We start from the raw sequence: 72,089 nt of genomic DNA on the forward strand, positions 1-72,089 counted from the left end.
TTTTGAAAATCTCTATTCTGTAAATATCTACACTGCAATCAATATTATACAATAATATTGAACTTGGAAGAGATATACCCATTTTCTCTGTGAAAGCCAATTCCAGAACGTTAGACAGGGGTACTTCATAAAAAAACTCACCTTAACAAGCCAGGCATGGTAGCCTAGCATCTAAAGTCCTCACCTTGCATGTTCTGGGATTCCATATGGGACCTGATTCTAATCCCGGAGGCCCAGTTTCCCATCGAGATCCCTGCTTGTGGCCTGGGAAAGCAGTCAAGGATGGCCCAAAGCCTTGGGACCCTGCACCTATATGGGAGACCCAGAAGAGGTTCCAGGCTCCTGGTTTTGGATTGGTGCAGCTGCAGCCATCGCAGCAGCCTGTGGAGTGAATCTGGGGATGGAAGAGTTTCCTCTCTATCTCTCCTCTCTATATATCTGATTTTCCAATTTAAAAAAAAAAGATTACATTGACTTTGTTAGATGTGGTCATGGGAGCGTAACTACATAGCAGTGTGCATTTTCTTGTGAGATACACACATCCTGACACTTGTAGATTACTTTTAGAAGCCTTGGCAAAAGAGAAGTGTGTGTGCATGTGTGTGTGTGTGTCTGTGTGTGTGTGTAGAGAGCAGAGAGATTCTCTGTGTCAGAAGATTAATAGGATGTAACCTCTGTTATTATACTAACAAGAATACTTGTGAGGAATACATTGCTGTTCATTAATGGAAACTCTTCAATGCTGCCATGTGTTTGATATTTTTCAAAAGAAAAATCCAACTTCTTGACAATAGCAAATTTCATATTAAAATATGACAATAGCAAGTTTCATATTAAAATCTGACTGTAGTTTTCATTGAAAAGAGCCTGAAGCCTTGCAATACTAGATTCATACTCTCAAATCAGCTATTTACATAAACTGAATGCACAGGGCTTGTGCTTACCAGCCGGCGTTCTTCATTGAGCTTACCTTCTTGATTGCCGTACGTATTTGTATTTGCTCGAGCATCTGTGACATTTTTTAAACTTTTTAAAATTATTATCATTTTATGATACAGTTCCATAGGCTCCTGGGATTTCCCTTATCCCTGCCCCAACCCCCCCACAGTTAGTTTTCCTATATCATTACTACAGTGTAGTTCTTCATACTCAGTCATGGGTCCATCATTGTGGGCATGGACAGTGGCAGAGTCCAGCGTCCTATTGTCAAGATAGAGTAAACAGTTTCATTGTAAGTCCATCTTTGCAGGGAAGTAGAGATGCATACTGCATTGTATCCTCACATCTGGATATGTTAGTCTCCATTTCACAGTTACTATATATCACCTTAAATGAAAAGTCACAATACAAAATCAACAATAGGAAGAAAAATAGAAATTTACAATGCCATGAAGTTAAGTAACATGTTAATAGATATGACAGTCTCCATTACACAGCTGTTACACATCCCCTTAAATGAAAAAGTACAAAACAAAATCAACAGGAAAAAAAAGAAATTAACACCATGAAGTTAAATAGCATGCTACTGAATGATTAATGTGTTGCTGAAAAAATGAAAAGGAAATTCAAGAACCTTCTTGAAGAAAATGATGTTACTGTGTGATCTATGAGTCATTGAAGAATTTAATCAGAAGAAACTCTTTTGAAGAGATGAAACTAACAAAAACAAAACATCAGATTCCATAAGATATAGCTTCCATTGATTTTTATTGGTGAAATGTCTCTTCTAGACAACAAATAAATGTGCTTTGTTTTTTAATCCAGCCTACTAATCTATGACCTTTGATTGAGCTTAAGTCAATTACCTTCAGGTTTAATATGAATGGGTGTTAATTTGGTCCTGTCATTTTAGGAATGGGTTGTTCATTGATTTAGTCTTCTGTTTTCATTTTACTGGGATGTTCTTCCCATTTGCCTTTGGTTTTGGTGGGTGCTATTCCTCTTCTCTGTCAAGAGAACATCTTGAAGTATCATTTGTAGGGCAGGTTTGGAAGAGGCAAATTCTTTTAACTTTTCTTTACAGTACCATACAACCTGAAAACACAATACAATAATTTGAAAATCAAGATGGCAGAATATGGTAAGGACACATTTCAACGGATGTAGAAATATTAGGTAATGTGAAGCTGAGACGGCACATTGTAGGAAATAGCAGAGGACAGAACAACAGTAGAGGGGTACCTGGAGACTGACAGACACAGGAAAGCAGAGGACACATCAGTGTGGTGTTGCAGTGACTGAACTCCAGCAGCATTCAGCTAATGACTATGTGAACTCCACCAGCAACCAGGTGGGAAGGGACTTTCACTGGGAGCTTGGGAGGTGAACACAGGCAAAGAACTGTTGTCCTGCTGGTCTGTTCGATTTGACCAGGAGCAGAGACCGAGTGGCAGATCCCAGGTGGGCAGTACGAGAACAGGGTGGATTTCACAGCCTAGTCAGCCCACTAGAGACGAATTGGGAGCCGTTTTGCATAAGGAGGCAAAGGCAAGGGAAAGGACTGAGCATACATTGATTTGGGAGTGCACTCATTTCTGACTCAGTGAATCGCAGCAGCGTGGCATTCTACATGTTCCCCCTAGATAGGTCTGGGTAGTCCTCAGACCTGATGGCCAGCAGATCACGAACTCTAGTAGGGGCACATCAGGCGCCATTTTGTACACTATGGCAAAAGTTTAGGACTGAAGGGTACAACAGTGAACTGTGCATGCATTAAGCTAGGCAAGAACTCACCGAGTTCAGTGCATTGCACTGGTCCCATAGGAAAATGATACCGACTGTAACATCGTACCGGTAAAAATAGGTCTGTGTGGCACCCAGACCTAATGGAAAACAGGTTTCGGCAAGATCAGCACCACCAACAACCCAGCTATATAGGATACCTGGTGTCTCCCTAATCCTGGGACCTGCTCCAACCGGAAGTGGGAGAAAAGTTGCAGAGACAACAGTGCAGCTTCAGCACAGTATCACAGGAGGTGGAGAGTGGTGAGCCAGGAGCTGGGGCTGTGGAGACCATGGTGGAAATCTGACATAAGAACCCAGACCTGGAACTTGCTGGAGGTTGTGGCACAAGTGGTTGCAAACAAAGAGCTGGATACCAATTACAATAAGTAAAATTGAGTTGTAGACCTGTGGCTGACACAGCTTAGAAACCTGCCCCAAAGAGAAGACTCTGCTAACCAGAAGTTCAATGAACAAGAGCAAAAAAAGGACACAAAGGCAAAATGAATATTGCTGAAGACTCCCATGCAAAGGGGCAAAACCCTATGCCAACCTCAGAGTTAACTGAGGGAGACATCAAGAAAATGTGAACACAGAATTCAGAAAACTCATTATAAAACTTCTGATCAACAATGAGAAGCACATACAAGAGTTCAAGGAATTTAAGGAATAAGTTACACAAGAAATAACAGCAATAAAGCAAATCAAGGCTGATATATCAGAAATTAAGAAAACAGTAGAGCAAACTAAAAGTACGGTGGAGAGAATCCAAAATAGAATGAAGCAAGCAGGAAAAGGAATCTCAGAACTGGAAGACATTTCCTGTCACCAGGGGGAAACAAACAAAAAGCTGGAAGCAGAGCTGGATTAGGCCAAAGAAAACTATTCAAGAATTGAAAGACACTATTAAGAGGCCAAATATAAGAGTTATGGGAGTCCCGGAAGGTGCAGAAAGAGAAGCTGAGTTTGCCAATGTATTTAATGAAATAATAAAGGAAAATTTCCCTAATTTGGAGAAAGAATTGGGAAACAAGATCCAGGAGGGACACAGAACTCCCAACAGACCTCATCTAAAGCGATTTTCTCCAAGACACATGATCATCAAGCTTTCTTTAATTGAACATAAGGAAAAGATCCTTAAATGTGCACGTGAAAAATATTGATTGACATATAAAGGAATGCCAATTAAAATCACAGGAGATCTCTCACAGGAAACTCTACAGGCAAGAAGAGAATGGAGTGACATATTCCAGAATCTAAAAGAAAAAAATTGCCAGCCCAATATCCAGCAAAGCTTTCTTTTGTGCATCTGTGACCTCTTGAGAGCGTTGTGATGAAAGTTGTCTCTTTCATCACTGGCAACCATACCGGAGTATTGGCTTAAGTCTGAGCTTCTCTGCCTTGAACATTGCCTTAGGATGGCCCAGATGCCTATTTCTTGAACACCCATGTGTAAGACTGGATGGGATTCCTGGCTTCTGGCTTCAGCTTGGCCCAGCCAATGCATCCATTTGAGGAGCAAAGCAGTGGATGGCAGATGTGTGTGTGTGTGTGTGCACGTGTGTGTGTCTGTGTGCATGGAAGGGTGTTTTCTTCTTTGTTGCCTTCAAATGACTACTTTCAAAAGGACAAAATCATTTAATAAATCATGTTGGAAAAGATGCCTGAAAACAGAACCTACAACTGTCTATCACGTTAGTTTTCAAGTGCACAGTGCAGATAATGAAAATGATAAGTGCTCAGTACTCTGTTACTGCTACTGTCTGTAATTGTTCTGTTTGTGCCCTAGTTTAATCTCTCCTAGTTCCCTCTGCAGACTCCATCCTAAGAGTGACACTGCTTTCAGCTTTTGTTTGTTTTTAAACCCGAAACTTTAAATCACACTTCTGAGATTTAAAGAGCGACAGGGGCCAACGCTATGGTCTGGCAGTTTAAGCTGCCACCTGCAGCACCAGCATCCCCTGTGATCAACAAAATTTGAGTCGTAATAGCTGCAACTTTTGATCAAACCAGCATCCTGCTAAAGTGCCTGGGTCAGCAGTGAAAGATGACATAAATCCTTGCCCTTTAACCCACATGGGAGTTCCGGAAGAAACTGCTGGCTTGGTTTCAGAGTAGCCCAGCTCTGCTCTGATTATTGCAGACTTCTGCAGAGTGAATGAGAGGACGGAAGACTTCTCTCTCTTTCCTTGCCCCCTCTCTCCCTGTGAGTGTAACTTTGGCAATCAAATAAATTTTAGAAGAAAAAAAGAGCTACAGACGTGGAGACATTTGGTAAGATGTTATTCATTGAAAGTACGTTCTGCTTTGTTCATAGTTCCTTATAATACTTAAGAGAAATGGTAACATGAGAGTAGGTTTCCTAAGTTTGTTTTGGAAAGCAGAACGCCCAGTTTTGCTAAGGCTCTGATTTGGAATGACATGGCGCCCTCTAAAGGCGATCATGATGAATGTGCAGCTTCGCCCTATCCTTGCCGCAGGTTTTAGGCTTTTCCGGAACTGTGACGTTGAGGTGGGCGGGAAAAGGACACAAGTATTTTGGTGTGTATTTTTGTTCTTCCAATCCGATAACTGTATTCTAATTCGTCATTTTGCCCTGTCTTGGGATCACGGAAGCAGGAAGCTCACATCCTACGCAACTTTTCTCCCTTGGTGAGTATACTTTCAGCTGTCCCAACACCGCAGAAAGAAAAGTTCTGTTTTGTTTTAAACTATGAACACTTTAACAGCCAGCGTTCCATTTATCTTTCTTTTAGAAGGAAGAATTCCCGTTTCAACCCCCCCCCCCCTTTTTTTAAATGCAAGTGTTATCCTTGGCTGTCAGCCTTGAGAAGCAATTTAAGTATCTGTTTATGCTGACAAGGTAAGTCTCCTGGGTTGGTTGATTAATTATCAATTGATTTACTAGGAAAATGTTTCCAGGAACACTGCTGGCCAAGAGTATTGTCCTTGGGAAACGCATTCATTAAGAATGCAGTTCTCTTCTGAAATGTCTTGATTAGGGCTAATTCAACAGTATGAAAGAAAGAAAAGAAAGAAATGGAGGGAAGGAGGGAAGGAGGGAGGGAGGGAGGGAGGGAGAGAAAAGGAAAGCCTAAGGAAGCAAGTTTTCTTGGAGAAACCAACTGCAAGGGATGTGCCCATGAGACTAATGAATTAACAAGACAGATAGTGATGCCAGACTCACTGCCAATGCTGAATTCGTCTTTAAGTGAGATGAAAGTGCCAGGTATTGGCACACAGAATACTCCCCAGGTGTTGTGATAGAACACACCCGGACAAACTAAGGGTGTGGTGGGGTTAAGAAACACTAACTGATCACAATTTGAACCTGGATTACGTAAGTTACAGATCAGCCATATCTCATTGTCTCAGAATTAATTCCTGTATTTGCTGATTAGCAGGCAGGAGTGGAATGTTCCTGGTGTACAAAGGTCCAGTTCAGTAGATCGGAGCTCTTTCTGCCAAGGGACTAAATATAAACAACCTTTGAGCAGCAAAGTACCTTGTGTTTGTAATTTGCAACAAGCTTGCCCACCACTTGGAATCTTCCAGTCCTGCAACCTGCAGTATGGTCTCCTACCTTCAGACTCATCTATTTTTGCAAGAGTCGTTAGTTTTCAAACCCAAAAACAGTCCTTTCTGGTTCTGAAGGGACAGACCCTCTAGTCCACAAGTATAAAACCAGTAACACAAAACAATGAGGAGTTTTGCTGAAGGTTACGTGGCTGTTGAGAAGCCAAACCAGAGCGGAGCATTATTAATTTCCAGTTTACCGCTTTGAATTTGTTAGCTTGTTAGCTGCAAGGAAGTTCCAGACAAGCTGGTTGCTTAGTTCATGATTTGGGAGACTGAGAGCCCAGTGGCATGATGCAGGCTCTGGTGCAAGCCTCAGAGTGGATAGCGGACAGAGGAAGGTTTACACAGTGAACCATGGAGCATAAACAGACTGAATGGAAACAAACTGGGGCTTCTGTAGCAATCTTCTTTCAAGAAAGGTCTTCTCAGGGCAGTGCCCGCGTGACCCAAGGACCTGCCATCAGCACCATCTCCTACTATTTCCATTGTCCCCCAACAGCACAGCCCTGAGGACCTAGCCTTTTCTGTCTAACCCTGTGAGAGACATTCAACACCCAAACCACACCACCCCTTTCCAACTTAGAGCATATTTGAAAACAGGAATGCTTCTTAAAGAAGTCCATAAGCTGCAAATATGTGTTTACTTTGAAAGATACAAACTCTCAATCTGCTTTTATTTCCTGGACTCCTCATCCGTATTTGAAAGGCACACTTTCTGTAGTTTCTTTCTATAGTGCAATCCATTCTGCTTCTGACTGAGTTTCCTAACAGAGTTAAGCAGCCTAAAGGATCTGGAGGCATCGGGGGGAGTATGCTGCTGTTAGAAGACTTACTATAAGGTGTTGCGTATCAGCCTATCATTAAAGGACAGCATCTTGAGGGCAGTTACTATGTCTTTATCTCTTTGGGGTTTTTTTTGTTTTATTACAGCTATTTAGCCCCTGAGTCTTAACTATCCCTTGGACCCCCACTGGGCTCAGTGCTGACACTTACAAGCACTCAGGGTGCCACTGTTGAAGGAATGAATTTACTGCTAGTCTATTCGCTTGTCAAATCAATTAGCAAACATCTCTGTTGTGTCACTATCGCACAGAGAGATCCCAGCAGAAATCTGACAACACCAGACCTCAAACCAGAAAGTGAACTGCTCTTATTGGCAGAGGCAATTTGTATTTGGTTGAAAACTGCCCAGACTTCCTACTCCCCAACCTGAAGAAAATTACAGGTAGGCTTGCCAGCTTTTGCCAAACTCATTGATCAGTTTTTTTTCTAAGGAGAAGAGAAATTTGGAGGAATATAAGTAGGAGGGTAGAGAAGAAATAGAGTAAATACGTTGTGTTAAACAGATTTGTTATTAAGTAATATTATCACTTTAAAACTTAAATGAGGTAGCTATTTGGCACAGTGGTGAATATGCTGTTGGGGCCACAGGAGTCCCCAGGTGGGAGGAGTCCTGGCTCCAGCTCCCTGGTACTGTGCATCTTGGGAGAGAGGAGAGGCAGTTCAGGAAATTAAGTCTCTCCCACCCAGTGTGGGAGTTCTCAGCTCCACTGCACCTGGGGGTTGAACCAAGAGATGATAACATGCTTAAAAGAACAATTCTTCAATGTAGGTATTTTCTTACTTTATACATACCAGATTTAAGGGTATTTTAATGGATTACTTGAGGGTTATAATGGTTAGTCAGTAACAAATTTCAGACAGAACTTTGCTGCTTTCAAAGTCCATTTTCTTTGACTCTCGATATTTCTAAACAAATTAAGAGTCTAGATGGAGGATTATGCATTTTTCTAATAGGTATTGAAACGATACTAGTGTTCTCAGCCTTAAAAATAGTGACAATGCAAACAAGGTCGAAAATAGGCGACGTCAGGAAATATCTTTGTTCTTCATTCTAAGTCCAGGAGTTTTCTGCACTGCCAGGGGAATCTGTGGAATCCTTGTGGCTCAGAGCACTTCCTTTTTTCCCCACTAGTCAATAAATCCACTTTGCTTCTGTGTCTGAGATCTGTGTTTTCACTGGGAAGCAAGTTACAATGCTAGAGGGGTAACCTTCTGCAACCCTCACCAAAGGTACAGCACCGAACCTGAACTTGACAAGGGAAGCAAAGAGAGTTGCAGATGGAAGTCACAGGAATGCTCAGGCCATTGGAACAACACTGTACAAACCGGCTACGGGAGCCAGAAAGCCACAGAAGTGCAAGCTCTGACCCTTACTGATAACGATGCTCTGTTTTTCCATTTGCTGGTCCTAAGGGCTCAATAAATATTCACCACTCTGGTTCCACAAGAAAATATTCATACTACTAGAAAAGTGGCATGAGATACAAAAATCACATGTAGGACAGACATTTGGCCTAGCAGTGGAGACACCAGTTAAGATGTTTGTATCCCACATGGGAACACCTATGTCAGTTCTTGGCTCTGTCTCCTAATGCAGCTTCCCTCTAGTGCAGACCTGTGAGGCGGTGATCAGGCCTCACTCACATAACTGAGTTCCTACCATCTATATCGGACTCGGACTGAGTTCGAAGGTCCCAACATCAGCCCTGTCTAGTCCTAGAATTTAAGGGCATTTGTTGAGGGAGCCAGTAGACTGGAGCTCTGTATGTCTCGCCAAGTACATAGGTAAACACTTTTTTTTTTTTAGTCACACAGGCAAAAAAGAGTTACATCTCTGATCAGAAAAAAGACTTTATTTGCAAGGGCAAAATCCAATGAATTATATGTTTTTATGAAGCAATTATATACTCTGAGGCTTCATTTAATGTTTATGCATTTTCTGGACTGACCAATAGAGCTGGAGCGAAAAGCAGCACTTGCAATTAAGTCTACTTCACAGATTAGCTCATTTGTTTAAGGCACAAGGGTTGTTGAGGTGTTGTAGGAAGCCCAGATTACAACATGAAAAACTTGGACTCTAAATCCCTGTGACTCATACAAGGGTACTTCAAAACATTATGGGAAAGAAAACTGAAGGATAAATTTATTTTAATGTAATTTCTCTTGAAACTCATGCAATTTTTCCTATTATGTATTTGACCTTTTAGATGAGTGTTTATAAGCATAGATATCATTTTTTCCACCCAAGCAAATTGATGTTTTAGTTCCCTTTTTCTGAGAATGCGTTGATGTTCTCAGCATGAACATCCTCCTTGCCACTTGACCTCTTAGATTCCAGAATGTCCCATGTGACTTTCCTTGGGGACTTTGTTCTTAATTATGTAAGTCAGTCAGACCTCTATGCAAGCTTAAGAAATCTTCCTATCCCAAATTCATGTAAAATCTTGCTGCTTGGTATGATAAAGACCTAGTTAGTTATTTTTCAGGACTTCAGATGCTTTGAATCAAAAGGCAAAATTTTTACTGACTCCAGTTCTTATGGTTTAGAGGACAAGGCAATGATGGAGTGCCTTTTAATACTGAGCAGTCAAGGGCCCCGTATGAGCAAGGAGCTGGGCCTGCAGAGTAATAATAGCTCCTCCTGTTCAGTTGCCTCACTACCAAAATTATCCCACGTATTAGTGCACTTTAAAGAGTTTGTAGAAAATCAAATTAAATGATGTTTATTTAGTTGCAAAAAATTAGAATTCCTATCTAGTTCTTTTCATAATACACATTTTCTGCAAAGTTTTGAGGACTTCTTTTATGTGTGAATTGAAATAAGTGCTCTGAGATAAATTACCTTGTAATTCCATGTCCCATTCATTTTTCAAAGTACCCCCAGGTGTCAGCCATTGAATGTCACAACCAGTTTTTGTTTCTGTTATGGTAATTATCATCATCATCATCACAGCCATTTTGCCATCTTATGGATGAGAAAATAGAGGCACAGAAAAAAATAAAAGCTCAATGACATGCATTTGATAAGCAATGAAACCTACACTTAAACCAAGACACTTTGATTTTAGACCTTTCTTTTTTAGCCAAAACATGATTCATCATTCACTCAAAGATGAACAAAGGCATTTCTGTCAATATCAAAGTTGAGTCCTTTGACAGAGGCATCCTCCCAAACCTCTCATATATAAAAGGAGCTCTATTTGATCTTCCAACAGAGTCTACCATGGCCAAGAAAGTTGCAGTGATTGGAGCTGGTGTGAGTGGCCTGACCTCTATTAAATGCTGCTTGGATGAGGACCTGGAGCCCACCTGCTTTGAAAGAAGTAATGACATCGGGGGACTATGGAAATATACTGTATGTGGTTCACATCGTATCATTTCCATCCGTCATAATATGTTTTTTTGCTTTGTCTCTGATCAGATGTGATGGCTTTAGCCTGTTTGATGGTCAGGTAACTCATTGCAAGGATGCTAAGATGTCCATATCGCAGTGTGGAACACTGTGAGGATGTAGTCTGATAAGTGAAAAATCCTGAGACTAGGCAGGGCAGGGACAGTTGAACAAAAGAAGAGAAAAGCGTTAACTCTGATAAACATAATGTTGAAAGTTTAAAATGATTTCTGGATCATGCATCTTCTAATACGGAGTAGCCAGGTATCACATCAGGTAAGCTGAGTGGCAAATAGTGGCTGTGGAAGTTGGCGTCAAATCTGGATCAGTAATCCTGGAGCACTAATCCTCTAGACAATGTTAAGGTATTGGGAGGAGAGCTGGCAACAATGAGGCAGGACAACCAGACCTTCAAAGAACCAATAAAAAGAAGCCCAGACATTGACCCGCCTTTCTTAGAAGTGAAATCTGCATCCTAGGTGGGGGTTATGCAGGGCTGGGTAAGCGATCAGGTGAGTTGAGCATCAAAAAGTGGGGCTAGAGAGACCAAAATGCAGAATCACAATATAAAGCCATGGAGGCTTCAGTACCAAATGCCTCCAGGGAAAAAGCAACATTGATTCAACTAGTATGAATGAGAGAAGCCTTCATGGAGGAGATAACATTTGCTACATCTTGGATGGATGGTGAAGAAAATAGAATAAGGAAATGTATGAAGGTACTGTAAATGCCAATGGACAGTGAAAAATACATTTATTTTGCTGTAAAACACTTTGAAATCCATGCATGGCATCTTCATGCTATACATTTTTTAATATGTTGAAGATTCATCATATGTAAACAAAAGCAGTCACAATCCTAACATAATGTTTTGGGGGAAGGAAATCTTTGTCTGTTTTATTGTAAGCCCCATTAAACCATCCAATCTGCTTTATCACGTGTGGCTTGTGTACCTTCTGTTATTTGATCTCATTGTTGGTTTTATTTCCAGCTCCTACTCTAAAGTAAGATTAATTTTAGAAATTAACATCACCAGGTAAAATGAAAAATACATATCATTATATTATTTGCATTTACTCCCTTATACTATGTCCTGTGAGTACAAAATGATGAACAAGGTAAAACAAGTTCCCTACTGGTCTTATGCTCCAATGCGGAACAGAAACGGTGAACAGTTACTTGCAGTGTGTGATCAGAACTACAAGTGTCAAAGGGCTGCAAAAGCTACCATACACAGATCTGTGGAGTCTTCAGACTCCTGAGAGAAAATGACAGCTAAGAAAGAGACTTGAAGGAAAGGGACCTTAGTTTCAACCAGAAGGAATCTGTCAGTTCTCTGAAAATGACCTTTGGTTTATGGTTGCTTTGTTAGAAAGGGATAAAAATTGAGACCAATGAGTCCCTCAAGTATGTGAGAACAGAGAGGCTTCCGCTATGGTTGCACGAAGTGCTTTCACGAAGACTGAGAGAAGATAAACAGACACGAGGGCTGACAGGGAATTTGACTGAAGATTCTGCTTTATTTTTAAAATTGGAGGCTCCAGCATTTTGAGTGCCAAGGATAAAGAGTCAATAACGACAGGAGGAATGAAAGTACACATAGATGTGAATGGGAAGAGGCAGAGGAACGGCAAAGAGATGGGCGGGGCATGACGTGAGTGGAGAGAATAGCGCCAACAAGAGCACAAGGAAAAGATGACCAGAACAGACTTACTCAAGAACAATGTTGGGCGTTCCGATTACATTTACTTAGGTGGTGTTGTCACTTTAAATCGATACTGTCATTACCCTAGTCTTGCAGAAGATTTATAGTCACGATAGCATGGAGACAGGATGCTGAGTTTCAAGTATCTCTTAAATTAATGGGGCATTGACTGCAGATGAGCTGGCCTGAACCACCAAAAATTCTTTCTCTTCTTTCTGCCTCTTCACCCCATCAAACTAACCATGCCTTCACTACAGGAAACTTCTGAAGATGGGATGACCAGAGTCTACTGGTCATTAGTGACAAATGTCTGCAAGGAAATGTCATGTTATAGTGACTTCCCCTTTCATGAAGATTATCCGAATTTCATGATCCACTCAAAATTTTTGCAATATCTGCAAGAATTTGCTGAACACTTTAACCTCCTGAGATATATTCATTTTAAGGTAAGCTGCTTTGAGTTACAGAAGGGCGGAGAACAGGGGCTGTATCAAGAAAATTGCTCTTGGTTTTAGGCCTGTATGAGTAAGATGGGTACTTTGAGTCTTCACTCTTCTACCTCTTTTGTTTTATTCAAGTCAATCATTAAAGTACTAACAGTTCTGATTCTTCTTCTAAAAGTAATTTCTCATTCAGAACAAAAGTTACTCTTTCCTGAGAGGAAAGTAAAATAATTTTGTTCATAAAATCCACTGGGAAGGAATTGCTTTAAGTCTAAAGCATGGAAATTATAATCACAGAACTCTTACTTTCCTGATTTTTTCCTAAAGCATCAGACAATGTAATTTGTCTCTTTCTCCCCAGAAATTAACTGACTGTTATTCTTCCAAGGCTAGGATTCAGTATCTTGCATTCTATTCTATGTTACAACTTTTCAGAGTTTCTGCAGTAACTTATCTGTGGATATTTGTGGGGTTCCTACCGTGGGACTTGACTTACATAAAATAAGACGTGGTTACCATGTGAGCCATTGCACGAAGTCAGAAGAGGTCTCACTGGTAGGAAGCGAGTGTTTGTCTTTTGCTTTTAGACCACTGTGTGCAGTGTAACAAAGCGTCCAGACTTCTCCACAACTGGCCAGTGGGAGGTTGTCACAGAGACAGAGGGCAAGCAGCAAAGAGCTGTTTTTGATGCTGTCATGGTTTGCACTGGAAAATTCCTGAGTCCCTGTTTACCTCTGAAGTCCTTTCCTGGTAAGTCATTTCTACTGAAATATGCCTGTTTTTCAGGAGTCTTGTAGAAGAAACCTCAGTTTTTTTTCATTGGAAATACTTCCAAATAGTTACATAACACACATAACGGTGTGGGCATTTGGCTTATTAGTTACAGTGCTGTTTGATATCTCATATTGAAGTACCAAGTTCTTGCTCCGCCTCGACTCCCAGTCTCATATGCCCACTAATGTGCCTGCTGGAAGGCAGTTTTTGATGATGAAGTGTTTGAATCTGTCACCATCTCAAAAGACCCCAACTGGCTTCCTGATTTCTATGTTCCCCTGGCTCCTTCCAGCTGAGATCATTATAGGGAATAAACCAGAAAGTGGGAGATACTCCTCTCTGTGTTTCTCTCTCTCTCTCTCCCCCTTGTGTTTCTCTCTTACTTTCAAATTCATAAAGATGTAAAAATAATAATTTGTGCAAATTACTTTGAAAGATATAAAGCACTATACAGACCCCCCAGTTTTGTTATGGAAATAGTTGCTATTTTTGTATCAAACATGTCTGATTCAAGTTTAGTGATAATACTAAGTTCTAAACTTTCAGAGCTGTCACAAAAAGAACAAGATTGATTTGGGGAACTGAATTAGATGCCATATGCAGTCAAACTGACCAGAAATTTAAGAACTTAAAAATGACTGCGAGTGTAAGTTAACTTGACACATTGATACATTGTTACTAAGAAAAGCTAAAAATTACATGTGTAAAGGTATATATTCACCCCTCAAAATATCACCACACTACACCTTAGTTCAAGCTACGAACAAAAGCATAAGATTTTTACAAATTCTCTTTTGAAAATGCTTCTACGGCCCAAGGTGTACTCTTTTTAGTATATACATGGCTGACAAATCTCTAACTTTGAGAACAGAATTCCCCATTTGGAAAACAAAAAGCTATTCCAATTTTGCTAAAGCAAATAAAATTAATCAACTAAGAATTAGTAAAATGTACTAAAACTACTCTTTACTGTCGCTTATTCGTGATCCTATAGTCAACTGAGTGGGGTTTTGACATTTCCTCAAGGAATTGAGTTTGTTCCAACGTTTTTAAAATTTTTATTTACAGTGGATTATTTTTAAACTAGAAAAGCATTTTAAATTTTTGTTTATTTGAAAGGCTGAGACTGACAGAGATTTGTCATTTTCTAGCTTCCTCTGCAACACCCAGAGTTGGAGGCTGGGTCAGACCAAAGCCGAGACCAAGGCTCATTCCAGGCCTCTCACTTGGGTAGCAGGAACTCAAACACTTAACCCATTACCTGTTGCCTTCCGGGATACACATTAGCAAGAAACTGGACCCAAAGTGGAGCCAGAATTCATGCCAATGCACTTCAATACGGAACTTAAAAATCTCACGTTTCATTAAACAAGTACGTGAAAGCAAGCAGTCATGTAAAGGATAAAAGCCGCAAACCTTGAGAAAGGAAGGCAAGAGAAATATGACTCTTACGAAAGCAATCAAAAATTAGTAAAGTATTTCTTCAAAACAATATGTATTTAGACGCCAAGTGAGAATGAAAAATTAAAAAAAAAAAAAAGCATTTCTGTAAACACAATCAAGCTAAACACACAACTCTTGAGTAGGAAGACATTTGCAAAGACCTCTTTTGACCATGTTCCTGTGGGAAAAGTGAGTTACAAGAACAGCTTATCGGGCCCGGCGGCGTGGCCTAGCTTGAACGCCCTGGGATCCCATATGGGCTTTGGTTCTAATCCCGGCAGCTCTGCTTCCCATCCAGCTCCCTGCTTGTGGCCTGGGAAAGCAGTCGAGGACGGCCCAAGGCTTTGGGACCCTGCACCCATGTGGGAGACCTGGAAGAGGTTCCAGGTTCCCAGATTTCGATGGGCGCTGCACCAGCCTTTGTGGTCACTTGGGGAGTGAATCATCGGACAGAAGATCTTCCTCTCTGTCTCTCCTCTCTGTATATCTGACTTTGTAATAAAAATAAATAAATCTTAAAAAAAAAAGAACAGCTTATCATACAGGTGCATCTGAAATGTATTGTCTTGTCAGGTGTGGGATGCCTTTTATTATATTGCAATCTGCTTCAGTTCGACATCAACTGAAACTTTTTAAGATTCCTTTTCTGCGTTTGACTAAATCAGCATCTACCTTCAGGCACAGCTTTGATATATCTGTGGAAAAGGTTCTTTTCCCTGAGAACATGAAAGTGTAAAAAGCTGCAGGGTCCATGAGGCGAAGCTACAATGGCTGATAGTTTTTGAATCTCCAAAATTGTGCCCTTCTGATCTCCAGCAATTGGCCTTTCCTTTGTTTCTGAGTTAGGAGTTTTGATTTAGTAAGTGGACTTTTCTTTCACTCTGTTTTTCAACATTATGTTGACATGATCATTGACTCAGAACTACCTGCCCCTTCCCATTTTTTTTAAAAATTAGGTTCACTGCTCAAATGAAGAACCAACTATTTGTCAGCCATTTTCTGAAAGCTACAAAATGTGTGAACTGGTATCTAGCCCTTTAGTAAAACCTCAGTAAATGATGAATATCCCACTTTTTAAGGCATTGCGTGCATATTCTCAGTATTCTTTTTAATCATGTCTCACATTTCTTTATTTTTACTTTTTGACCATGAAGCAGACATGGTTTTTTCAACTCATAACTCCTGTATAGACAAAATATAAAAAACACCACAGTAAAATAAAACAAAGATGATATGTATGTAAAATATTAACATACTTAATCATGACTGAAGAGACTAATACTACAAAAGCAATGAAAAAAGGAAATAGATGACATAAAATGAAATAACCCAATTTACCAGTCAGACTATAGGGAAATGGTATCACCTAAGGCTTACAGAAGATAGAAGCAACTTTTGTTACTTACATGATCAATCATTCAAGATGCAGAAACCAGGGCTTTGATTTGGTTTACCGGATAAAGCCACTGCTCCCAATGCTGTCATCCGAGTTGAGGGCCTATTCATGTCCTGGGTGCTCTGCTTATGGCCAGCCTCCCACTGATGATCCTGGGAAAGCAGCAGAAGATGATCCAAGTGCTTGGGCCCTTGCCCCTATGTGGATGAAGCTCCTGGCTCCTGGCTCCTGGCTCCTGGCTCCTGGCTCCTGGCTCCTGGCTTCAGCCTGGCTCACCTCTGGCTGTTGTGACTATCTATCATCTATGTATAAAAAGATGACTTGAAATTAATAAATTTTCTTTTTTTAAATATTTATTTTATTTTTATTGCAAAGTTAGATATACTCAGAGGAGGAGAGGCAGGGAGGAAAATCTTCCATCCGATGGTTCACTCCCCAGGTGGCTGCAACCGCTGGTGCTGCATTGATCCGAAGCCAGGAACCAGGAGCTTCGTTCAGGTCTCCCACATGGGTGCAGGGCCCCAAGGCTTTGGGCTGGCCTTGATTGCTTTTCCAGGTCACCAGGAGGGAGCTGGATGTGAAATGGAGCTGCTGGGCTTAGAACTGGCACGAATATGGAATCCTGGCGCGTTCAAGGCGAGGACTTTAGGCAGTAGGCCATCGCGCCAGGCCCAAAATTCATAAATTTTAAAATAAAAATATTAAACAAATAATAAGATACTGATGCCTACTATTTATACAACTTTAGGAAGTGAGAATGATCATTGAGACTCTGGGAAAACTTTCTCCAATTAGTGGAGAATTACTCAAAATATGAATTGTGCATTTCCTTAGCCCTGGTAATTTCAACCATAGGAATTAAGAACCTCTACTACATAGAAAATCTTTACCTAATATAAAACTTACACACACAGTTACATAATTTTATTTATAAATAAATGATCTAATGACATACACAAAGGTCTATTGATAGTAGATAATGCTTAGTACACTTGTGAAGCATTTTTGGTTTAAAAAAAACTCCAGAATGCCCTTGTATGTTGAATGGTGCACTGGAGGCACTACCAAATGTGTTCCTTTAAAAATCAGTAGTGTTATGAGTCAGAAAACATGAGTTTCCATCTGGGCCCTGCTGCTTGCCAACAGCGTATGATAAGTTAATTAGCCTTCCTATGCTGAAATCATAGGATTGGTAAAGCTGAATAACAGAGTTGTGGTGTGCTTTAATTTAGTTAATATGTATAAACTCCGCAGAGCAACGTCTAAGACTTGTATGGTATGGTCTAAATGAATGTTAGAAGCCATGGGTTCATTCACCCACCTTCCCTCTCAAGGACATCCTCCCTAAAGGCAGGAACTACTGTTTACCCTCTTATCCTTTTGGCATCATCTGTTACTTCACAGTAAATAATGTTCAAAGACAAGTTGCACAAGGTTCAGTTATTGGCAACTTTTGTTTTCCTTTTTAAAATAAACACCTTATCTATGGGGCTGGCCCAATGCTGCCTTCGGATGTAACCTCACACCGACTCCATGGCTTTTCTGCTGACATTAAGATAACAAAAGTCCTGTGATCACTGTTTCTCTCTCTGTCTCTCTCTCCTGCTCTCTATAGATATGATTCCAATAAAAATAAATAAAGCTTTAAAAAAAAACCAGTCAAGCAAAGAGTTTAAATATTTAGGCATGAACGCCGCCAAAGCACTTAAGTCATCGGAGCCCGCATTGCCTGGGTCTTTCAATGGCTGAACTTCCCTTTCTGACTGGTTGCTGTCTCTGTCTCTTGTCTGTTAACGTCAGTGATGCCATCATGGGCTCCTCTGTCAGCTCCCTTGATTTTCTTGACTGCTATTTGCTATCATTAGCATGTTTACTTTTGTGGCTGCTAATATCGGCTTATTTGAATACATGGTTTATGTCTGCCAAAGAGATAATTACTGAAAATAAATGGAAACTAGAAATAGCTGGTTGCCCTTCTTATATTTACATTTGTAAGCATATGAGTTATGTTCCCATTGATGGAACAGAGTAAGTTTGGGAGATTAATCAGAAGCAAGCATAATTAGCATGAATCAAATGAGATTATGTGTATCATATTAAACATGAAATATTAAGCATATATTAAAGCATAAAATGAAGCAAGTATGAAATATATGGAGCATGAGATTAACTCAAAATGTAATTGTTTTGTTTACAAAAAATATATTTCTTTTGTGGAAGCTTTTAATTCAGTTGAAATTCAGTTTGTAACGATTGCATGCAAAATTCACATTGTTTTTTTAAAGCTTATTCATTTTTTATTTATTTGAAAGACAGACACAGCAGGAGATCCCATCTGTTGTATCTCCAAGAGTAAGGCATGGGCCAGACTGAACCTTAGAGCCAGAAACTCAATCCACGTCTCCCGTGTGGGTTGCGTGGACCTAAGTACTTGAACTGTCACCTGATTCCTTCCCAGAGGGATCTGGAATTGGGCACGGAGGAACAAAGCTGCACTCAAACCCAGACACTCTGATGTGGGATGCAAGTGTCCTGAGCAGAGTCTTAACCATTGTGCCAAATGCCTGCCCGCACAGATCACAACCTTAAAGGACGTATTTGGGGGGTAAAATAAAGTTCATCAGCGCCCTCCTTTTATGTCAGATGCATATTCGCATAGAAGAAGGGTAGCAGTCATGGAAGGGATCTCAATGGGATATGCAGTCAAGCTTTGCTTACCCGTGGAAATACACTCTGAGAAATGCATTCTTGGGTGATTTTGTCATTGTGTCCTCACAGAGTGCACTTACACGTGGCTAGGTGGTGAAGCCTGTTATTTCCCTGGGTTCTATGTCATACACCATCATACACATGGTCCATTTTTCACCAAATGTTCTTAGCAAATACATGGCAGAAATTATCAATGTAAATGAAATATAATGATGTGGCCCAGAAAAAGAGTACTTCTCACCCAGCAAGTTCAGAGAAGTAAGTGATGGATTTTTCTTATTTGTCCGCAGTGACCCTTATTTCCCACACTATTTGCTTTTGTAAGGGAAAGCCCACATTCCCTTATTTTCAACAAGGTAGGTTGCATAAAATCCACGTGAGCTGATAGCACCCCAGGGAAAAAGAGGATCATGTATTTGCTGTACTCCTGCAACTCATGGTGGAAGTGAACAATTGTTTCATTACTGAGCTTCCACATGCCCATAGATCCCCTACCTGCACTTTGGAGAATTACAGATGTAGATGCTTTGCATTTTCTGTTCTTTCTCTCCCCTCAGGAATCCAGAAATTTAAAGGAAAGGTCCTGCACAGTCAAGAATACAGAATTCCAGAAGGCTTTCGGGGCAAACGTGTCTTAGTGATCGGTCTTGGGAACAGTGGCGGAGACATAGCAGTAGAGCTGAGTCGAACAACATCTCAGGTGCGGGATGAGGTAGTAGCCCTGCTCCCAGCAGCTCCTATGGTGGCTGCAGAGAGGTGATCCAAACCAAAAACACACATTCTGACATAGGGTAAGCGAAAAAGCCATGACCATGCTTACAACTACTTTGATTCTTTCAGAACTATTTAGAAAGCCACAGACGATAGAGTTGAGTCATCTCCAAACACGTCCAGGGAGTTTGTGAGCGGGCAGAGCATGAAGCGTTGTACAAAAATGCATCAGAAACAGTAACAAATAGGTAAATTGCTCCATCTAGATCCATTAGCGTTGCTTTATATTCTTCTTACAATTCTGACAAAACCTGCATAGGAAGAACAGAAAGAGAAGCTACTTTCTTCTGAGTTTTCTACTACAAGCTAGATTTTCTTAAAGATTCGTATTATTTGTATTGGGAAGGCAGATACACAGAGAAGAAGAGAGAGAGAGGAAGATTGCCCATTTGATAATTCACTCCCCAAGTGGCCGCAATGGCTGGAGCTGAGCTGATCTAGAGCCAGAAGCCAGGAGCCTCTTTTGGGTCTCCCACACAAATGCAGGATCCTAAGGCTTTGGGCCGACCTCCATTGCTTTCCCAGGCCATAGGCAAAGAGCTGCTCAGGAAGCAGAGCTGCCAGGATTAGAACCGACACCCATCTGGGATCCTGGTGCATGCAAGACAAGGACCTTAGCCACGAGGCTACCATGTCGAACCCTACAAGTCAGATTCCCCCCCACCTGTCTTCAAGAAATATAGATACCAGGGGTGATCTCCCAATGAAACTGTTGAACTTATCTGGACAATAAGATGCTGGACTCAATGCATGGTACATGCTCGCAATGAGGGAATCATGACTGGATATGAACTGTAATACTGCAACAATGTGGAGGAATCCAACATGGGGGAAGGGCATGGGAAGGGGTAGGGGAAATCCCAGAGGCTATGAAACTGTGTCACAAAATGAAAAAAAAAATACAAACTTAAAAAAAAGAAGTATAGATAGTAACTTTAGAAAGCCCAAGCATAGATTCTCAAATTAGGAATCTATTTCATTTCAGCATAAATTATAGGATGATTAGATATAAAGTTAATAGCTTTTCTTTAATTCAGCTAAAGGTATATTTTCTGGATCTTCACTTTAAATCTTACATTATTTACAGGTGAAGTATTACTAAGTCAATATCATACAATACAATTACTATTATTTACACTTTAATAACCAATCAAAATGCCTAACAGATGTACAGATCAGACAAGGCAATTCTTCAAAATCATGACAATTCACCAGTTCTCTGTTGCTGTAATGGCAGATTATTGTGAGACCATTTAAACTTATGGAAGAAAAATGCTAACATGATGGGTATGTATTTATCCCTCTGGTTTTACTTTTTAGGTATTTCTCAGTACTAGAACTGGAGCCTGGGTTATCAGCCGCTCTTCACCTGGGGGCTATCCTCTCAATATGATGCTGTCAAGAAGATACCTCAATCTTATTGAACAAGTTGTGCCTTCGTTTATCCTAAGACGGATTAATGAGAAGGCGCTCAATAAAAGATTTAACCATGAGAATTATGGATTGGGTATTACAAAAGGGTACTTAAATAGTTTTTATTTACTGGAAAAAAATAGTAAATAAGTATTTCTTATTCAGTTTTATTTAGAATTCAAAATTTCCTTAGTTATGATATTGCCTTTATTTAGCCAAACCGAAGTTTGTTACCCTAAAATAATGTCCTTTAGATACCATAGCGTTTGTTAAAATAAGAATATTCTGTGTCTTAGTAGTGAACGTAGGAACATACACAAAGCTAGAATAAGATGAAGAATGAAAACATTCATTCCAAGCTTGAAAACTGGAATGTTTAAATTGATTTTCTAGAATCTTTAAATCGCTACCATCTAAGTAATTTGCATCATCAACCTGATCAGATGGTCAGCTCGTGTTAACTTCAAGGATGTGTCTATTCTGGTTAGATAATTAGATATGTGAATTTCTAGTAGGAATTTATGAAATGATGTGTTAATCTACATGTATTGGCAGAGAAAAAAACAGGAAATGCATGTAACATCATTAGATGTGATTTCTATTGTACGTATGGTCAACTTATGAAGAAGAAAACAAATGGCAAAGAATGATCTGCAATGTAAACTTGAAAAAACAAAACACATCTGATGTGCTTAGGAAGAATAATACATAGGGAAAATATTTATCAATACAAATAGGCTCAGGTTTTTGTTTTTTATTCAAAGATTCTATTGATAACTTCCGCTTTGCCTAATGTCACTCTCGGAGCTGCAGGTGATGTGAGACAAGCTGATCATCACGCGCATTGTGTGTTCTCGCTCGTGTACTGAGAAAAACATTGCTTCAGAAAGTTTATTCCAAAAGAAAAAGTTTGAAGCTTCAGTTAGGAAATTTTAGTTTTCACCACTTTCTACATATCTTCCATCAGGAACAAGAAAATGCAGTGATACAAACACTCATCAGTCAACTCACAATCTTGGCTTGGCTGATCATTTCCCAATTAACTAAGTAAAAACTTTAAGTAAGCAGAAACTGAATAAATGTTTGCTGGAATTCTTTATCACTATGACTTTGGTGAATATTTTTCTCCTCTGCCTCCAAGGAAAAGCCCAAAATACGTTGTGAATGATGAGCTGCCTGCCTGTATCCTTTGTGGGATAATCAAGATGAAAGCCGGAGTGAAGGAGTTTACAGAAACCTCTGCTATCTTTGAAGATGGGACAGTTGAAGAAAACATTGATGGTGTGATCTTCACTACAGGATATGTGTTTTCTTTTCCCTTTCTTGAAGAACCTCTCAAAAGCCTGTGTACAAAAAAGATGTTCCTGTACAAGCAGGTCTTTCCCTCCAACCTGGAGAGAACAACATTGGCTTTTATTGGCCTGATCGGTTTAAAAGGGTCCATCCTATCAGGCACCGAGCTCCAAGCACGATGGGCCACACGAGTTTTCAAAGGTACCTTGACTCAATTCAAAGCCTTCTGTGATCAACTGGATCCTAAAGCTATCATTTCGTTTAAATCAAATAGATGGGATTAAGCAATGGTAAAGGATTTTTTAGAATCTTAATGAACAATTATTTGTACATAAGTGCAATATTATGACAGGTGTACTTACTTAGTTACTTAATGTGATTGAATAGAAGAGATTTTTTGATTCTGGGGAAAAGATAGCAGAATATGACTAAGTTTCTCATATGAACTGAATTTATAGTGGAAGTTTCAAGAGTCTATTCTAATCTGCCTAGTGTGCACCACTTAATCATGTCTCTCCATTTATTATTAAAAGTAGAATTTTCTATTTCTTCCAAAGAAAGCTATTAGAACAATGAAAACTGTGCATAACATTAAGATGTGAAGAGATAGTAACCTTTAAGAAATGGCCATACAGTCAGCCTAGATCCTGACTAATACTGCCAGTTGTCACTGTAAGAGCACAGATGCTCCAAAGCCAAGGCTGAACCTCTAAGTCTGTGAGTTCTGCAAATCTCACCCCTTGATTTGCAAGCTGTCTTGAGGCAATATATAATGTCCACAAAGTCATTGGCACAGTTCTTGAAAGTAGATGTCCTTTCAGATTTAGCTCCTGCCTTACTATTGCTGTCACTATCACACATTCTAAAGTAGGACATATTAGATTTGTAAGCATTTTAAAGAAGTGTGATTATACTTATTTTAAAAATGGAAACTCACAGTTGAGCCAGTCAACTGTCCTTTATTCAGGACTTAATGGCTAAAAACAATGATCAGAAATTTGTAAATGATGAACAGCATGCACTAAATAGTGATGACTTCCATAACACTTACCAATGTAATAGACTTCAAACATACTTTCAAATCACACATTCTCCTAAATCGGTGAACATGTTATTTGAATGAGGGAAGAGCAAGAAAGTGGTTAGGAAATCTCCTTATTTTCATTTGCAGAAGAAAGTCCACAACTCTTCATTTAATTATCAAGCATTTTTCTTCCATTAAAGCGAGCAAAAAAAGCTATAACAGCAACATCTGATTCTGTTAAAATAATCTGAGTTGACCTGCAAAGTGCTTATTAGAATGATAAAGATTCCAAAATGCAGTTCAGGAACCACCAATTAAAATTGTGCTAGCTTTTCCTAGGATAAAGTCACATGGCAAACTTGATCCTGTGCCCTGTGGACACCAAGTCAACACCTGAGCTGGGTACTTGGTGCTGATGGGCAGGAGTGGCCAGAATGGCATGGCCAACAGGGTGGACTAGCAAGGTCACAAGTAACCTAGAGCAGGAGAGTTTGAGAGGAAAGGAGGGTTAGATTTCTTGGTGGAAAACAGGCATGGAGGTCCCAGCAATCCAGAAGACAGACTGGGATTTTTCACCCAGGCAGCTGGGCAACTGGCAAAGGAGGCCAGGTCCAAGTGAGAGAGTTACATTATTTACATGTGGGAAGAGCAGATGCCAAGTGCTGAGCCTGTATAAATGGGAATCTGACAATGAGCAGGTCCTGAGATAACCTTTATCAGACTAAGAGACTTCCAGGACCTTCCACGCATGAGGCTACAGGTACAATCCAAAAATATGCGCTAAAGTAGGGTTATGAGATGGGGGTCATGTTAAAATATTTCCATGTATTAAATAGCTTTGGTGCACACACACAGGCATGCTGTGGGTGGAGATGTAGATGCAGTAGAATATATATGTATAAGATGAGAGCAGATGGAGAAGGGTGGTCAGCAGGCAGGTACTGGTGTCTTGTGAGCATGGTGTGGACTGACAGCTGGATGATGGAGGTGTTGTCCCACAAGCTGGCAGGACAGACCCCTGCTTAAGTGAGCTGGGAGGGGAATTTTTTTTGTTGTTGTTTTAAAGATTTATTTATTTTATTACAAAGTCAGATATACAGAGAGGAGAGACAGAGAGGAAGATCTTCCGTCCAATGATTCACTCCCCAAGTGACCACAACGGGCCAGTGCGTGCCGATCTGAAGCTGGGAACCAGGAACCTCTTCCGGGTCTCCCACGCGGGTGCAGGGTGGGAGGGGAATTTTACCTTCAGCAAGTCATCTTGCATACTCTAATCCCACTTTAAGCTTTGACTGCCACATGCTCAAAGGCTGGGGCCTTAGAAGGCCAGACATAAGAAGGAGAAGACATTAAGGAAAACCCACATGTGACTCTAGATTTTGTTTTCAATTTTCCTCATAGGGCTCTGTAAGATACCTCCATCCCAGAAACTGATGGCTGAATTTACTAAAAGGGAGGAGCTCATTAAAAGGTATGATGTCATAGGGAAAATTTGGAAGAATACTGTAAACGAAACAAGGCAAAACAAATAAGCAAAAAGAAACCAGAGTTCTTAGAACAAAAAACATTCCCAGAGAAACATTATGGCAGTTGAAAATCACTCTTTTCGAGAAGCCGGAAATGATTTCAGTCCTAACATTGTCACCAACTATACATGAGCCTAGATATGGTCCATGAAGGGACTAGGTCTTCTCAGGGTGACACAGAACCTGGATGCTGGATTATAACCCTCTTTTCTCTTCCGTTGTCTTCCCACACCAGAGGCTGCCCTATTTCTATACTTGCTGATGTCTCTTCTCAATCCTAAAGACTGGTGAATCCAAAACTTAGTCTCAGCCTTCTTTCCACTTCCGTTTAGAGTCACCCGGATGACCCTCTCCAGGCCTGTGTGTTTCCACAATGCCATAAGCTCATGGCTGCTAAACCTGCATCCTCAATTCATGTCATTTCCCAGAACTCCAGCTGCCAAGCAAACTCAGACATTGAAATTGAACATGTCTCTAAATGAACGCTGAGTCCCCCCGACTACCCCACTGTCCTGTGAATGGGAAGCTCTGAGGTTTTGTCTCTGTTCTGGCTGAGCAGTCAGAAAGCCCAGTAATCCTTTTTCCTCCTTTTCTTTCATATCTCACATTACCTAAGAATTCTGTCAGCAGCTACCTTCCAAGTGAGGCCAGGATTTAGACACCTGTCTCTGTATCTGCTGCTACTCTCCTCCATGCCAGGTCACCCATCTTTCTCACCAGGTCACCTGGAACTATGTACACAGTCTAGTCTTGATATGGCAGCAGGAGTGAGTTACAGCAGGTGTCTCTGTTCAGAACCCCCGATTGCTTGCTTTTTATTTCCACAACCCTACCCCACCCCAGAAGAACTTGGTCTGCCTTCACTGCCTAGCTGAACTGCTCTAGGCATGGCAATTCCTTTCTTCCCTTCTAGCCAAAACTATACCGCCCTTGGAATACTGTTCTGGAATACTGTCCCCCAGACACCAGCATGGTCACCATATAAAGGTGTCACCTCATAAGAGAAGGATCTGACAACCCAACCAGTGGAATCATTGCCTCTTTCCCTTACTCTCCTTTATATTCCCGATGATACCCAGATTTGGCTGGGTTTTCCTTTATAATATACTGATTTCCCCCCTTCAGAATAAGACTATTTTTTTAAAATAACAAATGAGTTTTTGGGTGGCTTTTTTGCGTTTTTGTTTGTCTATTTGTTTTAACTGTTGACTCCTCAGCACCTACAATGGGTCCTGGAATGTGATCTTTACTTATTCATGTATTTATTGAAAGAATGAATGACATTGCACCTTACTAGCAATAAAACAAGGAATAAAAAGCCTCGACACACTCCTATCGGTGTCAAGTTCAGTCTTGGTGCAGCAATTATAGCCCTCATGATTCACAAAAGGTGTTAGTGTAAACGTGGTTGCTACCTATATATGTGATGCTTTCTGATCATGTTCCTTCTTTCAGCGACTTTTGTACTTGGACTGATCAGATGTTACCCTCATGACACATTCCAGACCACAAGCCTTCTCTTCTAATATCCTCCTCTACCAACAATTGTCTGTCTCCTAGATATCCTCCATTGTCGGCAACGCCCGCATCACCACGTACCCCGTGGAGCCGAGTGGAGGGACTAGGGTTACAAAAAAGACAGCACACAATGGGTCATTCTTGTAAAGAGAATGCCGTTTATTTGGGGTTAGCCTGCCTCTTTTATAGTCTTCCTAGTTCCTCCTAGTATTATCCCATTGCTCAAGCAACTCCTAAGCTCCCCTGGGGGCATCTTAAAAAAGGGGAACTAAGGAAGAGGGAACTTGCTGTCAAGTGGGGGACTAAATGTATCAGGCCAAGATTGCCCATCCTGTTACCCTTTAGAAACAAGCTAAGCTGTGGAGTTAACCCTTGGGAGACCCGGGCCTACACTCCATAAATAAACTCTTGTTTTTCTCTTTGAAAATAGTGAGATCATCCCATATATAGTTTGATTTGACTCTGGAGAGAGGAAGGAAGGATGGAAGTAGGGAAGAAAGGAAGGAGAAAGAAAGAAAGAGAGGGAAGGAAAGAAAGAAAAAGAAAGAAAGAAAGAAAGAAAGAAAGAAAGAAAGAAAGAAAGAAAGAAAGAAAGAAAGAAAGAAAGAAAGAAAGAAAAAGAAAAGGAGGATGGAGGGAGGGAGGGAGGAAGGAAAGAAGAAAAAACTGGTGAGAGGAGAAATGGCTGTAAGTCATAACTTGAGAAATCCAGGACAGAATGTGATTATGAACAATTGTCCATCTTTTTTTCCACACAGGGGTGTGATAAAAGATACCAATGAAGAAAAATTCAACCACATTTCCTACCTGGATGACCTTGCTGCATGCATAGGGGCTAAGCCCAACATCCCACTCCTGTTCCTCAAGGATCCCAGACTAGCTTGGGAAGTCTTCTTTGGACCGTGCAGTTCTTACCAGTACCGCTTAGTGGGCCCTGGAAAATGGGATGGAGCCAGAAACGCCATCTTCACCCAGTGGGACAGGACTCTGAAGCCTTTAAAAACCCGAAGAGTATCCGATTCCTCCAAGCCTTCTTTCTCACACTATTTAAAAGTTTGGGGTGCACCTCTCTTACTTACCTCTTTTCTGCTTATCTATAAATCCTCACGTGTTTTTAAATTGGTGAGAGAGGAACTACAGAATAGAATTTTCCCTTACCTAGTGCTATAGTTGAAGTGTCTTTCTCAGAGTTGATGAGTTGTGGAATTGGTCTCCAATGTGATAGTATTGGGAGGTAGGGCTTAATGCGAGGTGATTGGGACATGAGGTTCCACCATCATGAATGATTTAGTGCCATTTTGGCAGGACTGAGCTATTCACCCCAATAATGGGTTCTTACAAAACGAAGTCTCCCCTCATTTTGCCTCTTTTGCACTTGCTTATTTGCTCTTCCACCATGCTGTGACAGAACACAAGATCGCCACAGAAACTGTCACCATATCTTTGGATTATCCTGTCTGTAGCATAATGAGCCAAATAAAATTCTTTATACCTTATGCATTTTTTGGTAGTCTGTTATATCAACAGGAAATGGACTAAGACACCTAGTAAGTGTGCAGGATGAGTATGTTTAGTTTCAGGGTTTTATCAAGTCATCAATTATATCACCAAGTGCTTCTTCATCCCCTCTTCTTTTCTCCATCATAACTGGTGCAATTCAAGAAAACACATATGCATTTCTCATCTGGATTCTGACATTATCTTCTTCTGTGTTCTCAATACCTTCTCTGTTGCCTTCCCTTTCAGGACATACCCTACCCAGCTACCTAAGGCATTGTTTTGAAATAAAAATATGGTCATATCTCCCATCAAGAAATAACATGGCACAAAATCAGGTGATTTATGGAAATTTCAGTGCAGGTTTGAAACTATTTAGGAAGAATAGTGGGGAACTAAAGTGATGATGAAATACTCCAAGAGTAGTATTATCAGTGAGGTAAATTTACTATCCCTAGAGCTAATGAAATTGGAAGAGAAAGCAGTAACCAGAGAATTACATAGACAAGGCCACCTGACTAGAGCAATGATTCCAGCTGAGTGATGAAGACAGGACATAATATGCCAAAGTAGAAATCTGACGCAGTAAATAGAAAATTTTCTCTTCTCTGCCTCTGGTCCCCTACTAGTGCTCCCCAACAGCCAGACCTAACCTAAAGTCAGAGCTGATTGGTGTCTACGGAGCTCAGCCTCACAATCACCTCACACTGTTCAGCCCTTTCCGAATCTCCCCTGTGTGATGACTACTCTTCATGTATTGCCCTTTTGTCAGTGTGGCATCACTTTCTTCATCTTTGTCTACAAGCAAATGCATGAGTTCCTAAAATTGACTATATCTTATTCATTCAAAACATGGTCCGAGGGGCAGATGTTTGGCCCAGAGGCTACAATGCTGGCTGTTCTCCATGCCCTATTTCCAAATCCAGAACTAGTTCCTACCTCCTATTTCCTGCTGATGCACACTAGGAGGCCGTGGTGATGGCTCAGGTTCCACCAAGCACATGGAAAACCTAGATTGATTTCCTCTTTCCCGGCTTTGGCCTGCCCCAGTTGAGGCTGTTTCGAACATTTAGGGAGAGCACCAGTGCGTGGGAAATCTCTTGGTCTCCCACTCTCTATGTGAGTTTCTGTCTAGATTTCAAATAAATGATTTTGAGAAAACGAAAATGTCAAACACAAAGAATGCCATATGACGGGTGGGCATTTAGCCTGGTGGTTAAGATGCCTGTGTCCCACATTGAAGTACTCGGGTTACATGTTTGAGTCCTGTTCTTGACTCCCTTCCTGCAGTGCAGACCCTGAGGGAATGCTGGTGATGACTCAAATAAACAAGTGAGCTCCTGCCTCCATATGGGAGATCTGAATTGTGTTCCTGGCTTTTGTGGGCACCTCCTGATTACACAACAAAAAACTGAGCCAGGGAGCAGTTTCCAAGCCCTTCAAAGACTAGAAAAGCCCTCCAACTCTGCAGCTAGTAATAACGAATTGGCTTTGTACCAAACACCATGCTGTGTCACCCTGATCATTCCCGATAAGATAACTGGTACCTTTTTCCAGATGGGCACATGAGGCTTAGGAGGGTCTCCGCTAACAGAAGAGCTGAGATGATAAATCAGGCTTCATGCTAGATTTACCCTAACGAGAGCACTCAGTTCCCGGTTACCAGAACATTGGATTCCTGACTGCCTTAAAATAAGCTGTTGGTGGACTCTCCTTGTTTCTTTGCAGTACTGAAAGAGTTGGAGGTAATTTTATCGTATTGTTAGAGGAAAGAATATATGCAGATAGGAGCAAAGTATGCTTGCAGTAAAGCTAATGAATTCTCATCAAATATTTTTTTAGCGATGTTTTGTATCAGACAGTTTTTAAAGTTTATTTCAGAGGCAGAAAGAGCATTAGAGAACGCAAAACCCCAAAGCCTGCACCAACAAGAGCTGGATCAGGGCAAAGTCTTGAGCTAAGAACTCCTTCTGTGTCTTCAGTGTGGGTAGCAGGAAACCAAGTATTTAAGGCATCATATAATTCATATGTTTCTGACTGGCATCATGGCAAAACAGGTTTAGCTGTCACCTGCAACACCAATATCCCATAAGGGTGTTGGTTCCTGTCCTGAATGTTCCACATCTAATCTAGCTTTCTGCTAATGTGACTGGAAAGAAAACAGAGTATGATCCACATGGGAGCCAGATGTTTCTGGCTTCTGGCTTCACTCTGTCCCAGGCCTGTCTGCTGCCATTTGGGAAGTAAACCAGCATTTAAAAGAGCTCTCTCTCTCTCTCTCTCTCTCTCTCTCTCTCTTTCTGTGTGTGTGTGTGTGTGTGTGTGTGTGTGTGTGCTTAACTTTGCCTTTCAAGTAAAAGATGTAAATATTTTTTAAAAGAATTCATTTATTTAAATAAAGAATTATAATTTAGGTTCAATAATGCAATGTTAAGAAGCATTGTAATGTAAGTAGTATTTCTCAACGTCATTCAAGAAAATTAAAAGTAAATCAGCAATATTTCCTCTTTTTCAATATTAGAATGAGATCAGTGCCCAGTATTGTGGGGCAGGGATCTCGTACAGTAAGCATTTATGCATTGATTAAGGCACTGCCTTGGACTCCCATACCCACGTCAGAGTGTCTGGGTTGAAGCTCCGGCTCTACTTCTGATTCCTACTTCTGCTAATAAACTTGCAGGTGATGATTCAAATAGTTGGGTTCCTGAAACCCACTTGGATTGGATCCCTATAACTTCTGCCTGACCCAACCTTGGCTCTTGCAGATGTTAAAGATGACCAGCAGGTGGGACCTTTCTCTCTACTTTTTCTCTCTCTCTCCTGCCTATCTGTCTTTAAAGTAAATAATAATTTCAAAAAAATCCAAACTATTCCAGATTTCCCCCTTTTACCTGGCTCTTTATCAGGTTGAGTTGTAATCATTACAAATCCTTTTGTGGAGTCCATACTGGTTCCAAAATCGCACTAACATGTGCTGGTCCCTGCTTCCACTGACTTCATTACTGCACCATTACTCTGCACAGATAACAAAGTTATCCAGAACAAACTGGCACAAGGTATTACCTTACCAGGAAGAGCCTTTAAGGGCAGGTCTTTGTCACAATATGTAAGCCATTGTTTGAGATTCACACCATTTCTTAGCTCCTGGTTAAGGACCCAGCTACTCCGCTTCCGGCTTAACTTGCTGCGGAATCCTTAGGGATGACTCAGGTCCCTGAATCCCTGCTGTTCGTGTGGGACACCTGGATAGAGTTTCAGGCTCCTGGCTTCAGTCTGGGCCAGCTGTAGCTACTGCAGAAAACAGTCCTCTTTTCAGCTCTAGAGGGCATGTACAAAAGTAGTATCGAAGTGTAAACTTTTTATGTTAATTACTTAAGTATTTCTCTCTTTTAAGTATCATCAGTGCTAAAGATGAGCCCCTAAGCACTACGTCACTGTTTACAATCTTCATATTCCTCTCAAGTAATTTTTATTGTAAAGTGTCTTAATTGTACATATTCAAAATTTTTTTCTCATAAATATTTTTGAGTTTGTTGATATTAGAAAATTTTTTCTCTCTCGTCTACTCTTCCAGGCCATCCTGCCCCAGCTGAGTTGTCTAATCTATGCATTTCAGCTGCAACCTGAGTAGTTTTAGGATTAGGATCGTCCCTCTACAATCCAGCCCAGCTGGACAGGATTGTGACATCAGTAAAAGTCTTCTGAAAAACTCTTTATGACAAGTTTTCACTGTATCACATTCTTAATCAAGCTCTTTTGCCTGCTGCTGTTTGTCGCTCAATAATCTAATAACTGGACAAACAGCCTTGCTTTGCTCTCTTCAGTGAGCCTTATTTCCACTTTTCAGTGTATACACATGTAGTGTGTATGTATGTATGCGTGTGTAAGAGAGAAGGAGGCACAAATTGTTGCACATGTCTGTCTTAAGTCAATGATGTCTGATATTGTTACTGTTATCCACATTCTCCCAATTTTATCACCTAATTTGTGATGGGAACAACCTTCACTAATTCACAGCAATTTCTTTCTCTTCCATCCCAGGCACCTGAGTAAAGTATATTTGGGGTGCATCCACATGTTCATCTTTGGGGAGTGTGGGCATGTGTTGACTTCTGGAAGAAAATCCCCATTTTTGCTTTCTAGCACCTTTCTATCACCTTTTGTTGCTTCCAATCCCTGGCCTTCTGCCACTGAGGTGAGGGGGAGACATCAGTTCACACCCATTGATGTTTCCAAGGAGCTTTTTCCTGAGTCCCCAGCTCTCTCTGAGATGCCTTTAAAAGTAAATGAAAGATTTATCATATTTATTTGAAAGTAAAAGTGAAAGACAGGGTCCGGTGTAGTAGACTAGCAGCTAAAGTCCTCACCTTGAACGTGCCAGGATCCCATAGGGGCACAGATTCTAATCCTGGCAGCCCTGCTTCCCAATCAGTTCCCTGTATGTGGCTTGGGAAAGCAGTCAAGGACTGCTCAAAGCCTTGGGACCTTGTACCTGCATGGGAGACCCAGAAGAGGCTCCGTGTTCCAGTAGTTGCAGCCACTTAAGGGAGTGAATCATCAGATAGAAGATCTTGCTCTCTGTCTCTCCTCCTCTCTGTAGATCTGCCTTTCCAATAAAAATAAAATACATCTTAAGAAAGAGTGAAAGATAAAAGGAGAGATAGAAACGGAGATCCTCCATCTGTTGGTTAATTCTCCAAACGGCTGCAATAGCCAGGGCTGGGCACACTCAAAGCCAGGAGTGATAACATTTTGTGGACCAAAATCTTCCTCCGATTTCCCCGGCAATTAAAGCTGGATCAGTAGTGGAGCATCCAGGACATAAACTGGCTCTCTGATATAAGATAATAATATTGCTAGTGGTGGCTTGACACTCTATGCCAAAATGCCGGCCCCTAAAATCCTTGGTCAGAATGGGATTTGGCCACACAGACCTCTTCCCTATTTCTTCATCTTTGCTTTTCCCAGTTTAAGATTGGGTGAATCTTCTACTCAGCCATTTTCCCTCCTGCAGTCTCTTCTTCCCGTTCACATCCTGAGTCAGTGTTAGAGAACATCTAACTTTACAAACGGTCCACAGGGACACGTGTTGGGTTAAGTCACCCACTGGAGGAGCTGGATTCTCTAACTCCATCTCCTGGCTTTATCTTCCTGCTCACATAGACTCTGAGGGGCAAAGGTGATGGTTCAAGTGATTAGGTTCCTGCCTCCCACACCTGGGCTGCATTCCTGGCTCCCAGTTTTGGCCTCTGATCAGTCTTGCCTCAACCCAGTCCCAGCCATGATAGACATTCTGGAAAGGAATCAGCAAATGGAATCTCTCTCAAATAAATAAAGAAAAATTAAAATATGATCTGCCTTCCTCAAAACCACTAGGGTTTACCCTTTCATATACAAAGCCCTAAGCATCTGTCAGGGATAGCTTGAAAACTGTGTTTTAGAAGATTTTCTAAGTGACATTTGCATACAGTTCTTTCCATGTGCCGGATATTAATCTTACCACTTCAAAAATAATAACTCCTTTAGTCGTCATGGTGACCTGTGAGGTAAGTATTATTGTTGTTGCCCTCACCCTACAGGTGGGAAAATTGAAAAAGAGAGGTGCCATGATGCCCCTCAGATCCCACCGCTGCTAGAACAGGAAACTAGGATTCAAGGTCCTCACTCCAGAGTCTCTGTACTTGCCACACTCATAAAATACACTGCCACTCCACCCTAACGTTATCTCACAGACACTGGGGGTGAGAACGAAGGTTTCCTGCTCAAATCTGTTTAAAAAAATGATGCAAAACATGGAAATGCAGTCATCATTTTACAGTCCTCTCAAAGATTACCTCGTTTTTTAAGGCAGAAGTTATCATTTTCTGGTGTTTCTATTTACTGTTAACTAGTAAGCAGTGTCTGTAAAGTTATGTTGGCTTGTAGAACTATTCCCAATAAACTTGCAAGTTATTTTTGTCCAGTAGAGGAGATCAGCTCAAAGATTACATTTTATTGCTCTGTGATCTATTAATCAGTTTGGTTCTAACCCACAATATTTATTCTAACATTCCCTTACCAACTCCCCTATGCTTATCCTTAAGTGCTCTTCTAACAAGCTATACTGTTGTACTGTTTCCCTACTAATTCATGAAAGAATTTAATCTTTGGTATGTGTTCATGAAAAAAGAATTTTTAACTTCAGAAAGTAGGCTGTCATGTTCTCCAAGCGAGTAAACCATTTACTGGGGTTCTTCTGACATCGTGTTCATGTGATTAAACCTGGAAATGCTTGCTTAGCACAGACTGCTGCTCAGGGTCACAGGAGCACGGAAAGCTATGGTCTTTAAAGACACACAGACCCATGGTTGCATTCGTTTTCCCTTCTTGTATTTGGGAATTTTGATCTTTCTAAGTCTCATCCTGTGTCTGTGAGATGAGGGTATTTCTAGCATCCAGGTTATTGTGAGCATTAAGTGACATAATACACCCCGTATTTAACATAATGTCTGGGTTCCAACCGGTGCAACAGACACTTGCGCTTCCCTAAGGGCGTGCTGGCAGCTATTCAACACCCAGCTTCCCAAAAGAATGTCTTGTCTGTAGTGTTCGTGGATTTCTGTGGTGCAGATACTCCTAGACTGACAGATTTTTCACCCAGCTGTCTGAACCAGAGGTAGGGAGAGACCAGCACAGTCGTTTCTCCCAAGCTTGTCAATGACTTCTTCCTTGCATTCTTCACCAAGTGACTCCTCTTTTAGATCTCAGTTGAAACACTTCTGCATCAAGGGAGGTGTCCTAATCCTGTTATTATTAACACTTTCTTGTTTAATTCTTTACATTTTCTTTGAATATCGTTATGCATGTATGTTGCAATGCATCGACATCTCTGAGTGATGGAGATGCGGTGCACACTCTGAGGATTCTGCCAAAATACTTTCAATAGTTCTAGAATGCTGTTGATTTCATGGATCCAAGGTTGAGGAAACCCTTGACATGTCCTTTGGCTGACATAGTCAACCTTAGAGTCTCCATTCCCCCAGGTTTTTGCTATTGTCATTTGGCTGGGGTATTTGTCCAATTTGTTCCGATCTCCTTCCTCTGCTATGGTACCAGATGTCCTCTGCAGGCCCCAGTGGGCTGCCATATCCTCCGCGTGTTTCCAGGCCTGCTGTCCACTGCTGTCTTTTCCATTGAGGAGGACAAGTTTTCGCAGGTGGGCCCAATGATGATCCAGGCTCCACCTGACCTCCTGCCCCTGTGCTCACAGACCTAGCACCCAACTGCGCAGGTGAGCCCAAGGACCCAGGCCATATGAATTGGCTCCTTTAAACAAGAACATGATGTTATTATAAAGGAGGAAATAGAACAGAAATGAATTTGCAGAAAAAAAGTTAAAAACATAAGAAATGTATTTGAGATCCACCTAGGAATCTGAACATCTGAATAAATGGACTTTCAGAAGAGCAAGCAGGATAATGAGCAAGTAGGATAAAGTTATCAAAAAATACATTTCCTCCTCCCCCAAACTGGGGACTAATCCTTCAAGCTCCCACCAAGCAGCTGCCAAAATAAATGAAGAAAGCCTCAAAGGCTAACACAGACATATGACATTTAAGCACCCTTTATAAACACCCATGCAAATAGCATGTAAGTAGATGTAGCAGTCAGAACTCCAGGAAAAAAAGCCAAGATTGCAGATTAGACATATAAATTGGAAGTCATTGGGATGTGAATTTAAGATTGAAATTGTGGGAACACTTTTTCAGAACAGTGGTGAGGTCGCTGCCTGATATACCTATACCAGGCCTTGGTTCTGCTTTCCACCGCAGTGTCCTGCTCAGGCACACGCTGGGCAGAAGCAGGTGACGCTCATGGACCTGATGGTCTGCCAGGGTGAGCCCATGTGGGAGGCCTGGATGGAGTTCCCAGCTGCTAACTTCTGCCTGATCCAAAGGGTTTTGCAGTCATTTTAGGAGTAAACTGCCAGGTAGAAGACATACTTTCCCTCTGCCTCAGTTTATCCCCCAACCCATTTTTTCAAATAAATGAACAATTTAGAAAATTAGGTAGCTTTGTTTAAAAGCTGGGATGGTGACTACAAATGCCTAAGTCAGCCAGGCTAGGGACCATAATGAGACAGCTGGTTCCCACATATGGTGAACTTTCAACACACTGTAACTGTAATAAAGGAAATGCCTTCTAAATCTTAAATATGAATAAGCTTTATATCTTAAGCCTATTGTAGGAAAAACAATTAAAAACATGATGATTTGAAATAATTAACCACACCCTTATTTGCCTTTCTCTATGAGTATGGAAATACACTCCTTTGACTCATTAATGAAGCCTGTTAGCTATTAGCATTTATTCTTCCATGTTTAATCAGGTATTCTGTGTTTTCCAATATAGTTGATAATCATATATAATCTGTATTGTTGAAATCTGACTGAAGGTATGTGCCAATCCTGTGAGAAAATTACATAACTTACATGCAACAGGCTTTCATAACAGCTAAGTCAGTTTGTTGAAAAAAACCTTGATTTACCAAGCAGACTCTCGTTATTTCCAGCAGCATGCATCTGAAGGTATTGGTGCCAAAACACTAAATAAAGCAGACTAAAAGAATCTGGAAATGGAGAACGGGAAAACATGAAATCAAGAGAAAAGGTGAGAGACTGGCTCAGAACAGGAGTGGGGAGCCAAGGAGCCGCCAGCAGAGCAGTCAAGAGGGCCCTGAGTACATGTGATGTGTCAGGACTTGGGGAGGCAGTGTTTCTGTCACACCAGCAGTGTCAAGTGTCCAGTGTGGTCAACATGGCTTAGCAATCCTCCATGATCTGCATTTCACTTTCCAGTTTCTTAGGGACAATCACCATCAGAAAACAATAAACACAAAAAAATCACAGGAATAAACAACTCATAGCTGCTGAATAACTTTAACTACATTTATTATAGAGCATTATTATCATTATTCTATTGTAGTATTTGTTGTCATTTTTTATCTTTTACTGGGCTTAATCTGCAAATTAAATCTTATCATAGACGTATGACCTTAGGACAAAACATGACTTGTAGTCAGCCTTCCAAACCCACAGATAATCCATTCATGCTTTTGATCAATCTCAAGTTGAGTGTATTTGAAAGAGGAAGATGACAAGTGTAAGGAAATGTTCAAACCTGGCTCATGTCCTTATTGTCTGAGCAGGGAATCACAGTTTAGTGACTATTTACATAGCATTTACATTGTGTTAGATGCTGGAGTCCATGCAGTAGGTGTGAATAACACAAAGGTATGAAGAGAACAGCTCCCCTGCTTGGCAGGGCCCAGGGGGAGCTTCCAGCTGTTTGGCAGGGTTGGGTGGATTTCTTTCCAACCACCTTGACACAGTTTCACCCCCTTTTGCATGGACACTCAAGCACCCCATTAAGAATTTTGTAATGTATTGAGGCATTGTTTGCCCCTGTGAGATGGCTTTTGCAACCAATGTGAGCTTGAGAGTTAATGTTATTGATAATGTCTTGGTGAGTGGGCCTTTAACTGCGTACAGGAATACAATTAAATCCATGCCGTTTCAGAACACCTTATTGTGTGCCTACCCATTGCCGTGCAATCTGGCCGAGACACATAGCATGCTTTCTGGGAAGTGGCTTGATCAGAATTTTATAAACTAATAGAAGTGATGGGAGTATGGGCTGAAACAGCTATGACAAAAAATATAGTTGCTGGGACCATAAAGGCTATCTTGTTACTGTGACCGTAAAGGCTATCCTGCTACTGTAACCCTACAGGCTGAACTTGCAGGCCTAATGGCCAACTAATGTCAATGATCCCAATCCCCATAAACCAAGGCCCCAGACTTTTTAACCTATACATAATTCAAGATAGGGGCCTGGTTGTCACAGGCAGCGCCAAGGATAGAGCCCAGACTTGAGGAGAGCAGTTGGGGGATGACAAGCCAAAATAAGCAAGTAGTGTGTAATCCTCCCTTATTCATCTCTCAAGCTGTTGTGAATTGTGCCCCCCTGAAGCTATGTCAAACTGCTCCTAAAGAAAACTTTGTAATTATACTGCTTGGAGACACACTCTGCGGTCGAGTGGGCGTAACACCATGATGTAAAAGGTCTCTGCCAGAGCTTGTGGCTGCTTCTGTATAAATAAAGCGGACAGCTTTCTTGCATTGTCCACGATGATGTTGGAATTGTAGTGGTCGTTTCTTCTCTCTATGCCTATTTCTCGCACCCCTCTAAAGCTCCGAACTCAGCTGGAGCTGCACTCCGGCAGTTAGAAATGACAAATAATCTGGAGATAATTTAAAGTATAGAGAAGGATGTGCATACGCTGCATGCAAATGTTGTACCGTGTATATAAAGACAGGACATCCTCAAGTTTTAGTTTTAGTGGGATCAGGAGGTACCACAATCAGCTCTCTCCCGACACTGAGGGACGACGCTGCAGGGCTGAGTAAATCTGAGGTTACAGGATGAGCTGTGGACCATCAGCACCTACGTCCCTCAGAAAAAGGGGGCAACTACTGAGAACTGATTAGGTTAGTGAGATGGAGAACACCTGGTGAAGTTAATGAGAATCCTGTGTCCATTCAGTCAAAGATTAGAGTGGGTGGGATGCTGACAGGGGCAGGGGGCAGATAATCTAAGTGCTAAATAATGGAATGCATTATTTCAACATTAAAATGAATGTGGATATCCTCTAAAACAAAATACAATATTCATGTTAACTTTTAAGATCAATCAGGGAACTTCAAAGAAAATAGATCGGTTTTGGTGTCTGCTCTTTTATGGTTCACCTCCTGCAAACCCTACAGAAGTCCTTGGTTCAGTGTGCAAGAATGCCCAGATTTTAATAGCATCAACACTTTAACAGATCGGTAGAGTTTGAAAAGCTTCACCCCAAGCACTTGTACATTGACAAAGAGCTCCCCCTGCTGACCCAGGTTTACGCACACCACCCTTCTGGAGGCAGGAGAGATGTGCAAGACATAAGGCTTTTTTGTGAATCTTCATGAAGTACTGACCCTTTAGGCTTGTTTACATACTGTGTTCAGCCTCAAGAGCCTCCTGCCACTGTACGTTGCATAAATACACTGGAAACTATTTGACCTCCCACTACATCTGCACATCATTTAAAGAGCTGTATGCCACTGCTTCTCGGCAGGGTGCACAGCAGTCCCCAGTAGAGGAGTTGACTTAGAACGATGGATCCATTGCCCTGTTATTTCACATACTGCTTCTCACACTGCTTAGTGGAACACACTAAAAAAAATGATATTCAGTTACAAATGATTACTCATTCCGACTGACTCTCCAGAAATGGATTTTTGAATAAACTCAGTCATCCATTACTTTCTTTGTGTCCCTACTACGCCATCTGAGTGGAGACCTGTGGGCAGCTGGACATTCCAGTGTGGGGCTCTTGAGAGGCACTGTACTTTCCTAATGAAAGCGCTGGAGTGATTGGTGCATTGCAGGTCTGCAAGAGACTCGCAGCTTATTGTTCTGTGTGTCAGCTGATGGCACAAGTCACACAGAACAATTCTAGGAAGGCTCAAAGCAGCCCTGTGCAAGTCGGCAGGGACTTGGTGTTACTCCTCTCAAATGAGCTTCCAGCATAGCTTTGCCTCCCTCAGTCAGCTGGTCAATGCAAGCAGAGTCCTTCTACACTTTGACAATGGAACCCAACAATGATACACAAGCATTTGAACAATCGCGAGAATCTAAACCTCAGTAACTTACCTGCCATGGATTTAACCTAGAAGATTCCCTGACCTCATAATACCAATTACCCACTTGTTTGAAAATAATCCCTCCAATGAAGTGTTGTTATCTTAATGTTGGTAGTCCATTTCATGGTCTAGCGTTGCAGTTACTCTAATTGCATGACAATATGAAATACTGTTGAGTTAAATGAGAATTGATCTGTATGTTTTCTTTTTCTTTTTTCGGGTTTTTATTATTTTTTCATGGTGTGGTTCCACAGGCACAGGGATTCCCCTTGCAGCCTCTCCTTGCCCCCTACACGATGTAAGATGTCAACGTACACTGCACATATGCAGTAAGTGGGTCCCTGCCCTCACAGAGCTTACAGTCAAGTGGGGAGATGGAACTTAAACAAATCAATGCAAAATATTTAATTGTATGTAATGAAAACTGCTGTATAGGAGTAGTTCCTGAGCAAATAAAAGAGTGACCTAACTTGAATTGTGGAGGGTCAAAGAAGGGCTTTGGGGGGATGTTAGGTAGAAACAGAAATAGAGGATTAGTAATATACCTTTTGATAGAGAAGAAAGGGTTAAAGTTGTTCCCAGCAGGAAGCAGCAGACAAGGAGGCCCTGGCACAAAAGAAGACAAGAAGAGGCTCAGTGGGCAAGGACATTGGGCAGAGGGATTTGAACAAGATAAATGAGCAGATAAGTCAAAACTTGATGTGCAACAACAAAGATTTTTGCTTTCAGCTGAGGTAAGTTTAGAAACCCAGTTGGTGACATAAGTTGACCCATATTTCTAAAATGTCAAAAGTTGTTTGGAGGGATTTTACTGGTCCTATTGCAGTACAGGGGTTTTTTTTTTTCATTCACTTTTTAACTGATTAAATGACAGAAACATATAAAACAATTTAATGATAGAATGATTTATTCCATTTTTGTAAATACTATCAGCAGAGTAACACTCTGTTCGGGAGCAGTGCGGCTACGAGGTGGGGAAACAAGAGCACATGATGGCCTCCGTGGTTTTGGCCCCAGTACACATGTATTTCTCCATATTACCAAATGCAGTGCTTTCAGCGGAATGCGTATCAAGTAATCATGAAGTGTTCAGACTTCCCTATGGGCATGGCTCAAGGACGTGGCTTCCAGGATCCTGGCTTCAGCATGGTCCAAGCCTGGCTCTTGTGGGCATTTGTGGGTATTCCTGGAGTGAGCTAATCAGTGCAAGTTTCTCTCTCTCTCTCTCTCTCTCTCTCACACACACACACACACACACACACCCCGCATCTCTCGCTAGTGCCCTCATTCTCTACTCTATAAGCAAACTGAAAGCAAAGAAAAAAAAAAGTGATAGATCTTAAATCACTTTAAGTGCATAAAAGATTAACTCTGGTAATCCATACAGGAATGACCTAGTCCTAAAATGCAGCCTTTTGGGAGCAAAAGCATTCTTAGGAGAACAAAACTAGAGACTCTTAATTAAGCATAATTGTTAAGGTGCCTCTAAGGACCCCTGCATGCCAAATCAAAGTGCCTGAGCTTGAGTTCTTTTTTCACCGGCCATTCCAGCCGTCTGCCAGTGCACTCCATGGAAGACAACAGATGACAGCCCAAGTACTCGGAGTCCTGGATTGAGTTCTGGGCTCCGGACTTCAGGCCAAAGCAATCCTGGCTGCTGTGGACATCAGCAGAATGAATCAGTTCACAGGAGATCTCTCTCTGTCTCTGTCTCTTTCTTTGCATCTCTCTGCCACCTGATAAAACAAAACAAGTTTAAACCATGCTAAAGAATACAATATTAGAGATACAGAATTATTTATAAATGAATCCGTTTTTACATTTTAAAATATTTTTACTTTAATTTTGGATTTAACAATTTTAAAATTATGCTATGTTCACTGCCTATGTAAAAATTATATACATACTACTTGTACTACAAGTGTGGATAATAATAACATAATGTGGGATTTATGACAAAGATCATAAAGTGAGGAAAGAATGGCATAGTATTATGTAGAGAGTATAATTTGATAAAAACATTTAGAACAATTTGTATATAAAATAATACTGATTTACCAAACTGTTCATTAATCCTAGGTCTATAGTTTGGTGAGTTTTAATAAGTTTATATATCTGCGTGATAATAATAATAATAATCACCTTTAAAAGCATAGTATAAAAGCCCAGTGCAATGGTGTTTTGGACTAATTCTCTGCCAACAAGCACTTCCATCCCATTGGGCACTGGTTTGTGTCTTGGCTGCTCCACTCTGATCCAGCTCCCTGCTTGTGGCCTGGGAAAACAGCAGAGGATGGCCAAAAGTACTGGGCCCCTGCCCCCATGTGGGAAGCATGGAAAAGCACCTGCCTCCCACCTTTGGATTAGCTCAGCTTTGGCTAATAAAGCCACATGGGGAGTGAACTAGCAAATGAAAGACCTCTTAGTCTCTCCTCTCTATAAAAATCTGTTTCTCAAAGAAAAATAAATAAATCTTTTTAAAATGTCAACGTTTTTTCCATTTGCACATATTTGTTCTCAACTTTTGCCCAAAGAACCACTAATCCATAAAATTTTATAGAAACCTTTTTTTTTAAAGATTTATTTATTTGCAATGCAAAGTCAGACATACAGAGAGGAGGAGACAGAGAGGAAGATCTTCCATCCGATGATTCACTCCCCAAGTGACCACAACGGCCTGGGGCTGCGCCAGTCCAAAGCCAGGAACCAGGAATTTCCTCCAGGTCTCCCATGCAGGTGCAGGGTCCCAAGGCTTTGGGCCATCTTTGACTGCTTTCCTAGGCCACAGGCAGGGAGCTGGATGGAAAGTGGAGCTGCTGGGATTAGAACTGGCACCCATGTGAGATCCTGGTGTGTTCAAGGCGAGGACTTTAGCCACTAGGCCACGGTGCTGGGCCCTAGAAATGTTATATAAATAGTATCACATGTTATGTAAAATTGTGTCCCTTGTTTGAATTCTTTACCATATGATTTTGGCTGGCATCAATGTCATTGTGAAAAGCTGTAGTTCTTGCCATTGATGAACATTCAGCAGTCTGCAGGTAACTGTGTTGTTCATCCACTCAACAGTTGATCAATATTGGGATACATTCCAGATGCTGATTGTTATGAATAAAATTTCCATGAACATCTACCTACAAGTCTTTGTGAGGACATATCCTCCTTTCTTTGGAGCAGATTCTTAAAAGTGAAATTACTGGGTCTCGTAGTTAAGCTCCTGTTGAACACATGTATTCAAAATACTGCATGATTTTACATTGTCTTGAGAAATGCATGAGACATTTAGTTTATCAGTGCACCCAGAAATGCTGTTATTGTCTGTTGTTTTTTAAATTGAGACTTCAGTATAATGTCTGGTAGTACTCCTTGTGATTTTAGCCTGTACTTCCCTAATGAACAAATATTTTGGACACCTTTTCATCCACTCTTGGACAATTGTTATAAATTCTTTCAGTATCTATTGAAATATTTCGGCTACTTTAAAATCAGGTTCTCTTATTTTTAAGCCATACACATCCAATATTCTCAATATAACATTTGTTACTGGATACATGATTGCAAACACATTCTCCCAGTCTTTGATTTGTATTTTCATTTTCTTGCTGTTCAATTATTTGAACAGGTAGGGATAAGAGTATGTAAGTTATATAGTCTTGAAGGAATTGCCCCAACAGCAGCAAAATATGTTGGCTTGAAATAGGAGAGTAAGGATGGAGAATATTGACACATTTGAAATATAAAGTGGAATCCACAGAATTTTGTGACAGATTTTATATAAATGTGAAGGAGGAATCAGGGACACCTGTTGGTTACTGACATGAAAACATATTTGATATGTACCATTTTTTCATCTGAGAAAAATAGGATGAAAACAAGATTTGAGGGGAGAAATTTCAAGTCTTAAGTTTAAGAAAAAAAAAAGGGAGAACACAAAGTTTGGAGAAATCAGTAACCAGCTGGCAATGAAAGGCCAAGAGCTAAGAATAGCTTCCTAACCATAGAAATAAATGCCAGGGCCTGGTGTGACAGGCTAGCAGCAAAAGTCCTTGCCTTCAACACTCTGGGATCCCATATGGGCACTGGTTCTAATCCTGGAAGCACCACTTCCCATCCAGCTCACTGCTTGTGGCCTGGGAAAGCAGCAGAGAACAGCCCAAAGCCTTGGGACCCTGTATCCGCATGGGAGACCCAAAAGGATCTCAAGGCTCCTGATTTTGGATCGCCTCAGCTCTGGCCATTGCGGCTGTTTTTGGAGTGAACCAAGGGACAGAAGATCTTCCTCTCTGTCTCATATCTTCTCTGTGTATCTGACTTTCCAGTAAGAAAAAAAAGTAAATAACATTGAAACATAAGCAAAAGGTATAAACTATGTTATGCTGTTTCTGAGAGATTTCATCAGAAGGTGATCAATGAGTTAGGACAATCGTTCTCAATGGAAAAACAAGGGCCTAAATATCAACTGTTTATCTTATAAACTATGTATCTGAGAGGCCTCCAATTGGGATCTGTCCAGGAGGAAGCTTACTGACGAGCATTTTTAGATATAATAGGTAGTAAATTAAATCTGTGGGGCCAGAAGATTTTTAGAGCAGGAACAGATTACATTCAAATCCCACATGACAGGACCATCATAACGGGATTAAAATACAAGCAAGTGGTACAAATTAGAAAACAGTGTTCTAAAAACCTTAAATATCCTAGACAGATATTGAAGGCATGCTTTGTGCTGGAAAGCTTCTAGACTCAGACTCAGAAAGCAAGCTTAAAGCCTATTCCCTTCTTGCTTTTCACCTGTCATACTACTAAGAAATTCAGGGCTGGTATTTTGAGTTGAATCAGTTCTATATTCTCAGAGAAATTTACTAAATATGTTCTCAAAATTCATGGAATCAAAACAGCTGCTATTTATTGATCAATTCTTCTATCTATAGCAGTCAGCATCCTAAGTGTTACATATTGTTTCTCACAAGAAATTTACAACAAAGTATTGTTAAAACACAGTTATTGTAGTTTATGACATACCATCCTGAACTTACCTGATGTTGTCTAGTCTCGAAAGCATGATTTTTTGTCTCCCCTTTGACAGATACTAAAGCAGAGGGTTAAACAAGTTAAATGACATAAAGCAGATATATGAGATAGTCGTTATTCAAATCTAGCTTTAATTGATTCCAAACTTCATGGTCGTCTGTTCTTAAATGGTGCCTGCAGAGCTAGTGCCCCACACCAGCTGGGATATTGATTATGCTGTGAAAATGATCTAGGATGGCTCACAGGTAAAATGAACTTTCTTCTAAACTCTAACCATGGCCAAAGAAACATCTATTGTACATTAAGAAGGGAAGAATTCTGCACCTGAGAACCACTGTAGGAAGAATAATGAATAATTCCATGCTTTGCTCACTGTGTATGATCACATCCTGTGTGGGAATACATTGTATCTGCTTAATCAATAACCCAAATTGTTAGCTAGTATCAGCTGTTTTTCAATTTTAAAGACTTTCTTGGTTTTTAACATGATTAATAACCACAAGTGCATCTGTTCAAATGATTTGAAACATGTTTTGCTCATACCCTTCCTGTATGAGAAATACAGAACTCATAACTACACTCAGATTTATAGAAGAGTCAACTTGGGCAAAGATACAGGTTTTTCTAGATATAATACCTTGACCAGTAGAATGAACTTTAACTCTGAGCTTCCAAGCCAACTTCCCTCATTTCAGTCAATAATCTTAACCATCATACCATTCAAGCTGAGTAAGGAAACCACAGAAAAACTAGGGTAATATTCCTTCTGTGAGAGAAAATGAGCAGCCACCAAGGATTCACTGTTATTTTCCCATTGCAATAGGCCTATACCCATGATCATGGGTGCCTCTCCAACTAGACTGCTGGACTTAGACCCTGGCCATAAGGAGACTCACAGGATGTGTAGTGCTACTTTGGAGTGCATGCATCAGGCCTGGGACTGCTCAGTTGCTGGTGCCAGAGCAGTGGACAGCATCTCGAGGTGCACGTGGAGGACATGATGGTCAGGCCATCCAAGCCGTTAAGGGATGTCGACTGCATCATCAGAATACAGAGGGTAGAACAGGTTGGAGTGTTCTCACATTTTGCAGCCTGTTCCTGGGTCTGTGGAGGCATTAGATGAACTTTATCAACCAGTAGACCTTGCAAAGATTTTCTTAGCCATGCAGCAACAATATAGACATTTTAGGGCTATCACAACCACACAAGTCACACCCTCAGAACACTCTTCACCACACTGGGATCTAAGCATCACTAATAGACCATGTCCGATCCTCTATCACTGATGTAGTTGGACCAAAAGGAGTGACCCTCACCCCTACAACACTGCAGTAACAGTTTGAAAAAATAAAGTCTGAAACATGTGTCCCATACACCTTCCTTCATACCTGGCCCTCTGTACCCCAATGAGAGGCACACATGGGTGTGCATTCCTCCAAAATATATTAAAATATTAAAATTAAAAATAAAATAAGTGGAATTAAAAATGTGGATGTCTCCAAGATGACAATTACCTGAGACTCAGATTTAACTCCTGAGTTTCCTAAGTCGATGCATAGCACTTTCCTTTGATACATGTCACCTGTGCAGAAGCCTTCAGTCTGGAAATGCATAGCCCATGAAAGAGAAGGCATTTTCCTTTGCAGCCATTGCCTGAGTAGTGGTAATGTCAGTGTAAGCTAACAGCCTCATCTTTTCATCCACATTTCATGTGAACATTTCCCTGATGATGACCTTGTAGCATCTTTGCAAAGTTCATTTGAGTCCTAGTTTGTTAAGGAATTGTAAACCAATGGAGTAAATGTGTTTTCTTCCCCACTGCAAAAAAACTAAAAACATTCTCTTCTGTAACATGCATAAACACACATGAGCACTGAATATGTAACAAGACAGCACAACAGTCAACCGAACCAGGTAAACAGGAACCATTTCTGAAAGCATAACTTTTCCCTTTCTCAGAGTTCAGTGCATGAGGAATTCTGGGTAAATAATAGTGCTCAGACACTATTACGTTTTTATCTAAAAATCATTTAGGAGCAGGTGCCTTGGCTCTAGAAGCTCTGCGTCCAAGTGCTGATATGCCCTATGGGTCCTTGTTGGTTTCTGTCTTGATGTTCTACTTCCAAGCCAGCTCCCTGCCTGTTGCCAGGGAAAGCAGCGGCAAGGGGGATAGCCCTAAAGCCTTGCAACTCTGCTCCCAAGTGGAAGACTTTAAGCCACTTCTGGCTCCTCTTTGGAGATCAAACTTTTTGGTCTTTCTGGCCATTTGGGAAGTGAACCAGCACATGGAAGATCTTTCCCTCTTTGTCTTTATGCTCTCCCAAAGTCTTTTTAAAAATAAATAATTGTACCAAGAAAACTTTTTAACTTTTCCTTATTTAATACAAGAGCTGATTATTTTGTTTATCTATCCAGATGTTGTCATGAGTTACAGTAAGGTGAATGCCGAACACCCCGCAATTTGTAGCATTAACCACACTTGCTCACAATGTGTGACTATTGTTGTTGTTGTTGCTGGGTTTCTATCATTACCTTCCGATAGGGTTTTTACGTATGTGCTTATTAGAGATATTGATCTGTCATTTGCTTACACTGTTTTTGCATTTTGTGTCCTATGACATTGTGACCTCATGAAAGAAGTTGCATCTAATTCTCTTCTCTTGATAATTGTAATTGTTTTAATGTGTTTGGGCTATTCAGGATGTCAATCCTTGAGGAATTTTGAAAGTTTCTCTTTTAAACAATTTCATCTAACTGAGTTGATTTTTAAAATCTATAGTCATGTCCATAGTGTACATCCTAATTCCTGAATCTTAACCTTTCTGTCCCTCTCCCACTATTTAGAAAACCAAAAGAGCATGGGCATACGCGCACGTGCGCACACACACACACACACACACACTCAGATGGTTTGCAACATGATTCAGTTTGCCAATAGTTCAAAACTGTTTTCAAATTATTGAGTTTATCTCTTTCCTGCATATAGTCATGTCTCTAGTGTACACCCTAATTCCTTCATTTTAATCTCTCTCTTCTTGCTCTGTCTCTCTCTCTCTCTCGTTAGTAAATCACAAACACATGCACACACAAATGCAGTCACGAAACATCCAGATTCAGTTTTCCAATAGCTCTACATAGTGCCTTGAATGGCATAGATAGTGCAGTAAATCTATCAAGGAATCACAAGACATGGCAAAATTTTCTATCTCCACATCCTGTGACCTGTGACCTGTGACCTGTGTTGGAGAGTACCCTCATTCCCCACACAGTTGAAAGGGCCCAATCACCTAGGTCATACTCTTTCGCTTTTCCAGGAATACGAGTAAAGAGCTGAATTCAAAGTGGAATCAGCAAGGCTGCCTAGCAGGATGCTTATCCACAATGTCACAACAGTGGCCCTTGAATGACAAATGTAGATAGAATCAGAAGCCACAAGAAAAGAACTTTTAACTGACAGCACTGGCCCAATGAGGACACTATAGAGAAAAGAAAGGCTGTTACTCTGGGGGTAGAAGATGCTTCCTCACTCCCTCATAACTCACAAGAGAGGCTTCAGTGACCCAGCACTTCAGTTACTCCAACTGCAACCTTCTATGTGACATTCTTCCTGCACTTCACAAAAAAACAATAGTCATACAGAAACACAAATCCCCCACTCAACAAGGTGCCTAAGCTGGCGGACGGTGTTGGGGTCCAAGCCAGGCATGCACAGTTGTGCCAAGCTGGCAGTCAAGTTCCTCGTCCTGCTGACAAGTGTATTGCAACTACTCAGCTCCCACTCCCAGTGTTGGGATGATCCCACAGAAGAAAACTCCACTTGGAAAGCAATGATACATGCCCCCACTCTCAAACCCAAGAGTCTCCTTCCAGCCCTTTCTCCACCATGACTTGCTCAGTCTGTAGGCATCACAGGCAACAATGGTGATGCTCCCTGTGTGTCCTCCAGAGTGGGCCAAGTATCTTCAGCATGCTGCACAGAATATTTGCTGCACAGGGCCAGTGACCTTGGCTTCTGTCCTGACACCTGACTGGGCCCAGGTGTCTCCTTGGATCCTCTTCCTGACTGCCAGTGGGGCTGCCAGGCTGTGCCCAAATTGGTCAATAAGGGGAGCCTGTAGCATCCTGTGCAAGTGGGAACCAGAACATCCAGAAGCTCAGACTGCACTCCAGGCCTGGTGAAAACATAGTGTATCTCTTCTGCTCAGTGGAAAATGCTTTCAGTGCTCCAGTGTGGCTGCCAGTGTCCCTCTTTTATTGTCATCTTTGCTGTAAAAGAACGTGGTCTCCCAGGCTCATTCCCCACACCAGAGGAAGTCATCGAGGGCAGTGAGGTGGGAGGGAATCAGGGTTTAAGCTGTGCTGGGGTGCTGTTAGTCATAACTGCTCCCCATGGCTGAGGCTGTTCCAAGGTCCTGAGAACCTGAGAACCTGAGCTCCCTCTGCTCTCCTGACACTTGATCCACAGTTAGCGCTCACCACCCTGTCCAGCTTCTCTGTTTAGCATGTTTATTTCCTCTCTGGTGAATCATGTGATGAGGTAAGGTTTGCAGGGATTGGGAGAACAGTGAGGACCTGCCTCTCTGAATCTTCAGACCTAGATGGAAACTAGCTCCTTTCTCTCTGTGTCCCATGCAGGATATGCCATGGTAGTGCCATGAAGTGCCTAGGGTACTTGTCTTCACCCCAGGCATGGGGACTGACACAAGTTCATGGTCTCCTGAGAAAAGGGATGCTAAAAGGGTGAGAAGGCTAAGTAGCAGCACCAGCCCAGGGAACCACAGGCTGGGTCAGCACTGCACGCACTGACCCTTGAGTTCCACCTACACAACCGGAACTTCTCACTTCTCTCCCTAAGGACCCATTATTACTCATGAACAACTCTTCATGGGACTGTGATTTATAAACACTTGAGCATCACTGTGTGCCAACCATCTTTAGCAGCGAAAGTAATGGTCTAGCCAGTTGATAGCCAGGAACTGCTTCTATGGGTCATTGATTGTATAAATCGCCATTTAATCTGACAGCATGGAAATGGCACCAGAACCTTTTGTGCCTGGTCCCTCCTGCCTCCTACCACTCAATTTTGCTTAATCTACTCTAGGGAAGCTTTGGAGCTCTAGCATCTACCCTCCTGCCACATTATTGATTTAATGTCTTATACTATTCCAGAATATTGTACTGCACAGCTCTCAACTTGATGGAGGGATGAGAGTTTTAAAACCCCTGACTTGGGCCTCAATGTGCCATGGTTCCTGCAGGGAAACAGCTTCTCCAGGTTCACCAATGAAGACTCTTCCTAACACCCTACACTTGTTTCCAGTGGGATCTCTCTTGCACTCTGCAACACCAATGGCCAGGGTAGTTTCATCCCTGTCACCACATGAACTCTAGGCTGGCCTGTGGCTCAAAGAGAAGAGGCCTATCACAGAACCATCCTGCTTGCTGCACAGCCTTAGCTCTCCCAGGACTGGCCCTCTCTCCCAAGCCTCCCCTTTGTGACCTCAGATAATTGCAGCCCCAGGCTCCTCCTGGCAGGACCAACACAAATGGCTCTTTCTCAAAAATGACCACAGAATGGTGATGAAATGAACAAATAAAAACACTGCAAGTCCAAAGTTGTAAGTCAAAAAATTTAATGGCCTTAAATAATACAATTGTGATAAGCATTAAAACTCTGAAAATGAGAGATATTTTCCAAGCTAAAGAAAATTTTGCTGAATGCAAATTTCTAGAAAGATTTGGATTTTCTCTTTATGTAGCTGAAAAAATTTTTGCTGAATGTCAGCTGTATAGAAACCAAAATTATTTTCTTGTACCAGAATAAAGCTTTAATTGCCATTAAAAATTTTTAAAAAGTATCCTTTGTTAAACCCGAGGAAAAGGTTAGCTAAAGATAAAATTGAAGAGAGATGTTTTTATATTTGAAAAAATTTAGGTTAAGATTAAAGTTATGGAAACAAGAGGGATTTTTTGTTGTTTGTTTTTCTTCTTTTTCTTTTTTTTTTTTTTGGTAGATGAAAATTTTGGTTAACATAAAAATTCTTAATGTAGTGATCTTTGTCATATCTGAAGAAAATTTTGATTAAAGCTAAAATCGAGGAGATATGTGCTCCAGAAAGCAGAATAGTTTTATATTTCATTTGAATATCTGATTAACATTGAGAATCTTCAAGAAAGAGTTGTTTTGTTGAAGCAGAAGAACGTTTTGACTAGCACTAAAATTCTGGAAATGAGCGTCCTTTTTCAGGCTGAATAAAACTTTGGTTAAGGTAAGACTTCGAAAAACGGACTTGTTTTGTGTCAGAAGAATGTTTTGATCAACATCATATTCTGAAAGGAGTGTCTTTTTTTTTCATGGCAGAAGAAAATATTGGTTAAAGTTAAGCTCCAGGAGAGCAAACAAATTTTGGAAGTTGTAGGAAACTTAGGTTATGGTTGAAATTCTAGAAAGAGAGCTGTACTTTGTCACACAATACATTCTGATGAATATTAAAAAGCTAGAAAGGAGTGTCCTTTCCCTTAGATAAAGATGGTGTTTTTGTTAGGGTTGAACATCTAGAATTAAAGTCATTTCCATGGCAGAGCATACTTTAGATTAACATGAAATTTCTGAAAGACAGGAGAAGTTCCTAATACTGTAAGACATTCTGGTTAATGTTGAAATTCTAGAAAGCAGAATTGTTCTTTAAAGTAGAAGAAAATTTAGATCACCATTACCATTATAATTTGGGGGAATGAGTGTCTTTTTCCCAAGATGAAGAAGATTAGGGTGAAGGATAAACACTGAGAAATTAGAATTGCATTCCTGAAGACAACTTGGGGTCATGTTAAAATTCTGGAAAGCAGTTTTCAAAGCTGTAGGCAATTGGTTTAGATTGAAATTCTAGATTGGAGAGTTGTTTTTTGTCGCACAATAAGTTTGGATTTGCATTAAAACATTGGAAAACAGTGTTGTTTTGAATGCTTAGGATCGTTTTGGTTAGGTAAGACAACTAGAAAGGAGAGTTGTTTTCACAGCAGAAGAGAAATTGGATTTACAGGAAATTTCTCGGAAGGAGAGAAGATTTTGCAACTGTTGGAAAAATTGGTGAAGCTTGAAATTCTTGAATGGAGAGCTGTTCTTTCTCACACAGTATGATTTTTGCTTAAGATTTACCTGCTGGGTAGGAATGTTCTTTAGTATGGTGGTAGAAAATGTTGATGAAGGTTAAATTGTTTGAAAGGAGAGCAGTTTTCAGGCAGAAGTTAATTTTCATTTACATTAAAATGTGGCAGAGAAGTTTTTTTAGCTGTAGGAATTTTTGGATACGGTTAAAATTCTAGAAACGAAAGTTGTATTTTGTGGCAGATGATAATTAGCATTTATAATAAAATTTGTCCAATGAGCTTTCTTTTATAGAGTGGAAGGGCATTTTGGTTAAGCTTTATCTAAAGAAAGGATAGTTCTTTTTCTAGCATATGCCAATTTTGATTAACATGAAAATTCTGAAGAGGAAGGTTCTTATCAAACTGAAGAATATTTGTAACATTTGACATTCTGGTGTGAGAGGTTTTTTGTTTTAGTGAAAAAATATTGGTTAGCATTAACATTCTGAAAGCAAATATTCTTGTTCAAATCACATTAGCAGCAAGTCTAAGAAGCAAGCTAATATTGAAGCAAAAATTATCCAAGACATGAACACAAAATATGCATCAGCACAGGAATGGATGTCCAGTGAATTCTAAAGTCCTCAGATGAAGACAAATGCAGAATGAGATGCTGCATATTCTCAACTGGACACTCCTTAGGTTACTTTTCCAAAGGACAGATCTGTTAGTGACCTGCCTAAACAAGGGACTACAATGGTGAATACACTGAACCCACTGCCTCCACATGGGGTGGTGAAAGAAGCACCTGGGACTAAGGATGGAGTGTTCTTGCTTAACTGTTTCACCTGAAAGGAATCATGAAGAGCATCTGAAAAACTCCAGAATATGTTGTAGGGTTTTTGAACCCCGAATACTGCAGCAACCTCAAATTCTTGTCTCGCAGGAAAGAAGAATTTTCATGCGGACACAGTTTAGTTTTAAAGTAAGATTTATTAGAAATAGTTGAGAAAGTAGACTCCCATCCTAGTGATGGGAGGGGGCCTCGAGATCCTCTGCCATAGTGGCAGGGGGAAAGGCAAGAGAGAAAAACCCATATTAATGGTGGGGAAAGCATCTTTTAAAGGTTCCCCTCAAAGATGTTTCTCCATAAACAAAGGAAATTCCTGGTTTCCATGGTACCTGGCCTTGGGACAAAAGGCCAGAAAGGTGTCACTGGCCAACTTCTTTGGTCCCTTTGTAATGATAAAGAGGCCAGTCTGAAGCCCTGCCCCTTGGCAATGGCTGGAGACAGAACTGGGCGGAGGCTTCAGGTGGGGAATAGATATGTTAATGTCACCCTTGTCTCCTGGGGGAAACATTCCTGATAAAATATGCATTTGTCTTGGGAGAGACGTGTTCTGGTGAATCCAAGACATGGTGGGGAAAATACCCCTTTATATTTGGGAAGAAAAATGACTTGGGGACCCAGAATACCCTAACTGCCTACCACCCAGTCTAACTCCTCTCACAAATATAGACCATTGAGCCAGAAAATTGACCTGTCATGACCATCAGTGCAAGAAAAATGGGAGGAGGTACATTTGCTTCAAAAGGACTAAAGCAATATTGCGGTCAATGCTCATGTTTCTCTTAAGTCCAAAATAGGCGATGTTTACCTTTTTGTTGTGTTACACCTCAAAGAAGACATGTCAAGTCAAAAGACTCATTCAACAGTCTATATTCTACTGCTCTCAGGTGATTTCCTCATGATTCCATCCAGTGTAAACTTTTTCTGCAGGAGCACTGTATACTTATTCCTCACTGTTTCTGCAGCATCCCCTGTGGAGACAGCGCATGTCCAGAGGAGCTGTTGTCACAGTACAGCTGGTCTTGATGCTGTACTGGCAATGAGGATGGCAAAGAGAGTTAAGGACTCCCAACAGTCTGAGGCTCTGGGCCTTGGTCTGCATAGGTGTTTAACCAAGTGGAGGCTGATGGACCCTGATGGCCTTCCTACAATCGGCCTGTGGAATTTAAAAATCACCAAGTGTGGAAGGTGATGCTTCAATTCATTTCTACGTAAGAACTTTTCATTACTTTGTGTTGCTGGATTTTGGATTTTCTGTTTGGTTGCCGTTGTAGTTCAACATGCACAGCTAATTTGGTGTTATATATCTTTAATATCCTTTCATCATTTTAGCAATCTTTAGTAGCTGTAGGGAGTAAAAGAGAGAAAACAAGTGAGAATCTTGTGCATGTACTATGATAGGTGAGATGGGCTGCGGTTCTCAGTGGTGACCAAAGTGAGGAAGGAAGTGAGCTGTACGGAGAGGAGGATCTGAGGGACAGGGCCTCATGTCTGCTCATAGAGCAAATGATACAAATTAGAGCAAACTCTCCCTGAACTTACACCTCAGAAACTGTCACAGAATTTCGAAGTGTTGCACTGCTTCAACATGCTGGTTGTGGGATCACCCACTGTCCTGATTTTCCATGTCAGTTCCTACTTCTCTCAGAGGGATATTCTGAATTACCATTGTGCACACCCAGTGAAAGAGAAAAGTAAGGGTTAATGCTTTTTCTGCTTCTGTATCCTGCTTGGCGAGATCAGATTAAAGGTAGGGGAATGGCCATGCTGGGCCTGACAATGGGAAGAGGGCCTAAGTTTCTATCTCCTGATAAGTAAATCCTTAGTCCGAGGAAATGAGGCTGGAGGGCCCTGAGCTGGTGCCAGACTAAGGTCATAAAATTTGTACCAAACCCAGCAAGTGTGCTGAGCTCGCAGTATAAAATGCCTGTACCCCTGGACATCGGGGCTTCTTCTCCTTGCAGAGTGGGAGCCCGTTCGCGAACGTCAATAAAATCCCTCTTGCTTTTGCAGCCTCTGACCTGGTTATTGGGAGCTTTCGGGCGGCGACTCCTGGGGCCCGTACCTGTTAAACCCCCGCGGTTTAACATTTGGGGGCTCGTCCGGGATCCGGGGGTCGTCTTTCGACGCTCTGACCAGACAGAGGGAGGTAAGTCCGGCCGGTTCATGTAGTGTGTGTGTTTGTTATATGTTGTGTTGATATTTGTAATTACTTGGTACACCGGTGAATTTGAATTTTGTATTTGAATTTTGTTTGTGCCTGGAGGACGCTCCAGGACTAGTTTGTGCCTGGAGGACGCTCCAGGACTTGTTTGGAACTGGGGAAGAGCGAGTTTATCTCATCCCTGGAGGTCGTGTGGAGGCAGGGTGCCCCTCCGACCATTTGTATTTGGAATTTGTATTTGGAATTTGTATTTGGAAGGAGAATTTGATCGCGCGATAGTCTTGTCTTTCGTTAGTTTGTTGTGTGTTTTTGTGTTGCTGCCCATTGTGTTTAGTGTTTTAAGTTTGATAATGGGACAAGCTTTAGTTACTCCCTTGAACCTCTCGATTGATCATTGGCCAGAAGTCCGGGGACAAGCCCAAAGTCTATCTGTGGAGGTAAGCAGGCGCCTTACGACACCCCTTAGTTTGATTCCTCACCCTTGGACTAAAAGTTAAGGATAGGGCTCACAATCTCTCCCTCCAGGTTAAAAGATCTTGGCAGACTTTCTGCTCTGCAGGATGGCCCACTTTCAACGTGGGCTGGCCAAAGGAAGGCTGTTATAATCCTGATATTATCCAAGCAGTTAAAAAAAGGTGTGTGAGAAGGACCGGTCCAAGTGAGAGCTGGTTTGTCTGGATTGCTTGGTGATTGCTTAGCAGTTTGTGTGACTATTGTTAAGAGTGCTTTGTAGATTATGTTGGTAGTGATGTGTGTATAAATATTCTTTTAATGATGAAATTGATTAAAGTCCACTTTTTCTAATAGCCCTGTCCTCGGCTTGAGTAAATTCTGTTTTTATTCTTAAACTGAATGTATGCGTGAGAAATCTCTCTTCTGAAAGAATATCTAGCAGAACCTGGCTGGACCAGACTCCTCCACCATTCCCTACTGGAGAGAGGTTTGACTTTGTTAACCCTTTCCAGCCGGAAAAATGTTTTCTTTCTTTCTCTCCGTTGAATTAAGGCTTGTTTGTTAAACTCAATTGAATCTTTCTTATTTACAAAGAAGTATTATTTCTGAGATTGCCTTATAGAAAGATAACGAATTCTTAAAGGATGTGTGGTAAAATTGCTTATACTGTGTACATTTTCTGAGTATTTAACCTTTAAAGCAATAGAATTAAAATTGAGCTTTGATCTCTTGTCAAAAAAACCAGCGTTTTAACATCTTCTAAGCTATTTTTCATCTTATTAATGAGTAACCTGCTGACTAGGTTCAATAGATACTTAGGCAGCCTCCTAAGACAATAGCCAAACTGGAGTTCTTCCATTCCCTGGACTTCAACAAAACAGAAGATAAGAAGATGCTCCAGGGCTTGGAAAAGGGAGGGACATGCTTGGAGCCAGGGCTTTGAAAAGTTCGGACTTTGTCCTTGCCATTGGGATTCTCAAAAGGGGAAAGTTCCCAAATTAGCTAAAAGGAGGTAACTGCTTCTGGTTTCCAAGAGGGTTTGCATTTTAAAATGTTTTCATAGATTGGCTATATATGAAAGATGATTGAAGATTGCCTAAAACAATTGTGTTTAAAATTTAACCTGTTTTTATTTAGAAAATGTTTTGGTTTGAAGTTTTAAATGTTTCAGAACGTAGATCCAGAGAATTGACAGAGGAAGGATGGTTGCAAGCCTGGGAATGTGTTTTTGGTGAGAAGGTTATAAAAGGAGAATTATTAAAAAGAACATTGCTGTTAAAATATTTTGTCCTACAGGAGTATGGCTATCATAAGATGCAAAGGAAAAACCCATAACCCCCTTTTTCGGGATCCCCAGGCTTTAACAGGATTAATTGAGTCTATTTTGCCAACCCATCAGCCCACGTAGGATGATTGCCAGCAGCTCCCGTGGACACTACTCACTACAGAGGAGCGGCACCGAGTACTTTTGGAGGCCCGGAAGAACATTCCTGGAGCTGATGAGAACCCAACTCAACTCCCTAATGAAATAGACGCTGTGTTTCTTCTCAGTCGACCGGACTGGGACCACAACACACCTGCCGGTAGGGAGTGTCCCCATCTTTACCGCCAGACTCTGTTAGCGGGTCTCAAGGGTGCCGGAAGGCGACCCACCAATTTGGCCAAGGTAAGGGCAGTAGTACCGGGGGCAGAGGAAACCCCTGCAGGATTTTTAAAAAGGTTAAGAAAGTTGCAAGAAGAGAGGAAGGACGAGAGAGAGAAAAGGCGTAATAGAAAGGTTAAGAAAGTTGCAAGAAGAGAGGGAGGATGAGAGAGAGAAAAGGCGTAATAGAAAGATTAAAAAAATTGCAAGAGGAGAAGGAGGACGAGAGAGAGAAAAAAGGTGTAATCAGGAGTTAAGTTGAATCCTGGCCACCGTAGTGCATGGTAGACCAGAAACAGGGAGGCAGATCAGCAACCAGGGAGATGAAAGGTGCCCCAGTCGAGCCAAGATCAGTGTGCTTACTGCAAAGAAAAAGGACATTGGGTCCGAGAATGTCCCAAGAACTCACGGAACCCCAAGAAGATGACCTCTGCGCTGGCCCTTGGAACTTTAACCGTGGGGGGGGACAGCCAGTCACCTTCCTGTTAGATACGGAAGCACAGCACTCCGTGTTGACTAACACAAGAGGACCTCTCCGATCAACCCATGCCAGATGCTGAGGTAATGTGGTTCATCGATGGGGGTAGTTATGTGGTGGATGGAAAGCGGTGGGCAGGGGCCGCAGTGGTGGACAATGAAAAGACTATTTGGTCAAGTGCCCTGGCACGGGGCACTTTGGCTCAGCAGGCAGAACTGATAGCCCTAACCCAGGCCCTGAAGCTCGCAGAAGGGAAAAAGGCTAATACACTGGTAGCTGCTATGCCTTTGCTACTGCGCATGTACATAGAGAAAAAATACTGGAGGAGAGGACTACTGACGTCAGAAGAAGAAAAAAAAAAAAAAAAAGAGATAAAGAACAAAGATGAGATTAAAGGACTCTTACAAGCATTGTTTTGCCCCAAGATCCAATAGCAGAGGGGAACCAATTGGCAGACGAGGGCGCTAAACAGGCAGCTGAAGAGACTCAAACTTTAGTCGTGGTAGAGACCATTGTTCACAAGGACTTGGAAGTGCAGAGATAAGGTCGCTCTGCCTCTTAAAAATTCAATGGAAATAGTAAAGCATCTACATCAACTTATGCATTTGAGTCACAGAAAAGAGCTTGCCTTACTAACTAAAGGAGAGTGCCCCTTCCACATTCCCCATCTGCCTGGTTTAGTCCAAGAGACTGTAGATCTTTGCAAACCCTGCACACAGGTAAATGCAGGGAGACTCAAGCTCCCCCCCCCCCGCCCCCGGGTGAGAACACTGGGTCATCGTCCAGGAACGTGTTGAGAAGTAGACTTCACTGAAGTCCGTCCAGGTATGCACGGTTGTAAGCATCTTCTCGTTTTTGTGGACACCTTCTCTGGGTGGACGGAAGCGTACCCCACCAAGAAAAAAATGGCACAGGTGGTGGTAAAGAAGATCTTGGAAGAAATATTCCCTCGGTTTGGACTGCCACAGGTACTTGGGTCTGACAACGGGCCGGCCTTTGTCTCCCAGGTAGGTCAGATGATGGCCAGGGTTTTGGGGATTGATTGGAAATTGCATTGTGTCTATAGACCCCAGAGTTCAGGACAGGTAGAAAGAATGAATAGAAGTTTAAAAGAGACCTTGACCAAATTAGCTTTGGAGACTGGCGCTAAGGACTGGGTGCAGCTCCTACCTATGGTGCTTTTTAGGGCCAGAAACACGCCGGCCCATCATGGACTCACTCCCTTTGAAATGCTGTATGGGAGCCCGCCTCCCGCGGCTTCCTTGTGTAGCCTTGACCCGGTTTTGTATCCTAACCCTCCCGCTTTACAGACTCATCACCAGGCGCTCCATGTGGTGCAAGATCATATCTGGAAGCCCCTTGCGGAGGTCTATCGAGACAAAGAAGTGCCGTCTTGCCCACATCCCTTCAAGGAAGGTGACCTCGTGTATGTGAGGAGACATCAGTCAAAGACCATCCTTCTCACCACTCCCACCACCTTGAAAGTGGACAGCATTTCCGCCTGGATTCATGCGTCGCATGTAAAGAGGGCACCGCCCTGGGATCCAACTGACTCCCCCTCCGCTGCAGAACCACTGCTTGGAGCCTGGAAAGTGCAACGTTCCCCGAGTCCACTTAAGCTAAGACTTTTAAAAGTTTAAATTTTGTTTTAATATGATGCCTGTTATTATTGTACAAACATTTTTTTATCCTGTGATACTTTGTGATTTTAAATGATAGGGCTCAGGCAGGGCTTGATAATCCCCAGACGGCACACATTCTTCTTCAGAAATACCAACCTTGTGAGTGTGCAGGAGGGGTAGGAGTAGGATAGTTCCGGATGGGTTATCACCAACATATAAACAAGACTGCGGGAGTGAGATAGCCTACCTTCCCATCACAGGAATGGTGTGGGGAACGGCCAGTGGATTTGTGTTCCAAAACCTAGGCCGAGTTCCCTGGGGCCCAATGAGGAATGCCCTCGAGAATGCAACCAAACTGCTTATAGCTCTGTACATTCTGCATGCTACTCTAGTTGCAGCATTTGTAAACTAGGGCCCAGACAGCTGCTTTATGTGGCCATTACTGGAGAATGGAAAGGGTCTTTCGGAAGTGAGTTATCACCTTTTGTGCAAATTTTATGGCTGTCTCCACACCCTTATGGAGGGCATGGAATGGTCTTTTACCATACCTGTTACCTCTTCTAGGCCCCCTCACCGGACTATTAATAGTGATATCGGTCGGCCCCTGTATTTTTAATCGGCTACGGCAGTTTGTTCGGGACCGACTTTCAGTCACCCAAGCTTTAGTATTAACTCAACATTATCAAGCTTTAAAGCAACAGGAAGAGCCATACCCAATGCCTTAGTAAATTTTAAGATTAAAATTCACAAGAAGAAAATGGGGGAATGAAAGAGAAAAGTAAGGGTTAATGCTTTTTCTGCTTCTGTATCCTGCTTGGCGAGATCAGATTAAAGGTAGGGGAATGGCCATGCTGGGCCTGACAATGGGAAGAGGGCCTAAGTTTCTATCTCCTGATAAGTAAATCCTTAGTCCGAGGAAATGAGGCTGGAGGGCCCTGAGCTGGTGCCAGACTAAGGTCATAAAATTTGTACCAAACCCAGCAAGTGTGCTGAGCTCGCAGTATAAAATGCCTGTACCCCTGGACATCGGGGCTTCTTCTCCTTGCAGAGTGGGAGCCCGTTCGCGAACGTCAATAAAATCCCTCTTGCTTTTGCAGCCTCTGACCTGGTTATTGGGAGCTTTCGGGCGGCGACTCCTGGGGCCCGTACCTGTTAAACCCCGCGGTTTAACACCAGAAACTATCTGTTCTAGGAGGGAGAAGAGACTTTGAAGAAACACAACCTGGATTCCAGCAGCATCTCCTAGTCAGTATGGACAAGCCATGGCAAAAACCCAAGACGTGAGAGTCAGCAGGGACTTTAGACGCCATCCAAGCTCCTTTCCAACTTTACAAAAGATGATGATAGAGCTGATAACACTCAGGGCCACATGATGCGTTAATGATAATCCACCATTTGCATATAGTTCGTAGGTCACATCCGTAAAGTTTGGAGGAAGGATATGATCTGAAGGTCGAAACATGTGGTAGGCAATATTGGAACATGCAAAAAGCACGTTTGAGTGGTTAAACTTCTTCCAACAGTGCTTTAGAATGGGGAATAAAGATTGAGATTCAAATGGAATAAAGAGTGTAGGAAAGTTAACAATGGCCCAGCAGACTCTCCTAAATACTTGCAGTTGAATCCACACCAGCCTACTCCTTGAGGAATTTCTAGCAACAGTCTCAATTCACAGAAAAAGAAAGATCGGTAGCACAAGGAATGGTTTTGTGACTGATCGGATTCAACCTGCAGCATTTTTGTTTCTCTGGACTTTACTTCTGCTTCCTATCTATAACGAAGTGTCTGCCTACAGGATTTTTCCAAAAGGTGGCCTAGAAGTAACATTCTCGGGTAAGTGATTTCTGAAGGCAATGCTCACAGAGGAATGAGGCAATGGAGTTGAGGAACAGGAAGGGGACAGAAAAACAGAGTTAATACTAGTTAATGTAAGAACAGCTGTGATTACCTCTGCCTCCTAGAATGGAAGACAGGAACTTGCATGATTGTTTGCACTTCCTTGACTGCAGCTTTCCTTTCATCATTACGTTTTCAATGACTCTGCATTCTTGGCTGCTAGTGTGTGAGCGTTCATGAGCGTCACTCTGCAGGTTGGGAAGAATCTTCCATAGAATGGGAGCATCCAATCACAGTTCTGAAAAGAGAACCACAGCCCTCAGACCCATCGGTGTGAATGTCCTATCTGAAGTGAGGTTGTCCCACACCAGCAGGACAACAGAGAAGGACATCAGCCCTGAACAAGAATGTGCAAAGGTGTGATAACATCTCTGAGGACACTCACAGTTGTGTTGATTTTATACAGTTTCATTCTGACCATTGCTTATCCTGTGTTGCATTTTTCATTTTTACTATGCTTGTTTCTGTATTAGTGGAGTCTGGTGAGATACTGAAACTATGTATGAAATATGTACTCCTCAAATTAGGGTGATTAGCATTTTGATCTCCATGTCATTACTGTCTGTTTAGAGTCTTGATCTCTACTCTTCTTGCTTCAAAAAACAATGCTCTGAGAGATCTGGGAATTCATGTAAAAATATGATATGTTCCTGTGTTTCACAAAGATGAATACTCCCCTCAAAGTTAATCAAAATCCTAAATATAACAGCTGAAGATTCCAAGTATCTACAGAACTACCTGGTAGCAGCATCCACAGGCAAAACATGAAAAAAAAAAAAAACGTTATAAGCAGCCATTGTGTTATAAGACTCAAAATAGCATGGAATAATAGCAATAATGGACATAATAGATTATAGCACATGTTTTATCACCTCAGTCATCTCTGCCAGTCAAAACTTGCAGGTGGCTGCACTGACAGTGAAAGAAAGAATGAGTGATCTTCTCCCAAAGGCCTCAAGATTGCAATACCATGAAAGAGGGAGCTGTGTCATCATGGACCAATTTTGTAGTGAGTTTCTCAAAGTGTGGGAACATTGTGAGATTCTGCTGTATGCAATTCTTATCAGCTGTCCTCATATGCACATTTTTTTTTGGATACAGTGGGTGCCAGTAGGACTGAACAGTGCAGTTCCTGCTAGAACTAAATGGCCAGCAGCACAGTGCAATTGCAAAACTCTGGCTGGGACTATGGGCAGTGCCTTCCAAGACTAGTAATTTGAACCGACACATAGAAATGAAGGTGTTTCTTCAAAAAGAAAGCACCATGGAGACTCCATAATCCCCTTCCAGCCAGGCCAGGCCCAGGGGTGGGGTCTTGGCAGGTCTGGCTCCATGCTGCTGGGAGTTCATCTCACTACCCTCGCATGCATCCTCTGTCTCAACTTGATTGTTCACATTTCCTTACAAATGCTTTGGGATTTTTGTTTTAGCTCTATCAGGGTGTCAGCATCAACATCAGGATTCACACCTCTGCTTTCTCTGATCCTCCCGTGGGTACACTGTATTTTCACCTGTGTTTAGCTTCCATATTCTGTCCTACCCCTATTTGTTCTATGCCGTGAGAACTCTCTGCATGGTCCCATGTATCATCTCCTCCTCACTCAGTCTGAGAGGGGACAGTGTCCTGCATGCTGGTGAATATCCATTACATCCACATGAAGTACATTCAACCTCATGATTATCAAGCAGAAAATGCTGCATGTCAGCAACGCCCATGTCACTGTGTACCCCAAGCCGAGCGGAGGGACTAGGGTTACAAAAAGACAACACACAAGACAACACAAGACAACACGCAGTGGGTCACTCTTGTACACAGAATGCCAAATTTATTTGGGGTCAGCCTGCATCTTTTATAGTCTGCCTAGTCCCTCCCAGTATTATCGCAATGCTCAAGCAACTCCTAAGCTCCCCTGGGGGCATCTTAAGAAAGAGGAAGCAGGGAAAGTAACTTGCAGTCAAGCCAGGGGCTAAAATGCATTAGGCCAAGATTGCCCATCCTGTTACCCTTTAGAAACAAGCTAAGCTGTGGAGTTAACCCTTTGGAGACCGGGGCCTACAGCTGCAGAGAGATTTGTTCAATTCATAGAGATAAGGTCATCATATGAACCAAAAAGACTTTACCTGATGAGTCTAATTGCACTTTACTCACTTGCCCCTCTCGTTACTCACTGCTGACACTCAGAAACAGGGAAGAGCGTAAGATAAAATCTGAATTTGTTAGGATGGATACCAGAAAATTCCAGAATGCAACAAGAGTAATGATAGTGATGATGACATTGAGAAAGATTTCTGAGAGCATCCACAAAGCTCTCTTAGTGTGATATGGCTCAGAAAGTTTTAGTTCTGTTTTATGCATCTCTTTAGGCATGTGACAGGCCTGGTCAAGAGAGCTCAGGCCACTCTTGCTACAGATGTCAGCGTCACAGTGACATGCAGGTTTCTCACTCCCACCTTAGGAGGCAGCAGCAACTTTTCCTGTTGCCTTTCCCAGCAATGAACACCTGCCAACAACCTAAGGTGAACCATAGAGCAGAGCAAAGCACCTCACTCTGCCTTTCACCTCGAGGGAATGCAGTTAAGAGTGACACTGCAGGGTAGGGATTGATTAGGTCATGCAGGGCTAGGCAGAAGGCACTAATCTCAGAGAGCACAGAGGATGTAACCTGGTGGAAAGAAGACAGCTGTTTTGACCTGCAGTTTCTCTGCAAAATCCCGGAGGAATGTGGATACCTCTGAGCACTTAGGAGTTCTTTCCCTCAACCTCTCACATTTCACCTGTCCATGACTCCTTCTGTTTCCCGTTTGTTACCTGAGTGCCAAATATGTCAGGGATCATGGTCTTGCTCTTTCTGATGGTCATGAACATCTACAAAGAAATTCAGAAAAGGTCACTCACACAGGACAGCTCCAGTTCCACCGAGAGGAGCACAATGCCTGTGATCTGTGACCAGAGAAGGCTCAACTATGTTCTCTAAAGAAACATACTTGCTGCCATTATGCTACCTATGACAACCTGAATCATCTGATAGGTCACTATAGCTCCCTGTCATAAACCTGGGGGAAGGCTTTCAAAGGGGCACATGAGTGCCAACCTAAGAGATATTTCTCTAGCCTCCCCATCTGTGTTGCTGTTGTTTAGTCACTCACAACACAATGCTGTTTTCAGGCTCAGAGCTCAATTCACACCATGATTCCATGGAAACCTAATTCTGTCCACAAGTGGGGAATTGCTCTGACCAACCATGTCTCTATTGTACTCTCAATTCCACTATGCACAACCCATGGACCTGTGTTTGCTCTGTCAGGGAGAATTCTATGTTTGTAGCAAGGTTAAGGTTTCCATGGCATCCAGGATCTCACGTCAGATTTCACCCCATCTGTCCCTCCTCCATACCCAGAAAGTAACTTGGTACTGCTTATAGTACATTCATGAGTACTTCCTAGTTCATTGTTACAGCTACCATGTTACAGCATTAAGTATTCTGGCGATAACAGAACAGAAATCCAGGAAGGAAAAATCACTGTGCGCCTTCTCTGTTAATGGCAGTCCAGGCCCCTTTCCTGCTAGGAAGCTCCTCCTGTCATTGCCTCCCTCTGGGAACACTGGAGACTGTGTCTGCACCAATGCTGCCTCCCCTCAGGCAGAAAGGAGAGGGTGGAGTTCCACAGCCTCTGTCCTAGCAGGTCTTCCATCCTTTCCTTGACAGTACCTTGGCTGAGCTTGACATCATCTGTGCTCTGCCAGCTGATGTCCCTCCGACAGTTGATCCCAGAGGCCCTGGTTCTGGCAGCTCTCAGGGCTGGTCCCTGTGAGCAGATCCTTGAGATGCTGATGGAGTAAGAAGGAGGTATCTCTCTGTTCCTGTGGTTTCTGCTGTAATTGTCTCAGTTGTCTTGTGTGAGGTTGGACTAAGATATTGACTTACCTAATATGGGATAGAAGTGAAGTGTCACCATTGGGAGTCAACAGAGGATTGACTGACAGTCCTATGAGAAAATATGTGGGAAAAAAAAGGTTTCCCCAAGAGAAATGAGGGAGTTTATCACAGTGACCTACCCTCTGTCAAATCCCATTAGACCAAATTGTGCCGGAAACTGCAGCAATTTGGAAAAAGTCATTTTTATAGCTCAGCCAAATACATTGCCCACCACAGAGATTCCTCAGCTTGAACCTGCTGCCTGCCCTTACCTCGGCCTCTTGGTGATAAGTGGACACTCTGCCAGCTGCTTCTCCTCACACTGGATGTTCTCCCCCAGCACAGGCTGCATGATGACATTGCAAGGCTCACATTCTGAAAAATAGAAACCCACCTGACTCAGTGACTGTTGCAGGAACCAGGGTCCATACTGCTGAGGAGCCAGGTCCATCCTAGCTTGGATGTACACTGAGTATTTGCTTTGTTAAAAAATCTTCCTTGCCTGTCTCTTACCCAAGAATGTGGGTTTTTCATAAAATCCCTGCAGAAGATGAGCAAAGGGAAGCTTAAAGTCCATTTGAGTAACTTCATAGGATGACTCAAATGTTGTTTGACAGCTCCAAGAATAACCCCTCCAGTGTGAATCTGAGACCTGGGCCTCTTACCAAGGTTGACATCATCCAGGTCAGACACTCAGCTTGGGCATGAGGCTCCTGTTTGTTTGGCAAACACCAGAGGAAGTACTGGTGAAGGGCCTGTGTGCTGGGATTGAAAAATACATGCACTGGGGCTGCAGGAGGGAGTGTCTTGCTCGGATCCCGAATCCAGCCACCATGTGCTCATGGTGAGCTGGGCCTGGGCCCGCCTGGATTCTGGGACTACTTCCTTTCAGGTGAGTACACTGAGGGGGGAGAGTCTCCGGGACTGGGTGGGTCCGGGGCCCACCCATCACCCTCATTGGGCAGTGGACGGGATTGGGGTGGGGTGCAACCTTGGGCCTGCAGGTTTAAACTTCAGCAGCCGGGAGGCTGCTGGGGGCTGCAGGAGAGAGCGTCTTGTTCGGATCCCGACTCCAGCCACCATGTGCTCATGGTGAGCTGGGGCCGGGCGGCCAGTGCACCAATTGGCGCCAGGCTGTGGTTGCTGGCCACCCAGCAGGGGAGCTCTGGGGTATTGGCTGTCCGAATCGCTGCTTTGGTAGCTCCAGGCTGACCCCACTGTTTCTAATCACTTAACAATGCTGAGCTGTGAACATCTATCATGCAAAAGATAAGCTCAGGTTTGTCTAGCAGGATATTGTTTTGCCTGACATGATGATGGTTCAGAAGACTGGTCACATTAGGCAGGGCAATAAGATCAACTAGCACTCTAGAACCTTATCCTGGGGTGGATTCTGTGCAGGATGTGTGGGCCACACCCTGTAGAAAGTTTAGCCCCACTGGTAAACCTAAAAGTTTGGGTGTTTATGGACTAAGCTAGGTGTGACCAAGGAGCCTGCCATCAATCACAGGTAAAGGGACCTGCCACAGACTGGACTGGGCAAGGCAGCAGCACCCAAATGTGCATCCTGAATAGGGTGTGGGGTGGGCCTGGCTGCAACATTCGCCAGCTGATACAAGGCCAAATGGGAGGCCAGAGTACACCGGGCACTGGCCTAAAACCCACTGGCATGTATGAGAACTGAGTCTAGGAGTGGATCAAGTGGAGGAACTTGGGAAACTCCCCTGGCGAGTCATAGCTCTCGCTGGTGAACACATCATCCAGAACTGGGGGTCAGACAAGCAGGGCATAGTAGCTCCAAGATGTGTAAATTGGTAATGGAATGGAATGTACTGGGCAGGACTGAGCAAACCTTAGCCTACAAGCAAAACTAGAAACCAGCATGGAGCACAGGTCATGCCAAGCTAGGCTCTTGCACCTACTGGTCCTCAGAGCAACCACGGGCAGGTGCGTGATCTAAGCTAGGAACAGGCCCAATTGGGAAGGTAAGGGGACACCCTAACTGGGTTGAGGTTCCCACCAAGGGGCGCATGTGCTGGGATGGGGGCTGCGTTCTATCTAGGAAACAGTTGTAGTCACCCAGGCACTAGTGTGGGCTGGGATTGGATGCACCAGGCCAGTTCAGACTCCAACACCATCTGGTGTCATAGAGAACCAGGGTATATGTGGGACTGACTAGGCTGGGTCTCAACCCCCTACTGAGCCATGTGTGAGCTGTACGTGGGTATGGACGAGCCATGGCTGGGCTGAAACATCCAACAACAAGAACCAGAATGGGATGAAAGCCAGCTGGGAAAAGCCACTGTTCCTGCTAGGACAGGAGGTGAACTGAGTAGGGTTGGCTCAAGGACTCCCTGGTATGCGCAAAATCTGGCATTGGGAGGGGTTCTGTTGGAGGAGCCTGGGCAACTCCTCTGGCAGGACACAGTCACTGCAGATAAGCGCAAGAAGCATGATAGGAAACAGCCCAGAACAAGCAATGGAAAGTTTCCCACTGGCACACATTCAGCATGGGTCAGGGGCAGACCAGGCTGAATCAGTTCATGTCATCCACTGGCAAATCCGATCACCAGAACAGAGTGTGGGTTGAGCCAGGTATAGTCGCGACAAAACCAGTACACATTATGGAATGCCAGGGCGTGGTTGCCTGTACTGGATATGAATGCAGCACCCAACCAGCACACGTGAGAATCAGGAAGGGAGGGACAGAGCTGGCAGGGGGATTAAGGGGCTGGTCCCCTCGCTGGACAGCTACTCCCACTGGAGAGCGTGGACTAGGATGGGGACAAACCAGACTAAGCAGGGCTATGACACCTGTGGCCCGCATGTGGACTAGATCAGGGAAAAGCCAGGCTGGGCTGATTGTTCCTACTGGTGCAAGCATAAATTAGAGAGGGTGAGGGATGTTTGGGCTTGGCCGCAGCATCAGCTGGCAAAAGCTGGTGCTGGGGACTAATTCTGTCAAGTCAAAACACAGAACCACCCGAAGATTGCATCAACCGGGATTGAGAGAGACCTGAGAGGGAAATAGTGGGTTCCCCCCTCTTGGGTTACTACTCCCATGGGAGGGCATGAAAACTAGGAAGGGGGCTGGGGTGGCTAGACAGAGAGGCACTCAACAACATCTGTGAGGGCTGGATAGTTGAGTTGGTTAGATGGAACTAAGCTTTAATACACATTGCAAGTACAAGAGCCAAATGGGATGGGGGACAGACTGGTCTACTGCTACACATACTGGCAATCCAGGGTAGGGGGCGGACCTGGTGGGGGTTATTGTGGGTCGCCCCGACTAGGCTGCAGCTCCCACTGGTTGATGTAAGGGCCGAGTATGTGCTGGGCAGAACCAGACTGGACTGCAACATCCATTGGTTCCAGTGGAAGTTGGGGTTGAAAACAGAACCAACCCAGCAATTGAAACTACCAGCTGATCGGGGTGATGGACTGTGCCTGCTAGAACATACAAGAAACTAGTCTGGGAATACCTCAAAGTTTCTTTGGAGATCTCCCCAATCGAACTGCTGGACTCAGAACTCTAATCAAGAAAAGACAGAAGACAGAACAGGTCAATCATTTATATCAGCTATATGTTGGCAGCGAAATATGGGGCAAACGGAGACTTTTTGATGAACCATATTAATCAGTGGACGACCTCATTGAGCGAAACTGGCAGTGATTCATAACTGGAGAACTATTAAAACCACTTGAGCAAATATCTCAGAGCATGCTCCACATCTGAGACTTGGGGTGGGCGGGAAACTGGGTGGGGCTTCTCCCTCAATATCCCCCTTTACCTCAGATACATGATGGAAACAATATGGACATAATAGTATTACCCACTTCCCTATACACTCTGAACCTTTTTTTGCTAACCATAATTAACTATGTAAAGATTGTCAACAACTATACAATAAAATAAAATAAATTAAAAAAAGAAAAATACATGCACCAAAATTTCAAAGATAAAGCAATAGGAATTGCATATTCATGGATAGTCTAAGTCTTTACACCACACATATGTGAAAGAAACAACTCATTCACCAAGAAGTTGATTGCTCACCTATCAAAGTCCAAATTTGTCAGACACCAATCAAACCTATGTACAAGGAGAAGCCTCCTGATTTTTATGACATAGGGAATTCACTCTGGCTCATAGAGGTGGGTCATGCTGCAGTTTGGAAATGCTATTATTATTTCCTCAGAATGCATCTCTTCATTTCCTTTCTTTGCTGTGATTCAGACCTTTTAATGAAAATGTTCCCATAATGTTCTTCTAAAAGAAAACTATAGGATTGACACCTCCTTAGAGAACTACCAGCATTGCTCTCTTGTGCATGGGTTTGTATTCCCAGCACTCAGGGTAGATCAGAAGCTGCTGGGAACCCTGCATCGCAAAAGTGTCTTCATTCAGGGAGAGATAGAGTGTACTGAGAGGGTTTTTGTTATATCACAGACACTCCCAATAAGGGGTCTACTGACATTCAGGGATCCTAAGACATATCTGAGCTATAGCAGAAGAACTTCCCATCTCATGCAATATGTGCACCCTCAATGGTTTTATCTGTGGGTATTAGAGAAGAACAAACTTCTTCATGCTTTTCAAACTGAGATCCTGTGCAGATCAGCCATGTTTCCATCAGCGTCACAAGCTCAATGTTGTGCCAGTTGTACCTCAAATATTGAACAGAATGTGATGAAGATCACCATGATTTTACATGTCTGCACAATCTTCTGCAGGGCAGAGGATCCCAAAACAAGAGTATTCCACCTGTTCCTCTGATAAGCAAGCTCCTTTGTGTCTGTACCAGGATTCAGTAACAGATTGTAACCCAAGGCACAACCTTCACCTCATCTCATTCCTCAGAATAAAAACAATCACGCAATCCTCCAGAAGTTACATTGTTTTTGTAGTTGCTTGTCCAGTGCATAGGCAGTAGGCTCAGATGGAGGAAGCTTTTCCTTGAGATCTTCAAGCTCCTGTTGAGTGTTGTCCAGCTGGGAGGGCAAGATCTGGTGTTCTAGGAGGTTCATTTCAATCCTTGAATCTATTTGAGCACTGGAAGGTGCTGCCATGCTGATGGTTGTGGCAATCATTAATCCAGGATCTAGGCAGTAGAGAAACAAGCAGATGATGTTTAAAACAAAGTCAAAGAGATTAAAAATGAGTCATGGATGACAATTGCTGTTACTCTTCACTTACTTAAGGAATCTCTTGTCAGTGCCCCTCAAAACATCACAGTTCTTAATCACTCAAACAAGGATGAAGTTGCCAAAATCCTTACTAATGCCAACTCCTGTAGTGATGTTTCTGAGGGTGGGAGGGAGTGTCCAGTAGTAGGTAACAATATGGAGTTGTCATAGCAACATTAGAATATAGAGGGTGTCGTGGCCTCTTAAAGGGCCCTGCCCTTCAGTTGGCTAAGCATGGCTGATGCACAAGGTTTCCTGGACCTTTCTGAAGTTCACCACTGATGGGGACCATCCTCTTATACTTCATTCTTTCTAGGTGTATACATTTGTGGTAATTACATAAGCTCACTTCTTTCTTCAAACTACGTTGACATTCTATGTCACAGAAAGTGTTCCCAAGAAATTTTACTTTCTTCTCTCCCTTTATTTTCTTTATAGCTATGAAATATCCTATATATTTTTCAGAATTATAAATTTTTTTAAAGATTTATTCATTTTTATTACAGCCAGATATACAGAGAGGAGGAGAGACAGAGAGGAAGATCTTCTGTCCGATGATTCACTCCCCAAGTGAGCAGCAACGGGCCAGTGCACGCCGATCCGATGCCGGGAACCAGGAACCTCTTCCGGCTCTCCCACGCGGGTGCAGGGTCCCAATGCATTGGGCCATCCTCAACTGCTTTCCCAGGCCACAAGCAGGGAGCTGGATGGGAAGTGGAGCTGCCGGGATTAGAACCGGCACCCATATGGGATCCCAGGGCTTTTAAGGTGAGGACTTTAGCCACTAGGCCACGCCGCTGGGCCCACAAATATGTTTTTCAGAAAATGGGAATAATCAGAAATTTGTCAGAGTGATTAAAATGTATCCCAGCACTCCTGCATCTGTAATCAAAGTGCCTGGAATCGGGTGTTAGTGTTATTCCCACATTCAAATTTCGGCTGCTGCCCACCATGGAAACTGGTAGATGATGGCTCCCTTTGCCACATGTGTGGATGACACAGACTGAATTCCCTCCTCCTGTGTTGCCTGTCCACAACCAGCCCTTCTGTGTACCTAGGGAGTGCTAAATTGTGTGATAGGTCTGTCTGTCTGACTTGTTCAAGCAAATAAATCACATAACAGATTTTAAGGTACTCTCATTAAACAAAACGCAGAGTCACAAGGGGCAAGTGTATGCTAGTTATTAGATCTTGCTTCTGATATTTCAGTTTCCACCAGACCACAATAAGCAGGTTTGTTCCAAGCTGAAGCCAAAAAAAAACCCAAAACACTAACAAGGTTACCACATAGACGACAGGGATCCAAACACTGAGACCATCTTCTGTAGCCCACTTAAATGTGTTAGCAAAGGATATATCAGAAGAGGAGACACCAGAACTGAAGCTTATACTTGTATGCAATGCAGGTGTCACTAGTAGTGGTATAATTTGCTGTGCTGAGTGACAGCTCCAGAAAAATCCTTGAAATTTCTTACGAACATGACTGAGTCCTGGAATGTTTTTATGGATTTTTTTTCTTTTATCCTTTTTACACTTTTTAAACTTTGCAGCTGTTTGCTATATCCCACATTGTTTATTCTACAAAGCAGATTGTTGGTTGTATCCACCTTTAAGTGATTGGTGACTTCTTCCTAGTGTCCTCAGCTCAATGCTGAACTGCTGACTCTGTGTGATGGGCATGTCTGAGTACAGCCACAATTCACTGTGTCCCATTCTTCTAGTGGTCTGGTCGATTTCTGCTTGTTAGTTTAAGATTGATTTGTTTATTTTGCAAAATCAGATATAAAAAGAACAGGAGAAAGAAAACAGAAAGACCTTCTGCCTTATTATTCACTCTCAAAGTGACCTCAAGGGCGGCAGCCGAGCTAAGCTAAAGCCAGGAGCCAGGAACTCTTCCGGGTCTCCCACGTGGGTACAGGGTTCCGTCTTTGGGCTATCCTCAACTGCTTTCCCAGGGCACAAGCAGAGAGCTAGATAGTAAGTAGAGCCATCAG

At 42.2% G+C, this 72,089-nt stretch overlaps 1 protein-coding gene across 5 annotated transcripts; it reads left to right on the plus strand.

The window, feature by feature from the left end:
* Window positions 1-5,510: 5,510 nt before the first annotated feature.
* Window positions 5,511-28,045, plus strand: FMO4 (flavin containing dimethylaniline monoxygenase 4). Of its 5 annotated transcripts, XM_058660629.1 has the most exons (10): window positions 5,511-5,584; window positions 7,394-7,525; window positions 10,359-10,498; window positions 12,497-12,685; window positions 13,270-13,432; window positions 19,562-19,704; window positions 21,096-21,295; window positions 22,330-22,682; window positions 24,907-24,976; window positions 27,308-28,045. In XM_058660629.1, the coding sequence occupies exons 3-10, from the start codon at window positions 10,367-10,369 to the stop codon at window positions 27,717-27,719; spliced, it is 1,662 nt and encodes a 553-aa protein (XP_058516612.1). In that variant the 5' UTR covers window positions 5,511-5,584; window positions 7,394-7,525; window positions 10,359-10,366; the 3' UTR covers window positions 27,720-28,045. The 5 variants fall into 5 exon arrangements, 4 of the variants coding, with proteins under 4 accessions (XP_058516612.1, XP_058516613.1, XP_058516614.1 ...); XM_004599177.3 differs by lacking the exon at window positions 7,394-7,525 and having other exon boundaries at window positions 5,521-5,584; XR_009244944.1 differs by lacking the exons at window positions 21,096-21,295; window positions 24,907-24,976; window positions 27,308-28,045 and adding an exon at window positions 20,950-21,062 and having other exon boundaries at window positions 22,330-22,462.
* The last annotated feature ends 44,044 nt before the right edge of the window (window positions 28,046-72,089 follow it).

This window comes from Ochotona princeps, chromosome 2 (assembly GCF_030435755.1).
Source record: "Ochotona princeps isolate mOchPri1 chromosome 2, mOchPri1.hap1, whole genome shotgun sequence".
In the NCBI taxonomy this organism is placed as follows: domain Eukaryota; kingdom Metazoa; phylum Chordata; class Mammalia; order Lagomorpha; family Ochotonidae; genus Ochotona; species Ochotona princeps.

Bases quoted from the DNA above. Each gene is read 5' to 3' on its own strand.
- FMO4 (XM_058660629.1), top strand. From the start codon at position 10,367: ATGGCCAAGAAAGTTGCAGTGATTGGAGCTGGTGTGAGTGGCCTGACC. The intron at 12,686-13,269 runs GTAAGCTGCTTT...TTTTGCTTTTAG, and splicing joins TGAGATATATTCATTTTAAG to ACCACTGTGTGCAGTGTAAC. The intron at 24,977-27,307 runs GTATGATGTCAT...TTTTCCACACAG, and splicing joins AGGGAGGAGCTCATTAAAAG to GGGTGTGATAAAAGATACCA.